Here is a 72089-nt window from a genome sequence, read left to right on the forward strand (position 1 = left end):
TTCAACTATGGGCTATAGTGGAGTGGCCCATTAGTTAACGAATAGGGGTTAATTTGGTATAATGAGTTTAGCTAATTAATCTCGGATCTTGAAGCCCATGATCTATAGGACCGCAAGGTTCCCCTACTAACTAGTAAATTGATTAGCTTTAGAGTAGCATGATAAGATAATTTGAAATGTTCAAATTAGAATTAACGGAATAGGAGAATTTATATTTAAATATGATTTAAATATGTGAATATGGATTTGTATAAAAATTAATTTAATATTTGATATTAAATTAATTAAAATTATTTAAATAATCGTTTTTTTAATTTTATTAGAAGATTAATTTATGAAATTAATTTTATAAAATTAATAATATTTTCAATTTTAAAATCAAATTGGTTTTTGAAATCATTTGATTGAAAAATAGAAAAATTGGAAAATTTGCACAAAATGGAAAAATGGATTTTTCCATTATTATCTTCAACTAGCTCACACAAAACCCATTTCACTTTTACTTCATTAACTTCAAGCATGAGCTGCATCTCATGCAACCATCTTCTTTGCATGATAACCTGCAATAAATAAAGAAGATTGGAGCGAAATTAAGGCATGCATTCAAAGAGTTTTTTCAGCAAAATTTAAGTTGAAGAATTGTTCTTCAAAGTGGGTTGTAGTAGTGAGCTTCACTCCAAGTTTCGTGTTGTTCAAGCTGTTCTTAAGTACCACAACTCATTCTAAATCTCCGAGAGGATAGTAGGAAAGATCTTGAGGTGGTTCACAATAAATTTTGGAGAAAACAACAACTGAGAATCAAGATCTTGGAGAATTCTACAAAGGTATGTCTTCAAACCCTCTTATGTTAGATGAGCATGCTTTAGTTTCTGCCAAAATTAATGAATTAGAGTGCTTATTGATCCTTGTCACATCCTTGTTAATGGTCTAATAAGTATATGGATAAAACTAGGTATCTCATCCTGGTAATACTATTGGATGCGGCCCATTTTGTAGGTAGTACAAATGATGTGATCTACAGATCATTCATGTAGAGACATGTGAGTGGAGGCATCCTATGCAATGAGTTTGCATATAGATTGGACCATGAAAATAGTCACTTTTCTTTATAACGACCGTTTACTGTTAAAACTAGTTATTTCATTATTTAATAACCTAGGTTAACTCAATCTTAATCATGAGCTAGCTATGAACTCCTGTTTATTCGGGATTATCCTTTGATCTACATGGGTGAGAGTAGTCTAACAACACTGCTCAATAAGCCTTCCATTTTAGGGATAAGAACGAATGAATAGCTGGGGATATAGCCCTGCAAGATAGAATTCACTCCTACCCGATTTAGGGTTAGCAGATAGGTTGTTCTCTTAAGTACTGATTCCAAGTCTTGAACAATCGGGGCCCTACCTTCTCTTGATAGAGAAAGGACTTTAATCATAGGTATTATGAATCAAAATTGTTCATTAGAGGGTCAGTAGAAACTTAAGGAACGAGATGTATTCACAAGGGTAAAACGGTGATCTTGACCCAACTGTGATTACGAACAACCTATGAAGGATCGACTTACTGATTATGGTTATATCAAGTGGACATAATATCTATAGTGAGGGGAGTTCAACTATGGGCTATAGTGGATTGACCCATTAGTTAACGAATGAGGGTTAATTTGGTATAATGAGTTTAGTTAATTAATCTCGGATCGTTGAAGCCCATGATCTATAAGTCCGCAAGGTCCCCCTACTAGCTCGTAAATGGATTAGCTTTAGAGTAGCATGATAAGTTAATTTGAAATGTTCAAATTAAAATTAAACAGAATAGGAGAATTTATATTTAAATATGATTTAAATATGTGAAGATGGATTTGTGTAAAAATTAATTTAATATTTGATATTAAATTAATTAAAATTATTTAAATAATCATTTATTAGTTTTATTAGAAAATTAATTTATGAAAAATTTTATAATATTAATAATATTTTAATTTTAAAATCAAATTTGTTTTTGAAATTATTTGATTGAAAAATAGAAAAATTGAAAAATTTGCACAAAATGGGAAAATGGGTTTTTCCATTATCATCTTCAACTAGCTCACACAAAACCCATTTCACTTTTGCTTCATTAACTTCAAGTATGAGCTGCATCTCATGCAGCCATCTTCTTTGCATGATAACCTGCAATAAATAAAGAAGATTGGAGTGAAATTGAGGCATGCATTCAAAGAGTTTTTTCAGAAAAATTCAAACCGAAGAATTGTTCTTCAAAATGGGTTGTAGTAGTGAGCTTCACTCCAAGTTTCCTATTGTTCAAGTTGCTCTTGAGTCCCATAACTCATTCTGAAGCTCCAAGAGAATAGTGGGGAATATCTTGAGGTGGTTCACAATAAGTTTCGGAGAAGACAACAGCTGAGAATCAAGATCTTGAAGAGTTCTACAAAGGTATGACTTCAAACCCTTTTATGTTAGATGAACATTCTTTAGTTTCTGTCAAAATTAATGAATTAGAGTGCTTACTGATCCTTATTACTTCCGTTGCATGCTGATATACTCTTTCAATGAAATGACTTCCTTTCCCTTAGCCAACGTATATGCTTCACTTTGTATGCCTTTTTGTGCGCCCACCTCAACTCTTTCCACATCCACCCTTCAATTTCTAGCTGACAGCTCCTAGTTTCAATCCATCTGACTGAATTTGGAAGTGGAAAATGTGTAAGCTAGTTAGAAAATTAGTGGAAAAATCCAACTTTTTGGATTTTATCAATTTTCCAATTTTCTTTTCTTTTTAATTCAATTTTGATTTTCAAAATCAATTTTCAAAATTAATTTTCTTTTCAAAAAAGAATATTTTATTATTAATTTTATAAAATTAATTCAATAATTAATTTATCTAATAAAATTAATAATAAATAATTAGTTAAATAATTTAATTAATTTAATTAATTTAATATCAAATATTAAATTAATTTAACACTAATTCCACCATCATGAATTGCTATTCAAGAATTTAATATTTAAATCATATTTAAATATGAATAGATTCTCCAATTTCGTTTAATTCCAAAATTAAACACGTAATTATATCACATATAATTACTAATTCCCTTAATTCTAATTCGAACGTTTCAAATTAACTTATCATATTACTCTAAGGCTAATCCATTTGTGAGCTAGTAGGGGGACCTACATATCATGGGCTCCAACGGTCCGAGATTAATTGGCTAAACTCTTTATACCGAATTAACTCCCATTCGTTAACTACTAAGTCACTTCACTAAAACCTAGAGTTGCACTCCTCTCACTGTAGATATATCGTGTCCACTCGATGTAACCATGATTAGTAAGTTAACCCTTCACAGGTTGTTCGTAATAACGGCTGGGTCAAATGACTGTTTTACCCCCGAGATTATCTCTTGTTCCTTAAGTCTCACTGATCCTCTTTTATGTCTCCACATAAAGTTCAAGTACTCATGTAATAGTCATGGATCTTTTATTTTATTGGATTTATTTCTAAAACGAAATAAGCAATTCATATATTCAATAACAACCTTTTATTGAATTTTCAAAATAAGTTTAATGGTTATTAACCACAAGTTTTAGGACACAAAACCAAACACCATGCACGCTGCCTCGCGTATATGTCGCCACTCAAATGCTTAACACGTGCATGGGATGCCTTGCGATTTCCTGACATGTATGTGCGCCTTGTGCTGCCTCGTCGTGTTCTGCATCGTGCCCGTCTGGGCTGTGCACCATGCACGCGTGTATGCCCTGCCGTTGGGCCTCGTATGCCTATGCCCGATGACGCTTATGGGCGAACATGAGCACCTACCTGCCGTGTGTGTTGTTCTAACCTCTAGGCACAGGGCATGGGCCACTTGCCCATGCCATGCATGACATTTGACTAACCTCCTACTAGTTTACCTGTGCTATTAGCCTTGTATCTCACCTGTGCGTCGTCGATGCACGTGTCTTGGCATCAGTCAGCTCAAGGCTATGGCTGACCGTGCCGATGCTCAGGGCTAAGGTATTGACACACCTCCCTCGCCTGAGCTACCCAACACCCTCATTGAGTCTATCCTCCTTCAGTATTAATTGATTTTAGGCTCCTCCCACCTATATAAATAGTGTTAGTCTTGGGATTGTCAAGATAACATTCACTTTAGGCATTTAGTGATTACTCTCCATTTGTAAACTCTCTAAAGAGTTGGCCTTATAATTAGTGCCTTTTGTGTTGTGGTTTTCATAGCCTTTTGAGAATAAAGAGGTATTTGCACAAGTGTACTCTCTCTATCCCTTCTAAACGTGAGTTAGCCACAGAACCCACTTTAGGGTTCATAAGACTTAGCAGGTTCCTGTTTGGGGAAAAATCAGGTCCAAACTCTAGGCTGGTTAAGGTTGCCTTGACGCCCGCATGAGAAATATTTTAGACTATATGCATAGCTGCACTTTCGTGCCGTGACAAGTGGTATCAAAGCCCACTTTTTATTGTTGCCCATAACCTACATCTTTACTCATACCAAGAGAGAGAGACAATCTCTTTATCATGTCAGAGCCAATGAGGGATCGAGTTAACCGATTGGAGGAGCACGTCGGTGTTCTTCCTGAGGGACATCCAACTTAAGTTGGTACATCACCCACCTTTTGTCCCTCAAATCACAATTTAACAGCTCAAAACCTCAGATTTCTCAATATTTATACAAAATAACCAAGTGCTTCCTCGCCCACATCTAGCTATTACTCGATGCGTGATGGCCTCTACTCGATACACGATAGCCTTTTCTCGATGCACGATGACTTCTACTTGGTGCACGATGGCCTTTATCGCATACTCATCGGCTCAACTCCTCCACCTAGGGTGTCTTATACCATACATCTAAATGGAAACCTTTACGCTTAGGCCACTCTTGCTGTATGTGCTCAGGAGGTTTCCCCAACCTTAAAAAAAAACTAGCCATCGCATGGCTTCATTGCTCGATCAACGCCTTGCGCTCATTTCTTTGCGCTTAACCATGTGTTTACTCTCCATGCAATGCCCCAACAACCCAAACTCGTTTCCTTGTGCCCCTGCTTGCGCGACTCCACGCGTGCGGTCGATCGCTCGCTTCCTCTGCACATCGCCTTGCACCAACCAACCTGCTCGTGCACGTCCGTCCACCCCTCGCCTATTTGCATGCCACTAGACCAGCGCCTGCCTAACTCATCGCTTTGTTTTAAGCTGTCACCAATGCCTGATCACATTCCACTGCATGAGCAGCCTATTCACGCCAACACTTAGTTAGTGCCCTCATGTCATCGCATGGCTATTTGGCACTCACACTTTGCTTTGCCAAACATCACATTTCAACGCATGACGCCTAGCTTAGCCATGTCTCTTACCAACGCATGGGGCCTTCATGTGTCCAACATGGGCATTGCCAAGTAGCATATTAAACTTCAATTGACCTTGGTAACATATCAATACTAGGTGTTTGTATGTTTCAATACTTAGTCAAATTTTATTACCTAAAACCTCTACTTTAACATTTAGTCCTTTAGGTCTATTTCTTTTTTCCAATTCTTAAGGCATTCACCTCTTCTTATATTCCCCTACAAGCTTCTTAATTAACAAAGATTTAACCTAAATTACATAGATAAACATTCGGGGTTTCACAACCTCGACGTAATGGGAGGGTTGTTGAACAGCTCAACTAATACATGGGTTTAACAAAAACTCAGGTCGTCATACCTAATAATGGTTTAGAGGATTCATTAACCTTAAACATGCAATGGAAGATGTAGATAGAGACCAATGGATAAAAGTCATGGACCTTGAAATTGAGTCTATGTACTTCGATTATGTTTGGAAACTTGTAGATCAACCAAATGGGGTAAAAACTATGGGTCGTAAGTGGATGTACAAGAGAAAATGAGACCAAGTTGGTAATAAGATACAGACCTACAAAGCTAGACTAGTGGAAAAAGGTTTTACCCAAAGAGAGGGGGTAGACTATGAAGAAACCTTATCTTCTGTTGCCACGATCAAGTCTATCAGAATACTTTTATCCATTGTTGTCTTTTATGATTATGAAATATGCCAAATGGATGTCAAGACAACCTTTTTGAATGGTTATCTTGAAGAAAGTATTTATATGTCTCAACCATAAGGGTTAATTGAACAGGGTCAAGAGCAAAAAGTTTGCAAGCTTAAAAGATCCATTTATGGGTTAAAACAAGCATCTCAGTCCTAGAATATGAGGTTTGACACTGTGATAAAATCTTATGGCTTTGAACAGAATGTTGATGAACGTTGTGTTTCAAGAAAATAGTCAACAAGACTGTAGCATTTCTAGTACTATATGTTGATGATATCCTGCTCATTAGGAATGAAGTAAGATTCCTTGCTGAAGTAAAGAGATGGTTAGCATCACAATTTCAAATGAAAGATTTAGAAGATACACAGTATGTTCTTGGAATCCAAATAGTTCGGAATCGCAGGAATAAAATGCTAGCACTATCTCAAGCATCTTATATTGACAATATGTTGTCAAGATATAAAATGAAATTTCTAAAAGAGATTTATTACCTTTTAGACATAGAATTCATTTGTCTAAGGAAAGTGTCCTAAGACCTCAAGAAGTTGAGGATATGAAAAGAATTCCTTATGCATCAACAGTCGAGAGCTTGATGTATGCTATGTTGTGCACATGTACAGACATATGCTTTACAGTCGAAATCGTCAACAGGTTCCAGTCTAACCCTGAATATAGTCATTGGACTGTTGTTAAGAACATCCTCAAGTATCTTCAGGGAACGAGGGACTATATGCTCGTGTATGCTCCTTATTGGATACACTGATTCTGATTTTCAAACTGATGTAGATTTTAGGAAATCTACTTCGGGGTCAATATTCACTCTTAACGGAGGAGCTATAGTATGGAGAAGCATTAAACAGAGTTGTATTGCTGACTCCACCATAGAAGCTGAATATGTAGCTACATGTGAAGCAACGAAAGAAGCAGTATGGTTTTAAAAGTTCTTGACAGATTTAGAAGTAGTCCAAATATGCATCTGCCAATTAGTGGAGCAGTTGCCAACTCAAAAGAACCAAGAAGCCATAAATGAGGAAAGCACATCAAACGTAAGTACCATATCATCAGGGAGATAGTACACAGAGGAGATGTGGTTGTCATGCAATAGCTTTAGAAGAAAATTTAGCTTATCCATTTACTAAGGCCATCACGGCTAAAGTGTTCGAGAGTCACCTAATGGGACTAGGATTACAAGCTTCATAAATCTAGGGCAAGTGGGAGAATTAGTTATTCATGGGTATATAGATGCCTTAGTTTATTGTATTTATTCTCTCATACTCAACTTTGTATAAATGTATATATTTAAACCTTCTGGAATTTTAGTCCAACTGGGAGTTTGTTGGAAATGTCTTAAAACTCGCAGTTTGTAAACATTAAACACATTCTATTCATAATAAAGATATTATTGAAAATTCTTTCAATAAAGGTGTTATTATGTTATTGAATTACATTCATTACTAAATCCAATAAACTAACTCATGGCTATAAAATTAATACTTAAGTTTTATGTAGAGACATAAAAGAGGATCGAGTTTTAGTATATAGCCAAAAAGGTCTATAAGTATATAGATAAGGTTGGGTACCTTATCCTGAGGACACTATGGATACGACCCGCTTTGTATATTGATACAAACGATGTGATCCAAAGATGTTCATGTGGAGACATGTGAGTGTGGGTATCCTAGGCAAAAGATGTTTGCATAAGATCGAACCACGAAATAGTCACTTTTCTTTACAACGACTGTTTACTGTTAAAACTAACTATTTCAATTCGATGACTTAAGGTAACTCAATCTTAATCCCGCGCTAACTATGAACTTCTATTTATTCGATGATCGTTTATTGTTAAAATTGACTATTTCAATTCGATCACTGCTCAATAAGCCTCCCATTTTAGGGGTAAGACTGGATAGATAGCTAGGGACATAGTTCTGCAAGACAGAATTCACTCCTACCCGTTTTAGGGTTAGTAGATAGGTTGTTCCCTTAAGTATTAACTCTTGGTCTTGAACAAAGGGGCCCCGTCCTCTTATGGCAGAAAGGGATTTGGTTTATTGGTTGGACCATAAACCAATTGCTCAATAGACGTTCAGTGGAGACTTAAGAAGCATGATGTATTACAAGGATAAAACAATAATTTTGGCCTAGCTGTAAATACGAACCACCTGTGAAGAATCGACTTACGGATTATGGTTAAATCAAGTGAATAGAAATATATCTACAATGAGGGTGTAACTACTGAGTTGCAGTGGTGTGTCTTGGTAGTTAGTGAATAATGATTAATTCGGTTTAAAGAGTTTAGCCAATTAATCTCAAATCGTTGGAGTCATGATCTGTAGGTCTATTAGGTCCCTCTACTAGCTCATAAAATGATTAAACCTGAGAATAGCGTGTTGAGAGAATTTGGAATATTCAAACTCAATTTAGGGTTTGGATTATTATATATAATATAATTGATGTTTAATTGACGAATTAAACATTACGGTTTTAGAGAGTTGATAATATTTAAATATGATTTAAATATTTGATGAGGTGTTTTTATTAGTTTAATATTTGATATTAAATTAAATTAATTAAATTGGTTTAATTAATTTTCTAAATTTAATTTATTAAAAGTTTGAATTTATGAAATTATTTTTTTATTTATGAAATTCAAATTGATAAATTTTATTTAACTAAAATTGATTTTGAAAATCATTTTTAATTTTAAAATTAAAATTCATTTTACATTTTAAAAGAGAAAAATTGGAAAATTAATTGGAAGTGGGAAGATCCAACTTTTCCCACTTTCAATTACACCACAAGCCACTAAGTTGAATAGAATGTGAAGTGGCCACTTCACATTTAATCTCAGCTGCATGATCTTATTCTATTTATTGAAGTTTTAGATGAGATTGAGATGTCCATGCAACCTGAAAAATCTTATATAATTAGAGAGGAAAATATGTTTTTCTTCTCTTCTTCAAACTCTCAAATTCCATATCAAATTCCCTTCAATTTGAAGACCACAGTTCAATCTAAGGTCTGAGTTTAATAGAGATGAATTTGGTGGTGGTATACTGATGAGATTGAAGAATGATTCATAAAAGAATCAAGCAAATTCGGTGGAAACATCAAAGGTATAAATCTGTAACCCTAATTTGTTAAAAACAATGAACATGCATGCTAATTGCCTAAAATTGATCTAGTTAGAATGCTTAGATCCTTAATTGCTTCCGTTTATTTAATGTTAACTCCATCGGTTGACCTCCTAAACAATTATTTGAGTTTATATCTCAACTCATCTTCTCACCCCAAACACCCCCTAAAGGTCTCTAAAGGTGTTTGTTAGGGGTGTTCAAATGACCCAACAACCCGGACTACCCAACCCAAAATATAAGGTTGGGTTGAGTTGGTTTTGTTCTTGGGTTGGATTGGGTTAAACCTTTTATATTTTTATTGGATCAGGTTGGGTCAAGGGAAATTTGGGTTGAACCAACCTAACCCAAATTATATACATACATACATACATACATATATATTTTTGTCTAAAGTTTTATTACATTGTATCGATTAGTTTGTGAATTTTTAATATTTTTCTTTCAAAATTTTTATGATATTTGTTATGGTTTAAAATTTGTAATAAATATCATAGATATTTAGTACTTAACATTTGAAGTTTATGAGATTTTAGTTATTAATTATGTGTTGTAAATAAATTTACATATTTTTAATTAAAAAATAAGTTATAACTCGACAACCCAACGCAACCCAATCCGAACTTAAAGGGTTGAGTTGGAGACTTTATTTGAGTCTTTTGATTGCCAACCAACCCAAATTTTGGGGTTGGTCCAAAAACATCATCAACTCAACCTAATCCAACCCATGTAAATCCTAAACCCTACTGTTTGTTTACGGATTTTATCATGAGATTTCAAATTGTTTGTTTCAAATGATTTCACTTTTTAAAACTTAGGATGTTATCCAAGGAACTTTAAAACTCATAAGACATAAGTCTTTTTTAGTACCATTCATACGAATGAGATTTTTATACTTTGAGAAATGAACAGTAAATATATAGTATGATTAACTAAAAAAATAATATTTATAAATTATTACTATTCTAGTTAATTTATATTTATTTAATTACCAAATATTCATTTAGTTATATTTTAAGTGATTAAATAATTCATTAATATAACAATATATTAAATAATGCTAAATTTCATTGATGACTATACCACTCATTTTTTTACATTTAATTAAATAACTATTTAGTTTTAATTTCTATCTACAAAATGGAGAAATAAAAAAATATTTAATTTCCAGATATATTAACTATCTTACAAATCTATATATATATATTAATTATCACTCGGATATTTAATAACCATACCAAACTATATCTACGATCCAGGTAGTTTATGTTTGTTGAATTAAGTTAGTTTCAACATTTAAAAAAAAAACAATATAAATTTAACATACAAAAGAAAAATTAAAGAGAAAATTAATCGGTTATATTGTGGTAATTTGATCCATAAAATAACGGCTTGGAATTGAATTGAATTACGAGTTATCCCTAACTAATCCAATTTTCATAATTCCATTGCTTTTTCTCGATCTCCGACGAACGGCAGCTATCAATAAATAAATGGCAACGGATCTTTCCAATTCAAATTTGTTTCCACATTTGGTCGAAGTTTCTCATTGTACAAGAGATCGAGACTTCGCTTCAAATCGGAGCAATTCTCTTTCTTAACCGCCTAGCACGACGGTGGCCGAGTTTTCTCCGATGAGACTGAAGAGGGAAGACTGTAAACGCACCAAACACGATTCCAATTTCTCCAAATGGGAGGTTCGATCTCTCTCTCTCTATCTTCAATTTTTGGTGGGTTCCCCCCTTCCTGATTACATAAATGAGCTTAAATTTGAAGCTATTGCAATCTTTTAGGATAATTATATGAACCAGCTTCAATTGGTGTTTTCATATAATCATCTGATTCTAAAATGTTCAGCCTCTAGTTTTAACTGTGCATTGTATCTTCACAGCCTTTCTTTTGTCAATCTTGATTTGGATCTAAGACTCTTGCCTTTCATTTGCTGTTTTCATGAGTGATGCTGGGAATGCGATGAAAGTCTCATAATAGATTATATAAGGAGATGACAATGGGTATATAAGTAAGAACAATTATCTGGTATAAGGTCTTTTGGAGTGAGCTAAAAGTAAAGCCAAGAGTTTGTGTTCAAAGTGAACAATATCATATCATTCTAGAGATATGTGTCATTTTCTTGTTATTAGTAGTAACTAAATCACTGCCTCTTTGGGAGCCTCGGATTGATGCTCCTTGGATTGTTGGTTTGTTTGGATTTTTCCTTTCGTTTCACAAGAGATTTGAGGGCTTCTCGCCTTGTCAATCCAACTGACATCTTTCCGATTTTCTCTCCTTTTTTTCGTCCCCTTCCCCCTTGGTTTATGTTGTAACTATTTCTTTTGATAGGACTCCTTTGATTCTTCATGCATCTCTTTATGGTTTTTTATACTCTTTGGATGTTTCATTTATCAACAAAATTGTTTCTTAAAAAAAAAAAACCGAAGCAGTGCCACTTGTAAGCATCATAACCAAACTTAAGGAACATGTTGATGGGGTTGTTGGGGGCTGTTTACTCTTTTCCATTTTCCTCATTGTGTTGCTTGTTGTGATGTCTTAGATTCTTGTTGCCCCTTCTGATTGGGAAGACTATTCATTGGGGAAGGAAGGTGCAGAAAGGTACAGAATTCATAATCTTCCTAAAGTTTCAGGTCCTGGATTGTATGAGCTTGGCATTGCTGTATCTAGCTCCGGTTTGGGTCGTGAGATACCTAAACTAGATGCAGACTGGATAGTTGTTGTCTACCTTGGCGAAGCCGACAATGTGAGAACGCGACTACAGCACTATGGTCGTTCAGGTTCTCATTTGGGCAATGGTTATTTATGTGTTGTTGACTGTAAAGTTGTTCCCCTCGAAAAGGGACCTGGTTTATTTCAAGAAATGTTCTCAAGAGGGTACTCCGTCGTGTATAGATGGGCTCCCGTAAGTATGTTTGTTTTGTTTCTATATATGCTTGAATCAAATAGTTTCATCTAGTTCTTGTAGTGCCTCAGGGAAATAGCTAATCTATTGCATTAGTTTGTTTCATGATGGCAACTTTTCATTGGCATCTAAATGTTGGTTGTTTGCAGTATCTTTTGAGTGCTCTAGAAGAAAACAGTTCCCCACCCTTTTGTGTTTTGTAGATGAAAGCCGTATTTTTTCTTTGCAAGAGATATGAAATTAGTTCTTGCAAATGCACGAATTGTAAATCCCTCAAGGAGCAATCCTATTAGTTAAGGATTGTGGTTTCTTTTAAGTCTGAGAAACACATACCTAGAGGTTGCAGGTTTGAACCTTTGAGTGATCTTAATAAAGAAAGTCTTAGTTTCTGTCTATGAGACACCTAATTAGAGAAATATTAGGATTGTTAGTGTGGTTATTAGAAGGGGCATATTAATAAATAGCTTTTAGTTATAAATAGTTGGTGAGTTGATGAGAGTGAGCCTAGAGGCGTGAATGATTTTGTGAGATTTTCTTTGAAGAAGTTGGGAGAGAGTAGCCTACAAGAAAACTGATATATTGTAGTTTCTTCATTGAAATTGCAATATATATTTCTATCTTTTAGTGTTCTATGTGGTTCTTGAGTGTTCATATTAGGAGATATCCTAACATAGACGGGGGGCAAATTCCTTAAAAAAGAATACATGAATTAGCAATCTCATCATCTCCTCTCGAGATCAATGCATCTCTTTCTGCATTTTATTGTTTTTGCCTTTCCATGTTTCTCATTTCTTTTGCTGCTTAGACAGATGAAAAACAAGAAGGATGCTCAAATGACAGAAGCTCAACTGCTTAAAACATTTGACTATGCATGGAATACAAGTGGTAATGGTGCAAGACGCCATAATGATGTACTTACAAAACTCGACAATATTGCTTCACGAACTACAAAATTTACCTTCATTTCCAGGCAGCTTCTGCCTTTTAGACAGAAGCAAATGGGCATCAAAATTAAAACAAGCAAGCCCATCCCACCAGAGAACAAACCAGCTGAATATGCTGAGAAGAGGAACAGTTTCTTTTCTCGCATTCTCAACTTCAGCAGATCTCGGCCTAGGCTAGTTGTCGACACTGATGATGTTAATGAGACAGATAACAATAGCTGTGGAGTAGTCGAAGGTTATGGCGTGGTTTGTAGGAAGCCCCCTGTTGAAGGAAGAAAGAGGTGTGCTGAACATAAAGGGATGAAAATTAATGGGTTACTGAAGAACTCATCTGGCATAGGTGATAAAGACTTCTCTGGTAGTATTACTGAGATTTCTAATTACAAAGAAGAATGCTCCGTTTCGGATTCATTTCCTAATAAGGGGAGTTTTATTCCAATTTGTGGAGTTGTTCTATATGATGGCTCTCCATGTAGAAGACCCCCAGTCCAAGGAAGGAAACGATGTGAAGAACACAAAGGGCAAAGAATTCGTAGATCGACTTCACTCGATGTGATTACAAGCCAAGATAATCATGCCACTTTGAAGTACAAGCAAACTTCACCCATATCAACACCTGAGTCAATTTTGATAGCACAAGGCAATTCTTCAGGACTTTCTGATCTCAGTTCAGGCCTTGAAAGAATGTGTGGTGTTGACTTAGGCAATGGACTCTACTGCACTAGGCAGCCAGTGAAAGGACGAGTTAGGTGTGGGGAACATAAGGGAATGAGAACTAATAGGTTGATTTTAAGGTTAGCCACAAGCATCAAACCCGATGTGTCCGATACCGGTTCTGTCAGCTAGGTCTAAATCCAGTGTGAAAAGTGTGTAATCATATTTGTAAACCAACTTCATTTAAGGGGTTTTCTCTGCAGAAAACGTGAAAAAGGCTGGTAAGTCTCCTTCCTATTTCTTCAGGACAAACTTTATGGTGTCACAATTCAGAATGAAACCATCTGTATCAGGACTCCTCTGTCTAACATGGTGAAAAACTTCAGCAAACAGTTCAAACTAGTGTAATATAGGGTACATGATTTTGTTGTTTTACTTTTTCTAATTTATCATTGTAGCGTGAACGTATAGTTATTTATTGCCTTGTTGAACACAAAAGAGGTAGAGGCCTCCTTATTGAGTAATAAGAAAGGCCGTTTACAAAATGTCTGAGTGTGCTTTCTTTTTTCCAACAAGAGCTCGTATCTTTAGACCATTAGCAATTTATAAACTAAAATTATTGTGTTACACCCTAGTACTCAATTTGGTGTGTGTTTGCTTGCATAATTTGAATTAGACTACACAATAAGGATAGAAAGTAAAATAGATTCAAATGGTAAATTGCATTATATTCACTCTCATCTCAATTGTTGGCAATGTTTGAACTGTGGAAACTAATTGTGAGTTCAGCATAGCTTAGTCCAATCCTTCCTGCTTAGATGTAAACAATTCAATTTTCTGTTGAATCGGGCATGGACCACAGTGAGAAATATAATGAACAAATCAAATTCTACGCATAGAAGGCAGTGGTTCTCAAGTAAACTCCTCCCTCGACCGTGTGAAGGGAGGGCTTCGTGAGAGTCAACCATTTCCACTTGATATAGGATATATGACGAATCGACTCGTATTTTATTAGTTACCTACAGACCATACATTGTTTACAGAAGACATCCCAGCTCTATGTACACCCTTGTGCTAAATCTACATTTTTGACAGTTACATTGACTTTTTGGAGACCTAAGAATAACAAATGTTTCTGCCTTGCGGTATTCCTTCATAGATTCTTGCAACTATCATGAGCTCTAAACAGACTGAAAGAATGCATATACAAATAATTTCAAGGCTAAGGTAATGAATTCTGATTCTAGAATATGACATGATTTGAATGGGAAAAGAATACTTGTTATGTATTAAGAGAGGACGATTGGATGTTTCTTTTATTTGTTACCACTTCTACCACAGCTTCGTCTCGAGATGGAACCCTTAGGTATGTTTTCATTACATCATAAACGGTAAACCCAATTGCTACTGATGGTACAACCTGAAACATACATAACTTAGCTTAGACACTACACTATAATGGAATGATGTGGAAGGAAACTAGGTAAAGGAATTGATATTCTCACCTTCAAGTAGTTGATGCTTAGACCTGAAAACAACTGTTTAAAACCTTGCTTTCGAGCTATCAAAGCAAGGGTTTCAAATGTTCCCATCATCTCCGTACTGTTGGATGCTAGTAGACGTTGAACCTGTTCAGGCGAATTTTCACACATAGGTTCTATATAGTTCAGAATTCAAACATTTTATATTTTGTTCCATGAATTTTGGTGCAACTTATTACCTGCATTTGCCTCCTAACCACATCAAGAGGATATGTAAAGGTCTGACCTAACAGACCTGCAACTGACCCGCATACCAGCTTGACCATAATATTTTTCTTGTGGTCCTCTGGTACATGTCGCTTCATCTCTTCATAGAAGTAGAACTTCAAACCAGCATATGGGAAAATCCCGTAAAGTGATGGGGCTGGCAATGACATTTGAGTATTAATTGGAAAACTGACAGTGTAAAGTAACCCCAGAAAGGTAGAATGCAAGAAATTATATGAGCAGATTGAAAATACATACCAACGCCACGATAGAGACCTCTTAGTCCAGCCTCTTTAAAAGTTTTCGAGAAACAATCAGAAATTCCTCTATATACATGCTCGGGAACTACTAGCCCATGAATACTTGACTTTGACGGACCAACAACCTGCACTATCGGTATCAGATCTATTAGGTTTGAATGTTTCCACAGGAAGTTAGTGTTAAGGAAAAATTCACTCTTCATATTTAATTCTGGGGTGGGGGGGAGTAAGGTTATGGCATTAAAATATAGCTTTTACGAATCTAGTTAAGATGACATGGTTGTCCCCATTGACCTCTTGATTTACATGGCCAAATGAAGTTTACAGTTTTATATACACTTTATTTCTGGGGAGGGAGCCTTCTGTTTTTAGTCTTCACCTGGAATGCTAACTTAGTCCGAACCAAGTCCAGAGGATAAGTAAAAATCACGGCGGTTCCTCCAGCAAATGATCCTGCCAAAAGATCAAGTATGGGGCCTCTATCAAAATTTGGAAAAGAAAGGATAATCCATCTTCGATATTGTTCATAAGCCATGTAATGCAGCGCTGCATAAGGAACAATCCGAGCGACACTAGCACCATTGCCTCTGTGATCAAATCCACCAATATGTCATTTGCCGAGGGAGGGGTGGGGCCTCAGCACAAAAAATTATAGATCTTTATGTACCCACCTGTAGAAACCCAGAAAACCTTCAGTCTTTGCAATCTTCTTGATAGATCCAAATAGTCCTATGCTTTGATACTCTGCTCTTCTGGTCTAACAAGTTGAAAAATAAGTATAGATGTTAACTTCTAGGAAAATACTTTACCTTGAAAAAAAATTGGATGGACTACAGAATCCACAAGACTATAAGTAGAAATTTTGCAATACGAAAAAAGGATCACATATTCAACATCAACTCTTACATTATTTAAAATATAACAAAAACATCTACATCCAAAAATGAAAATCATAAACAGTGCTTAATGGGTGGTTCATTCCACAGTACATATTTTGGAATAAGGGAACTTTATGCTTGAAATGCCTGGGGGAAAATTTTGCTTCGACGAAATGAAAAGGAAAGAATGGCAATAAATATGAACAATTAACTGGTTAATCCTATGTTTATTATGAAAACGAGATGAGCAAAACCAATATACCGATAATGACTGAAAATGACTGAGAAAATCAGAGAGTTTAGTTCTGGGATAGACATATAGTTAATGTCCATCATTCTCATTGCTAATGCAACCATAATTGCGATGAAGTTACAACAGCAAGGGGACTGGTTTGTTAGTCAACTTTGATAAGGGATATGATGGTGTGGAGAAGGATAATATTGCCTTCATTCTTTAAACGAAGGGTTCTGAGAGTAAATGTAGACTTTTGTTCTATAACTGTTATGATCAGCAGATTTTTTTTTTTATCATTATCAATGAAAAATAAATACAACTTTTAGGCTTCTCAAAACATATGCAAAGGCTACCTACTTACTCATTTTCTTTTTACGTTGTACTGGATTTGTTGGGTTGGACCTTAGATAGAATTAGAGAAAGCTCTTGAAAGACTGTTCAGCGCTGTTCAATTTTACTCGGTTTACTCTAGTAACTTTTGCAAATACTCTTATTTTTAAATTCACTATGAACTAAAGTAATTTTTTTTTTTTTTCTAATCTCGCAGGACATTTCTCCTCTTTTAGTAAATTGCAACTTTCCATATCTTCAATGGAAAGTGGTTTGTTTCTCCAGAAAAAAGAATGGTGCTCTCTTTCACTTTCAGCTTCTTTGGAGAATGCGCTTGCAATCCATGAGTTTAGAATCAAGAATGTGGCATTCAAACCCTGGGGGTCTTTCTCCAGTAAATTGAATCGATGAAGAATACTTTGGTAGGTAGATCAACCATCTGTTTCTCAAGGAAAGGCCAAGCTACTTTAGAAACCAAAGAATCCTAAGAAAGTCAAGTTCTTCACTTGGAAGACAACACTAAAGGTAAATTAGAGAGGATTCTTCTTTTTCTTTTCTTTTTCTAGATTTCTTAACCTCTAGATATGTGAGCTGTGTGAATTATTCAACATTGACATCCAAATAATTTTTTTCCATCCATTATCATTTGACAAAATTTCTTTAGGATAAACGGTGGACTTAGCTATTAGATTCCTAAATATTACCTTAGAACAAGATTTTACCAATCAACTCTGTATTTTCCACTTTATGGGACTGATGGTTCTTTAGGTACAGAAATCTTTTTAGATGTTAAAGAAGAGAAAAATGCTAAGAGTTCCTCCAGATATTCCACCGATAAGATAGAGGTTAAGCCATTATTTTCTACTTCAGCCAGTTTAAGAGCCTCCCTGTAATCTCATTGGTCCTAGACTTGAGCTCACCTCATTTTGATCATCTTTTACTTTATTACATAAGTTTGAAGTGTCTTTGTCATTCAAAAACAAAAGAAACAAAAACGATTCAGAATAGCCAGTGGAGAATTCTTTTCCCATATATTAAGTAAAATGCAAAGAAGTTAATGGATTCTAGAGCATCTTGCTTTTTCCACAATCAGAACTCAAAAATGAATGGGAGTTGCATCTTTTACTGATGTATAAGCAACCCATTATTCCAGGTAAAATTAAAAGCTAAATTCCAAAAGAACATGCAGCACAACACCTCATTCGTGTAGAATCTCATTCTTGTATCCAAGAGAGAACAAAGAAGATTAAAGAATAATTAAATGAAAAGATACATTCACGAACTCGAAAACCAAATTCCTCACAAGAAGCACCCATTGGACAACTAATAATATACATTCTAATTTCAAGAAGAAGTAATATACATTCAAATTGAGCTCGATTTCCAACAAATCATAATTGAATTACTTACAATACGAAAAAAAATAAAAACAAATCAAAGAACAAACACGATCAACCATACAAGTCCAGAGAACAATCACCTGGAATAAAATCTTGACACGCTCAAGTGGAGCGACGACGGTCTTCGCAATTCCGCCGGCGACCCCACCGGCAACCAACTCCTTGGCGTATTGAGGCATAGCTTCTATGACCCCATCCATGATCATACCGACCTCTTTTTCATCTCTCTTCTTCACCATTGATCACCAAATTATGAGAGAAACAGAGAGATCAATGATAGAGAATTGATTTGCAGTTGGGGTAACAGAATGAATGGGAAAAGTAGAAGAAGAAGAAGAAGAAGAAAGCGTTTCAGAATTTGGTTCATGCCATGGCTGTAAATCGGAGACCAGTCAAAGAAGTCCACAACACTCTTTTTCCCCATTTGTTTATTTCTTATGCTAACAGATAAATTAGAAAAGCTCTCCCTATTTTTTTTTTTTACTTTTTCTATTTTAAGAATAGTATTTTTGGACCGTTTAATTAGATTTAGGTTATATTTGGGTATTGAGTTTTCAAATTCAATTGTTTTTTTCTCGTTTTATCCTTTTTTTTTTTTACTTCTCTTTTTCTCTCTATCGATGGTTGTTTTTGTTTTTTAAAATTAAGTTTATACCATCTCTATTTTTATAAAATTCTAAAAACTATTTTTTTTTAATTTTCAAGATTTTGCTTGGTTTTTTAAATTTAGATAACAAAAAAAGAAATTTAACGGTGAAAGTAGTGTATATAAGCTTAATTTTTAAAACAAAAACAAAAAACAAAATGATTAACAAATGATATCTTAGTTTTCTTTCGTTTCCCTTTCTTCTTTTTTTTTTCTCTCCTTCTCTTTCTTCGTCGTTTTTCTTAAATAAAAAGAAAAAGAGATGGAAAATTTTAAAAGGTATTCCAAATTTGAAATCAAGGTGAAATAAGAATTTTGTTTCTATCTAGGTTATTTTTACCATTGAGTAAAATCTTAAAAATCTATGGACTAAATGAAAACTAAAGTTAGAACTTAAGGATAAGAATGTAACATTGAACATAAATCTATGGAATAAATGGAAATTAACTCAGAACTCAAGAGTAAGAATATTACGTTATATGTAGAGACCGAATAGAAATTAAACTCAAAACTCCAAGTAATAGTGAGACCTAGGAACTAAATAGAAACTATGTTCAAAATTTAGAGACTAAAAAGGTATTTTGTTTCTAATTTTTTTGGTTAGATTCTTAAATGCATAAAAGTTCCATTTTCTTTTTATTATAAATGTGAGCGCATGAGCATATATGTGTACATAAATATGTATATATATTTCCTTCTTTTTAATTTTCTATGAAGTGAAAGAACAAAATTCCACTTCATAAAGTGAGCATAATTCAACCAACATATAGATATGTGGTTTCATGAAAGTTTCACTTAACTTTCATTTGCAACTATCTAAATACAATTAATCTCTTACCTTTTCAAAAAGGTTTAAGTTGTATTTGGATTGCTTTTCAAGAAAATTTAAAATAATTATGTAAAAATTTTAACTGTTTTTTTAGTGTTTGTAAGACTCTTTGTGAATGAACTGATAAAACCACTTTTTAAACACATTTCAAACTTTATTTAAATGTGTTCCTTAGTTGCTTTTAATAGTAAAGTTTTCTATAATCAACAATTATATAATTTACATGCTAAGAGTTAAAATGAGCTTAACTCAACGATAATTGATATTGTATTCCTTTCTAAAGGTTAGTGGTTTAATCCTCATCTTCGTAATTGTTGTACTTAAAAAAAACAATTACATCCCAACAAGTTTTAAATTTTCATATAAATTTGGTCATACAGCCAAATTTAATATCCTAAATTTTCAAATTGATTAATTCAAGGTTACCAATTTGTTTTTAAAAAAATAATGTCATATTTTCTATTAAAAGAAAAAGAAATGGCGCCTATTTCTCTTATACTTAAGTTGAAATCATATGATATTACATTTTAAATAATTAATTTAAAATATAAATTATCAACAAAACAACTATGCAATTTTTTTAAGGGACTAGTTATTATTGTCAATCACAACAATTTCCTAGTATTAGGAAAATTTTCACGGATAAAAAAAATATCAAACTATTTACAAAAATAACAAAATAAAAAAAAAAACATTAATAAATATTGATAGACTTCTATCAACATTTATCACATAGTATCAATGATAGACTTCTACTAATTTCTATCAGTCTCTATCAATCTTTATTAAAGAAGATTCAATTTTATTATTTTATGTAAATAGTGTTCTTATTTTTCTATTTTTAAAAATATCCCTTAGTATTAATTATCAAACACTTTAACCTTTTTTTTTTTAAGATTAAATTTGGAATTTATCAACACAAGTTCACCATTTTATAATTGAGTTTCTAAAAGATCAGAAGTCACAATGATTCCAAACTATAATCTTATAACGACCATATTATTTAAACATTAGTAGTCATTTACTTTGTGCTTCCAATGTAGCCAATGAAGTTCACAAGATATATATTTTTTTTTTAAGTATAGGGACTAAATATACATATTTTTAAATATAAATTTATAGTTTATCATAAATTTTGTCATATATGAAAACAATCCTTAATTTTAAATTCTTTTTTTTTTCCCTTTTTGTTGCTCAAATTATAATTTAGTATCTTCCTCAAACAATCTATAATTAAAATAATAAAAAAATAAATGGAATATTTTCAAATTTAGAAAACTGGATAAACTATTTACAAATATAAAAAAAAATAAAATTCACTATTTATCAAAGATAGATCGCAATAGAAATCTAACAATGCTTGATAGATCATGTCTATTGCGATCTATCGTCCAATGGTAGATGTTTATCACGATCTATTGTTGTCTATCACTGATAGACAGTGACATTTTATTATACTTAAAAATATTTTCGGTAATTTACCATTTAAAATAGTTTCTCCAAAATAAATATAAAATAAATAGTAGTAATTCACTAGTATATCCCTCTATTGGAAGTATAGAAGACATAGAAGGTTGTTTAAAAGTACTATAAAAAGAATTGTCTACTTTTTATTAGAAAATGTCAAGAAAAAGAAAGTAAAAACATAGTTTTGGATGTCTTATTTTTGTGAATAACTAATTCTACCTTTTTTTCCCTTAAAAAATAAATGCTATAAGTAGTAATTTCAAATACAAGATGATAACCTTCACTGTCTTTTAAAAACTACTTTTTTAAAACAAGATTATAAAATATATATTATTATATATATAGCTTATATATATATATAGCTATATATATATATATATATATATATATATATATATATGTTGATATACTTTTCAAAATAGCCAATGGAATTTGCATTTTAAAAAAAAAATAATTGTATATCTATCTAGTAATTTAATTAAAAAATAAAAAAAGATGAAAACAATATAATGACTGTTGCTAAAAGAAGTTGGATTTGCAAATTCTCTTTTGCTTTGATAGCCAACCTAACTTTATGCTATAATTTATTTAAAAAAATGAATAAATAAATAAATACTTTATGATATATATATATTTGTATGGAAGAAAGAATGGAATCCAAAACAAGATAGAGAAGGAGAAAGGTACCAAAGAAAACTTCCTCTTGTCAAAGGCATTTATTCTTATTACTTTCACATATGTCCCTAAACTTTAAAACATTAATTTTTGTATTTAATATATCTCCTAATTTTAAAAATTATCTAATAAGTTTTAAATTTTTTATTTTCTCTAATAGGTTATTGACCAATTCGATATTTTTAAAAATACATGAATGTATTGGAAACAAAATTAAAAGAATATCTTGTTAGATATAAAATTTAATTTGAAGTCTAATAAATTTATTATTTTTTATGAGAAACATCGATAGCAATTTCATTGATGGAATGAAATTACAAAAGGGAAAGAACTACATGAATGATTATATAAAACAGTTTCATTGTGATATAAGGGAAGAAAGATTGTAATCACAAAAAGATATGGTAAATTTACACCCACAGAAAGCAATATATGTGAATTGATAAAAAAATGAAGAGAGAGATATAGTTTTGTCGTTGAAGATTCACCCATTTCGTTCAAGCCAAATACGTTAGAAAACGACCTCTTTTTTCTGTCTAAATGGGTGACGATGGTAGAAGGATAAGCGGATCATTGGAATAGACCATGCGTCTCTATATATATATACACACACGCATACTATGAATGACTAATAGATTTGTTAATTTAAACAAAATGTTCAATATGTTAGGGATTCTAAGAGATCTAATACACACCATTGAAGTTTTAAGAACGTATAAATTCAATGATCTAAAAATAATAACTAAAAAAAACAGCAAAATGTTACTAAATTCTCCAAGATTATATCGGTAAATTTATGATTGCATTAAAGAGTCTAGTTTCATAACAATAAGATTGAATAAGTTTCCATCGGCTCTGTTTAGTAACTATTTCGTTGTCAATTTTTTTTTTTTGATAATTATGTTTATCTCTCTCAATTTTTTATAATGATCTGCATCTTATTTAAGTACAAGAATTGTATTCTTAAGCCAATTCCAAAAACAAAAAACTTCTTTTTTTAAGTTTTCAAGATTTGGCTTGATTTTTGAAAATATTGGTAAAAGATAGATTAAAAGAAAAATAGAGGTGGAAAGAATGTTAACTAGCTTAATTTTTGAAAACTAAAAACCAAGACTCCGTTTGGTAACCATATGGTTTTTTATTTTTAGTTTTGAAAATTAAGCCTGTAAACACTTATTTCACCTTTAAATTTCTAACTTAGTTACCTAATTTCTATCAATGTTTACAAAAACTAAGCCAAGTTTTGAAGAAGTAAAAGTTTTTGAAGATTTGTTTTTGAAATTTTGCTAACAATTCAACTCTTTTCCTTAAGAAAGATAAAAATTGCGGTGAGAATCTAAGAGAAAATGAACTTAATTTTTAAAAACAAAAACTCAAATAGTTACCAATATGGCTCAAATATTTTATTACTAAACGGGCGTAAATTACCTTTAGATTGCAGAATTGAATTATTTTACATCCAGAAGGTTGAGTAAAATTTTCTCCAGCTCTTTCCCATCACTCCATTCATGGATCTTAGCCTTCACAAGAGTTTGATTGGAGTTTATGCGATCTGAGAGAGGATAGAGCTTCCTAGGCATCACATGATCTCCTTCTTGAAGCCTCAGGGTTGGGCAATAATCACCCCTTCCATCTCCAATGTATATGAATTCATTTTTTTCGCCTTTCGAAGCTCGGATTTGATCGATTACCAAGCCCTGCCACGGAATACGCAGTTCGATCTCATAAGTTCATTCAAGCAATGAAGAAACAAAGATGAGGGAATCAAACCTAGATAATCCAATGTTGTCTTTTCCATTGGGGCTGGAATTGGAGTTCTCTGTACACTAAATGGTGGAGGAAAGTTGATTTGCCATAAGATGCAAGTAATTTTCCAAGCTACCATTTTTCAGAACTACTAACGAAACTCCCATGGGTTTCCATGCGGAGTTCATTAAATTACAAGTTTAGTTCCTAAACTTTTTAGATTGTGTCTGTTTAGTCCTTAAACTAACAAAAGTTTATAATGAATCCTTCAACTTTGTGTCAAATAGGTCCTTGATCTATTCACTACTTTTTAAAACTCAAGAACCTACTCAAAATTCAATTTTATAGCTAATATATTAGCTAAATGTAGAAATGTAAGATCTGCCAAGAACCTATTACTTATTAGACCCAAAGTTGAAAAGAGCAATATTTGGGATCTCCATGCATCCTCTTCAATCACAATGAGAAAAAATATTAATAAAATACCTTTTTCTAAAAGGGAAAAAAATAAGTTTACCACGTGGCAACTTATGATTGGACATTTGGATGAGCTGCACAAATATGGATGCAGCTTAGGATGCACCCAAGTATTTTTTAATTGAAAATTCAAGGATATATTAGACATTTTCAAATCTAAGGAATCTTTTAGATACATGCTTGAAAGTTTAGGGACTAACCTTATAGTCTAACCTAACCATTATATAGTGAAATGGAACCTAATTTAACATGATAAGTCAAAGCAAAGCAGCAAAAATATGTTCCCAGTTTCTCCATAATATGTCATCAAGATTCGAGAAGAGGAGGTTGTCATCTATATCATATAAGAAACACATTGTCCTTAAAGATTCAAACATGGCAAGTTTATAGCATATATCCTATCCTAAAGCTCATACCTTAAAAAGGTAAAGCTTACTTTACAAAGCAGCAAAAGAACTTTCTTTAATCAGCAGAGCCATTAAACTGGTTTTTCAATTATGCAGCAAGATATAAATGCAGGATTAGAGACTTTGTAACAATACCTTACACATATTTGATGGGCACAAATTGCAGCCATGAGGAGATGACTCATTATGATATGGTAAAATTCTAAGCCTTCCTTTCCGATCAACAAAGGTAGGATTTGTGTTGATAGTTGAAAAGCATCCCAACACACCATGATGTTCTAAGATTGTCTCAATGAAAAACTGATTAGCATCACTAATTATCCTTAAGTCACACCTGAGATAACATCAATTCCATGCCTTCCAGTTAGTCATCAAAACACTTCTAAGCAGTGTCATAAACCGCCTTTTAAGAGAGTGATTTTGAAATTGTTTTTTTTAAACCACTTTAATTGAGAAAAAATGAAAGAATGTATGGACATACAAAAAAACGGAACTCCCTCTACAAAAAAGGGACTCCAACTAGTCATCAAAACACTTCTAAGCAGTGTCATAAACAGCCTTTTAAGAGAGTGATATTGAAATTGTTTTTTTTTAACAACTTTAATTGAGAAAAAAATGAAAGAATGTACGGACATACAAAAAACAAACCTACAAAAAAGGGAGCTCCCTCTACAAAAAGGGACTTCAACTATGTGAAATTGCGCTTATAGAATAGTTACAAAAGGCTTTCAGAATCAAAACTCACAAAGAAACATGAAAGTGAACGAGGAGCCAAATCTCCCTATGGTCTCTTTCCACTCCCCTAAAAACCCTGCTATTCCATTCACCCCACAAAACCCAGATCAGATGCACCCTCAACATGCACCAAAAAAAAAAAGGAAAAAAAGCGACTCTTCTCCGCAAAGGACGGATTGAGGAGGAATTTCTCAATAATAGCACCAGCGACTCTGCGACGAACAAAATCAATCTTGATGACCCTTGCTTTTAATCATACAAAATCAATTTTGATGGTATAAAAATTGTATTTGAGAGTGTAAAACCAAACATTGAAATGATTAAAAATATGTTTAAGATAGATTTTGAAACATGACAAAACAAAATCACTCATTAGTTAGACCATCAATTTAATCAAAAACAAATAAGAAAAGTACCCAGCATCCTGAGCTGATTTAATAGCAGCAATAATTCGTGGATGCAATGCAGCGCCTTCCAGACACTTTGCAATTTCCCTCATAGTTTTTCCTTGAGATTGGAGCTCAACTATCAACGTATCCTATCAAAATCGATCCCAGCATTGCATAGCCAAAGTAAATTCAACATAATCAAGAATTTGTTTCAGCAAGACTCGAAGATTAAACATACACTAATCTCGAAATTCTTTGCTAATAACATGTAGAGATAAGAATAATTCTCCATTTCAATAATTCAATCTATACCATAGCAATCAATGAATCGGGAATTGAAGTACAGAGACGGTAGAAAATGCAAAATGCAAAATTCAAAATTCAAACCATGAGAGAGTTCCAAGGCAAGGAAGAGTAAAGCTCGTTGAAGAGATTAGTGAGACCCATTTGAGTCACCACCAAATAATCGCTATCGCCATCAATGATTGTCCGATCGAAGTCGAAAACTATCGTAATTCCAGCCATCTCGGCCACCGCAAACAGTCCAGCAACTTGAACCGGATTCGCAGCGATCCAAGTGGCCAGGGGGTTGTTTTCACCGTCAACTCCGCCGCCGGCGATGCAACTCGACGGTGGCCAATAAATCGGAAAAATAAATTGTAACGAGTATTTTGGTATTTCGGCGACTAGGAGGGTCGTGAAGTTATTGTCTAAAATTAATTCAAGTCAATTTTTTAGCCATTTGATAATAATCTCGTTTAATAAAATAATTCATATTAAAGTGAAAATCAGAGAATTGTTGTGCATTTGCAGGAAAACGAGGCACAACGGAAATACGAATATTAATAAATATAATATTAAAATAAATATATAAACAAATAAAATAAAAAATAGGAAATATGAAATTTCTTAAAAAAACTCTACTTTCTCCAAAATTGGTGGAGTTTCAACCATGTATATATCTCTACAAAATCTATAGATGACCACTTATTTATAGGGAATTTTGGCAAGTAGGAAGTGGCACACTTGGACACTATGCATAAGTGGTTGAATGACACAGCACATGTGATAATGAAAAAATGACACTTGACATTGGACATTAAGCATGACACTAATGGGCATTTATTATTATTATATAATATTTATAATACTCTCATTAGATACCCATTATATATATGAAGTATGTCTCATTAAAACCTTACTAGGAAAAAATCACATGGAAAAAAAATCCTAGTGAAAGAAAAACAGTTCATATTTCATATAATTTATTCTTTCAAAAGAATATATTTGTTCCCCCTCATGAAAGCATCACTTAAGATCTCTGAGTCACCGCATTTCAATGTTGTGTACCAATTTTTCAAAAGTTATGGTAGATAGTGCTTTTGTAAATAAGTTTGTCAGGTTATCTTTCGAACAAATTTGTTGTACAGTGATGTCGCCATTTTCTTCAAGATCATGAGTGTAGAAAAGCTCGGTGAAATATGTGTTTTGTTCTATCTCCTTTGATTTGTGATATGCATGTGGTGTTGTCTTCGTAGAATATCGTTGGAAGACTTTTACTAGAAGATAAACCCCATGTTTCACCAATGTGCTGAGTCATTGATTTTAGTCATACACATTCTCGACTAACCTCGTCAATTGTAAGAATTTCAATATGATTTGAGGAAGTGGTTGTTATGGTCTGTTTCACTGACGACCTTGATACAACAGTTCCTCCATATGTGAATAGATAACCTGTTTGAAATCTAGCTTTATGTAGATCAGATAAATATCCGGAATCTACAAAATCAACTAGATCAAAATTTGATTTATTTGAATAAAACAAACCCATATCGATCGTTCGTCAGAGATAACAGAGTATACGTTTAACTCCGCTCCAATATCTTTTGTTGGAGAAGAACTATATCTTGTTAATAAATTTACTGAAAATGCAATATCTGGTTTTGTATTATTAGCAAGATACATAAGTGCATCAATTGCACTAAGATATGCTACTTCAGGACTAAGAAGTTCTTCATTATCATCTCGAGGTCAAAATATATATTTCTTCACATCTAGTGAACGAACTTCCATTTGGAATGTTCAATGGATGTGTTTTGTCCATATAAAATATTTTCAAAACTTTTCCCATATAAGATGGCTAATGAATAAATATCTCATCTACTAAATGCTCAATTTGCAAACTAAGGCAAAATTTTGTCTTTCCGAGATCTTTCATCTCAAATTCTTTCTTAAGATATTTTATTACCTTTGGAAAGCTCTTCAGGAGTTCCAGTATATTTAAATCATCAATATATACAGTTATAATAGTAAATCCTAACTGTGATTTCTTTATAAAAACACACAGACATATTAGATTATTTTGATATCCTTCTTTCAATAAATATCCACTCAGGTGATTGTACCACATTCGTCTTGATTATTTCAATCCATATAGTGATCTCTATAACTTTATGGAATACAATTCCCGGGAATTTGATTTATATGTTTCAGGTATCTTAAATCCTTTTGGGACTTTCATATAAATATCATTATCAAGAGATCCATATAAATATGTTATGACTACATCCATAAGATGCATATTCATACTTTTATACACAGTCAAGCCAATTAAATATTTTAATGTAATTGCATCCACCACCGAGAATATGTCTCCTCAAAATCAATACTAGGTCTTTGTGAAAAACCTTGTGCAACTAGTCTTGCTTTCTATCTTATGACCTCATTATTTTCATTTCTTTTCCTCATAAATATCCATTTGTATCCCACAAGTTTAACACCTTTTGGTGTTTGGACTATAGGTCCAAAAACCTGACGTTTTGAAAATGAGTTTAATTCTGCCTCGATTGCTTCTTTCCACATCTTTTCTATGTCAACATTCTTCAACAGATTTTGGTTAAGGATCTTCATTTTCAAATATCAAGAGCAATATTATACGCAAAAATGTTGTCAATAATTATATGAGTTTGATTCCATCTTTTTGTTGTCATGACATAGTTTATTGAAATTTCATTATTATCTTTAGGTATTTCACCTTCCTCACTAATCATGTCGAAGATTTCTTTATGGGTATTTACATCATCAACCAAGTCTTTTTCACTATTAATTATTTTTCGTTTTCGAGGATTTTTATCTTTGGAATTCTAGTCTTCCACGCTTCTGGCGTGTTTCAAACTCATTAGTGACAACTTGTTGTGTTGGAATATCAATTTTTTTATGGAACATTTGCAGCTGGTATATGTGACTTAGTTACTTTCTTTGCATCTACAAATGAATCTGGTAATTGATTTGCTGTATTTTGCAAATTAATTATTTTCTGAACTTCAAGTTTACATTGATCTGTATGGGGGGATCTAAATGAGACAATAATGATGCATTCTATGTAATTTTTTTTCCAACTTCTTAATTTCTCCCCCTAATGTTGAAAAATGTGTCTCATTAAAATGACAATCAGCATATCGTGCAGTAAATACATCACCCGTCAGGGGTTCAAGATATTTGATAATTGATGGGGAATCATATCCTACATATTTTCCTAACCTCCTTTGAGGACACATCTTAGTGCGTTGTGGTGGAGCAATTGGAACATATACTACACATCCAAAAATTCTCAAATGGAAAATATTTGGCACATGACCATATGCTAATTGTAATGGGGAGTACTTATGATAAGCTACTAGCCTAATGCATATAAGTGATGTTGCATGCAAATAGCATGTCCCCATACAGATGAAGGAAGCTTAGCTCTCATAAGTAATGGTTTTGTAATTAATTGCAAACGTTTTATGAATGATTCTACTAAACCATATTTTTTATGAATATGAGCTACAGGATGTTTAACACTTATCCCAATTGACATACAATAATTATCAAAAGTCTGGGATGTTAATTCACTAGCATTATCAAGACGAATGGTCTTAATTATATAATAAGAAAATTGTGCTCTTAACCTAAAAATTTGAGTAAGTAATATTGCAAATGCAAGATTTCGACTTGATAATAAGCACACGTGAGACCATTTGCTGAATGCATCTATTAATACCATAAAATATCTAAATGGTCTACTTGGTGAGTTAATGGGTCCACATATATCACCATGAATTCGTTCTAAAAATACAGGTGATTCAATTCCCACTTTAGCTGATGATGGTCTAATTATCATTTTCCTTGAGAGCACCTTGAAAGAACTCTAAATCTAGAGAACCAATGAGCGAAAGCAGATCGTTCCAAAAACCATTATAAAAGAACATAATCATTTACAATCAAACAAAACAGTTATGCATCAAGTATAAATTACAACATGCTTCTAAATTAAAAATAAGGGATCGAGTAAAATACCTTTGAAGAACAATTTTCTTCTAGTATTTCCCTCGATCAAACACCAATGCTTCAAAAGGCACGAACGCAATGATCAAACCCAGCAAACAGCACAAAGTGGAAAATCCTCGATCACAACCGAGTAAAACTCGATCCTCGACCCTCAAATGGAACTCGACAATACCATGAGGCTACCTTGGTATTCTCAGTGTGAGAATCTAGGAGGTGTGGGCTCTGTATGGATTTGAGTAGAGGGATGGAGGAACTAGACGATCGAGTAGGCGACATAAGGAATAAGCCTATCGTATAGACTTGAGTACTCGATCGTTTAGTAACGAGTAACTATCGTATAGAAAAACTCGATCGATCGTTTACTCTCTTAACAAGCTATCATATAACTTGAGTTATGTAGTGCATCGAAAAAAAATGAAAAACTATTTTTCACTTTTTATCCATCAGTTAGCCATAAACTGTGCATAACCAATCACTAAGTCAATTATTGGAGAAAAACTAAAACCAATTATCTCATGATTAATTTATTATAAATAAATAAATAAATAATTTATCATATTATATTTATAACCTATAGTTTTAATATTATATCATATGCAACATATAAACCATAGTTCTTTTTCTCCTTTATGGCATTTAATAGAAACCATATTTATATTAATTCCTCCAATCAAATACTAACGTATCAAATACATTAAATCAATTATATCATATATAATCAAATTCCCTCTTGTTAATTTAAACACTTCAAACTAACCAAAAAACTGATTCTCAACATGAATTCATTGAGCTACCAAGGGGACCTTATGGACTTGTAGCTTGAAGCTCCAACGGTATGTAAATAACTGACTAAACTCTTTAATCATGATATCCACCATCCGTTAATTGTCGGGGCACTCCACTAGAGACCGACAGCTGCACTCTTCACACTACAGATATATTTCTATGTCCATCAGATATAACCAATCAACAGTATGATGACCCTTCACAAATCGCTCATAAGTACAACTAGGCCAATTTACCGTTTTGTCCCTGTAGTTACATCTAACTTCTTAAGTACCACTGATCTATCTAATGATACATCATATTCCCACTATGAGTAAACCCTTCTCGGGCCAAGAGAAGGTGTTGCGCCACACTGTTCAAGTCCTGTCTCTTATACACATCTAGATGTGTATAAGAGACAGCATTATAGTCCCACTATGAGTAAACCCTTCTCGGGCCAAGAGAAGGTGTTGCGCCACACTGTTCAAGCCCCGAAACCAGCTCTTAAAGAAGCAATTTATCTACTTACCCTTGCTTCGGGGAAGGAGTGAATCCTGTCTTGTGTAACTGAGTTCCCAGCTCCCCAAGCAAACGAATCCCCAAAGTGGTAGATTTGAGTGACGATCTGGCCACTCGCACCTATGCAATCAAATGACCATTCTCATAGGCAGAAGTTCACAACTCACTCAGGATAAGGTCATGTTATCAATGGTCATCCTAGTGAAATGAAAGTCTCTATCATGAACGACGTTATATAACGAGACTAAACATTTTGTGGTCCGGTCTTATACAAACTCCTTGGTATAGAGCATCCCCGCTCACATGTCTAACACACAAATGATCAGGATCAGACTATTTGTAGCACTTTACAACATTTATAACACCTACAAAGCGGGCCACACTTGTAGTGTCACCAGGATAAGGTTTTCCTCCTTTATCCATATACTACAAACCATTTAGGTTATCACTTAAAGCACAATCCACTTGTATGTTTCCACATACATGCTTAAGTTACAACGATAACCAGGGATCTTAGTTTATTGGTTTGTGGTTAATGCAACTAAAATATCTCATATTATAAATCACCAAATGTTTGTTCATACAGATGTTTACAAACTATAGGACCCTACAAGATTTAGAGCATCAACCCCAATACAAGCATCACACGATAATTCATTAGATTGAAGAATCTTCTAGCTCTTCAATGGGTGTCTATTTGAATTCTCAATAATTGTCCTCATCATTATAGATCCTAGATGACCCAATTGGTCATGTCAAATTATAAATACGTCTTGATTCATGAACTTCAGGTTCATTGTTGCATATATTTCATTTACTCCTATATGATTATAATACAATCCAGAAGATAAAGCATGCAACTCTTCCAATATACGTTTTTCATTTGAGACAATAGATATGATATATAGATATTCCACATTATTCTTACTATCAGTCTCAATATGATAATCATTGCAACGTATATCTTTAAAACTAAGTAGATTTATCTTTGATTGACTAGAGAGTAATGCATTGTCAATTGTAAATTTTGTTCCTCTAAGCAAAATAATTTTTGCTTTTCCAAATCCTTCAATTAAGATTGCAGAACCTGATATTGTATTGATTTTTGCTTCCAGTATTGTTAGTTTGGAAAAATATTTTCTACTTGTAAGTATTGCATGTGTAGTTGCACTGTCTTCTAGACATAGATCTTCTTTACTCAGTTTTTAATCACCCAATATATAAAATGATCCAGGTTTCTTCATTAAAAGAAAATAATTACAATAAGACAAACAATATTTGGAATATACAAAGGTTAACATCTATTAAGAGAAGAAAAAAACATGGAGATGAAAAAAAAACAACATTAAATCTAGATATTTTCAAAGTCAAAGGAAACATTTGATGTTCCATTAATCCTGCCGATTTTCTCTTCAGGAGATTCAAAGAAGTTCGCCATATCCAAATTTTTCATATGGGATGAGTCAAATATGTCATTATCGTGGTATACAAAATTTGCTTCCACATTTTTCTTTTTTTTTTTTTCCTTCAAGGAGGCTTGATAAAGATCAATTAAATGTTTTGACATACGATAGGTACGTGACCAATGCCCAGTCATTCCGCATCGGAAGCGTTTATTTTTAACATTTTTTGAATTCTTATCTTGTGGAGCTTTTCCTTTATGATCATCATTTTTGCATGGTTCTTTTGAAATTTGAATGATTAGAACGACCACCACTAAAATAATAATTATTTCTTCTTCTACCACAGCCACGACCTCGACCATGACCACGATCTCGGCCAAAAATATTAAAATTCATAGTATTCACTTCCAGGAATGTTGTTTAGAGTTAGAAAACATGCAACAGAAGAACAACGGATCATTACGTATTCTAATTCATTGATTTTAGCTTTGAATTAAGCATGCTCCATAAACTATGAAGAGGGTTTCAAGACATACCTTTGAAGAAACACTTTAATCTTGAATCTCAACTGCAATCTTCTTGAAATCAGCTTGTGAATCACCTCAATGCCTTCTTTACTATCCTCTAGGTGACTTAGATTGAGCTGTGGGACTCAAAATAAGCTTGGATTAAGGGAAAATGGAGAAGAAGATCACTAGTTTATCAGCTGAAGACTCTTTTCCAACTTAGAGAGATTTTCAGCCAAAATCAATCCTTTTGCATGCTAAATTCCACTAAGATTCTTCAGTATATATTGCATGACAATCATGCTAGAACAATTATTGCATGAATAGCAGCTCATGCTTGGATTAATGACTGAATTAGGTGAGTGGAAAGTGTGTAAGCAAGTTGGAAATGGAAGTGGGAAAATCCCAATTTTCCATTTCCAATTTTCTTCTCTTTTTTTTCTTTTAATTTGAAAATTTTCAAATTAAAACTTAATTTAAGTTTTTAATTCAATAATTAAAACTGGAATTATATTTAATTTTACAAAAATTAATTTAAAATTAATTTTTCTAATAAAATTAATAATTAATAATTAATTAATCAATTTAATTAATTCTAATTAATTTAATATCAAATATTAAATTAATTTAACACCAATTCCACTATCTTGGATCCCTATTCATGAATTTAATATTTAAATCATATTTAAATATTAATTTATTCTCCAATTTCGTTTAATTCCAAAATTAAATGCGTAATTAGATCACGTATAATTACTAATTCCCTTAATTCTAATTTGAACGTTTCAAATTAACTTATCACGCTACTCTAATGCTAATCCATTTGTTTATTAGTAGGGGGACCTCGTGGATCTACAGATCATGGGCTCCAACGATCCGAGATTAATTGTTAAACTCTTTACACTGAATTAACCCACATTCGTTAACTATTAGGTCACTCCACTAAAGCCTAGAGTTGCATTCCCCTCACTGTAGATATATTGTATTCACTCGATATAACCATGATTATTAAGTTAACCTTTTATAGATTGTTCATAATAACGGTTGGGCCAAATGACTGTTTTACCCCCGAGATTACCTCTTGTTCCTTAAGTCCCACTGATTCTCTAATAAACAATTGGTTTGTGATCCGATCATCAAACCGAGTCCCTCTCGAGTCAATGAGAGGGTGGGGCCCCTTATTCGAGACTCGAAGTCAGCACTTAAGAGAACAACCTCTCTACTATCCCTAAAAGCGAGTAGGAATGAATTCCATCTTGCACCCTATGTCCCCATCTATCTACCCAATTTTACCCCTGAAATAGGAGGTTTATTGAGCCGGCACTGTTGATCCAACCCTCACCTATGCAAATCTAAGGATAATCTCGAATAAACAGAAGTTCATAGTTAGCTCAGGATTCAGGATAAGTTACCTAGGTCATCACTTTGAAATAATCAGTCTTATACAATAAATAACGTTATAAAGTAAAAGTGACTTATTTCATGGTCCGATCTTGTGCAAACTCATTGCACAGGACGCCCCCACTTCTCATATCATTACATATAAGAATCAGGATCACTTCGTCTGTAGCACTTTACAACTTTTTGTAACAACTACAGAGTGGGCCGCATCCAATAGTGTTACCAGAATAAGGCACCCAACCTTATTCATATACTATAGACCATTTAGACTATTTACTCGAACCTGATCCATTTTTATGTCTCCACATAAAGTTCAAGTACTCATGTAATAGTCATGGTTCTTTTAGTGTATTGGATTTATTTCTAAAACAAAATAAGCAATTCATATATTCAATAACAACTTTATTGAATTTTCAAAATAAGTTTAATTGTTTACAAACCACGAGTTTTAAGACATAAAACCTAACAAACTCCCACTTGGACTAAAACTTCAATGGTAGCATATAATAATGAGTTTTTGAGTTTTACGGAGAAATACAATAAACTAAGGCATAACATACCTATGGGTTTTTCTTCCACTTGCCCTAGGTTATAAACTTCATAGTCCTAGTCTTACTAGGAGATTCTCAAACACTTTAGCTGAGAGAATCGTTGTAAACATGTTAGTGTACAATAGACTTCTTATTAAACTATATAGGGAATGCATCTTATTTTCACAACTCTTGTTTCTCAACAATGGCTAGGAAGTCATACATTCCTCCCACTACATCGAGGTACTCTCAACTCTTTGAGTAAGATGCATCTGACCTGTCTAAACAACCTTTTATTTACAATGTCAGTTTTTAATCAATAACTCTTTATTGATATATGCAAAATTTTATGGAAATAAATAATACATGGTGATCTCGTATATTTTTCCAAAAAGTTTGGTATTTGTCAACATAAACGCTTAATTTTTGTTTACATGAAAAAAAATTCTTCTTTTGGCTTGTCTACAAATAAGCATGCCTTTCGACAATATTCCAACACTTAAGGGTTCGACATTAACACTTATATCGATCTTTTCAGATTTCTGAACTATGTAAACAACTTTTACATATCATAAACAACTTTTATGAGTTCTCTATATCTCATATGGATCTTCAGAAGTACCTTAAAATTGAAATGATGTTAAAAAAACAATTAAGGCAACTAAGTACAAAGTTCTTACTTGATTTCATGTTCTATCAAATAGTCCTAGAAATCTCAAACTTTCTATACTTATTATTTGATCCAATCAAAGTATTTTAGTTTTATTTTACCTAACAAGTTTTGTACACTTTGAACATTTCAAGTGTTCTAAACTTATCGCTTAAGTTAAATAACTACCTGCCTTTATTGATTTCTAGCCTTTTAAATATCTAAATATTTGCAAATGGCTTTTAACGAGGTTGGTTCTCACAGAAGTTGCTTTGTAATAGAACAAACATAACTTTTGCTAATGAACATTTCATTTACAACAAAAAGTTTTTACAATTTGTTCTTTTATAACAAGATAAAATAACTTTTATTACTATAACAAAAGTAGATAAGATCATCTTCTGATAGCAACTGCAACATCTCCCACTGGTTAACTGAAGTACAACAAGCAATCTTCAGGAACTAGTTTCCCTGTTTTGCTTTCTCTGCTCTTTTCTCTACAAGGTATTGAGGGCAATTTCTATTCCAGTGCTCTTCTTTTTTGCAATGGAAATATTTTCCTTTATTTGCAGCATTTGTCTTGCCTTTTCTGCCAGTGGGTTCCTTCTTCCTTTTCCCCTTGTTCTTCTTAACTAGAATACTCTTACTCTGTGAAAAATAAGCAATATCAAGCTTTTTGGAGGACGTTTCTATCTTCTCTCCGGTGGTAATATTTACCTTTGGTTCCAGACCTCTTGCTCTCATCTTAGTCTGGTAAGCCTGTAGCTCATTTAGAAGAGTAGTCAAGTTATATTCTATTTTATTCATGACCGCGCTCGTACAGAACTGCAAAAAACTCTTCGGAAGAGATTCAAGAATAAAACCAACTTGACTCTTCTCGTCAACGACAGCTCCATTTACTTCTGCTACGTTGAAATGGACCATCATGTCCAGGATATTTCTTTAATAGAGGCCACTTCTTTCATACGGTAGTTGTAAACGTATTTGATAGCATCATGCCTCAGGGAGAAGGACGGTTGTCCAAACATCCCACAGAAAGATTCCATAATCTCTCATGTTTTTCACCAATACATCAGATATGTTGGCAAGAATATAGGCAGGACTTTCCTGTTAGCCTTGATCCATCTGTCGTATGTATCCCGAATATTTTGGTTTGCATTTGAGCCAATAATGGGAGGACACTCCTCTGTTAAAACGAACCGTAAGTCATCTATCACCAATATAGTATTAAGGAGTATTTTCAAAATCAAAATCCAAGTCAAGTTTTGAAATAAAAAAACTGTGTTTAAAAAATTGTTTTTAGTTTATGAAATTCGACTTGAATTTTAATGTGTCTTTGTGAAAAAATTTGTGAAATTATATGAAGAATTTTGAAAAACAAGCTTTAGATTTTTTGTTAAGATATTTTAAAATTGGGTAATTATTTTAAATAGTAAAAGTATTGAAAATATTTTTAAATATAGTAAAATGTCACTATCTATCACTTACTATATTTGTAAATAAGTTGACTCATTTTCCTATAATTAAAAACAACTCTTAAAAATTAAGCTTACAAACCATGTTTCTATTTATTAGTTTCTTTGTTATATTATCTGCTTTTAGCAAATGTTTAGAAAAGGAAAAAGAAGTTTTTACAAACTTGCTCTTGTTTTCCAAATTCAACTTAGAATTTAAATGCTTGTTTTTACAAGTAAAAATTTCATAAACAGAAAACCAAAACCAAAATCATAATCAAATGATACTTAAATTGTTGTTTTAATGAAAATATTTAGAGATCTAAAATGTTTTATTTTAATCGCTTAATTGGAAAAACATATAATATTGATTTTTTTAAAAAAAACATTATTTTTAAGCACAACAATTGTTTATTATTATTATTATTATTATTATTATTTTAGTTTAACCTATTAAATTGAGTGGATTCAAATCTTGATATTTGTATTTTTAAATACATCAGTTGTTGGTAGATAAGATTTTGAATTTATGGATAATGGACAATTACTTCGATCCTTTTAACAACAATAATGATATGAACTATCGACTTTAACATATTTATATGTCGGTTTCGTTTTTTACGTTAAAATTAGGATTAGGAGGGAGAAGATGTACAATAGATAATAAATATACATACCTTTGCAAGTTAATAATTTCTTGAATATGTAAGTTTAGTATGAATTTTAATATATCATAAATGGTTTTGCAAATTATAGAGCCAACCATATTAAATTATCAAATAGAATTGACCAAGGCACATTATACTAGTCAAACTTTCAAATTTAATTCACCTCTAAAATAGCCAATTAATGGACATGCAATGCAACCAAACTTTCCTCTTTGAAGCAAACACATTCAATCCTTAACCAACATTTTATTTAGTTAACATATACTAAACTCCAAATACCAATTCAAATAAATTAATTTATTAAATTGTTTAGGTTGCGTTAGATAACCATTTCGATTTTAGTTTCTGGTTTTTGTAAATTAAGCTTATGAACTTTACTTTTACCCCTAAATCAACATTGATAATCTATAACACCAACTTCAATCGATAACAAGCCATGTTACAATTGGAGGTACACAATAAACCCTAAATCAAAGAGCTGGAATTTAGAGGAGGGAGAGAGAGGAGAGAAAAACAGGAAGAGAGAAGGGCGAAAAAGAAAAGAAAAACACACCTCATTCAAAAAATAATATAAAACTAGTAAATATTGTTACTTCATTTAGAATTTTCCAACTCACCATGTCATGTCATCTTTCCGTTAGTCAAATTAATCCATAGACTATTTAGAAGCATTTTCCAAACTAGGGATGAACATCGATCGATTTTTTAATTTGAAATTTTTCCAAACCGATACCAACTGACTTCGATGCGGTCGATTTAAGGACGAAAATAGACACTAATATCAAATCTCAAAAAACAAGAAGTGTATTTTGCTTCTAAAAGACCTCCGAATATTAAAATATTTCCAAACTTTTAAAAATCAATTAAACTATTATATATAAATTTGACTTTTAACTCCAGTTAATTGGATCAATTGGACACCATACAGCTCAAGTAATATTGAAGTACTTTTTCTAATTATTCTTTTTTTTTTCAAATGTATTATAATTAAGTATGAGTGGGGGAAATCGAACCTCTGACCTCAAGATCGATAGTATGAACGTTAATCTATGTTTAGGTTGACTACTTTTTCTATCTAGATAGACACAAACCTCAAATTTGGTCATAATATAACTTAACTCTAAACTCTTAACAACCTGGATGATGCTAATGACTTTATGAATAGAAAAAGAAATAAAGAGAATTAATGAATAGGCAACAAGCGGCGCACATGAACGTTCTTCTTTTTCTTACACAACTGTTTTGAATAGAAAGCGGGAATCACGCTAAGGCTGGCAAAATTTATGCAAAAATTCCTCATTCGGTGAATCCCAGCTAGCCATTTCAATCATTTTCTGGGTCCCATCTCATTCAATTTAATATTACATTACAAATAAAGAATAAATTTTATATATCTTTTTGTTCATACCTAAAATTTTGGATCTTTAAATTTCAAAGTATTACATAATACTTCCATAACATTTTACTATAAAATGTAATATTTTTAAATATTTTTTATATTTAAAAAATCCCTAATGATGATTTAAAATTAATTAATAAATATTAAGACCAATAATTGAAAATTTGTATTTAATGAAAAGTCAAAGTTAAAAAATCTTGAAACTTAAAGATCAAATTAAAACAAAACTTAAATCTCGATTACAAAATTGTAATGTTTTGAAAGAACTAAATTAAAACCAAACTTAAAATTTAAGGACTAAAAAAATAACATTTTAAACTTTGAAATCAAATGAAAACTAGAATCTAACCCCTAGAGATCATAAAGGTATTTTTCTCAACAAACAACAATATAAAGCATACCCATTTACATAGAGAGAGTTTTGAATAATATAAAGTGAAAGGTGTGTGGGGCCAAAAAGAATATGATGCTACTGCTATTATTCATAACAAGCAGTAGTAGCTCAATTCAACATCATTGATAAATAAATAAAGTTGTCCAATTGAAAGTGGGTGTTTAGTGACAAATTGGGGTTAGTAGTGTAAATCTTGAAACTTGAGAACATTAGACTGAAACAAAACTCAAATCTCAATGTAATATTATTGTAACATTTTGAAGGAATTAAATTGAAACCAAACTCAAAACTAAGTATTGAAAAGAAGTATTTTTCTCTACAAACAATATAAAACATAGAGTTTTGAATGTGGACTGCGGGGCAAAAAGAATATGATGATACTACTCTACTCTTATTCATAACAAGCAGCAGAAGCGCAGCAGCAGAAGCGCAGCAGCACAATTCAAGATCCTTGATTAATAAATATATTGGTCAGATTGAAGAATATATGAATCCCACAGAGTTCAAGAATATGATCTCTTTTATGTCCGATGACTACAAAAGAATGAATGTGTATCTCCCTATAGTTATTTACCCATCATGTAAATACCCTTTTTTTCCCCTCACATCTCTCCCTATCTACAAACGCCCCTTCAACAAATCAAAAATCTGGAAAAGAAAAACTCACAGACTAGATAGACCAGACAGACAGAGTTGTGAATGCAAAGCTTAAGCCTTCTCTTCTTTTCCAATTCTAAATGTCCTTTGACGTTTAAGAAATGCGCGTTTTAATAGGTTTTAGCTTTAATCCCATACTTTCTGGAGAAAGAAGCTCTGGGGAGATGCAAGATGGACTGAGCGGACTCCGTGGACTGTCGCTGAACTGGCACGGCCTATACAACCCGTACCCCATGAAGAAGTACTCCATAGGTATCAACATTGCGTGTGGCTGCTCTTCGGTTACCATCGATCCACAAGCTTGGACCTGCGTTAACCAATCGTTGAGTTTAACTATTTAACAAAACCTAGGCAGTTGCTGCTGCATAGTGAAGTATGCCGAATGCATCCACCACTTGTTCAGCCATCGCATGCATTTCGTGCTGAAAGGAAGGTTTTCATTCTTTTGAATAATGTCATACCTCAACCAAGGCACTATATCTTCTATCCAATTTTGATATCATATGGAGTGCTTCAGAATGGAAAGGCGAGCTGTCCCCGACGAAAATGAGAGTACGACACCGGAGCCTCTTCAACCCTTCGGTAATGTCTGGTCTTCTGCAAAAAGGCAAACACAAGGTTGCAGATTTGACATATGTGGACAGGGGAAAGAATGGCTGAGATGGGAAAAGCATTTACCTATTAATTGCTTGGAGGAACCTCAAAACATTGTTGCTCTGTCTCTCATCCAGCAACTGACAAAATAGATATACCCTCTTATTCAAACCACGCAAAAAATTTGAAGAACTAACAAGAGATGTTTGCCCAACAGAAAGAAACAAGACAAACTAGTTTCAGACAATCCAAAACTCTCAGAATTGAATGATTGACATAAAGCACATACTTTTCTACATGCTTGAACTATATCAGACTCGGCAACTTCGACACTACCACGGACCTCCTGTTGCATGTAATAACAATCTCATGAATCCAGTCAACAAGAATATAAAAGACGAACACAGAAAGACAAATTAACTCTTAAGAATGGACACTATATTTACCTTGCTGAAGTACCGCTGAAGCAAGCACTCTTTCAACAAACCGCACATGCCATAGAAGTATAACAAGTTTGACATTACCTGCAATTACAAGGGATATGCGATTATTTAACATGTATAAAAACTTGAGTTTATTTCAGTGTGAGAATGATGAAGACTTGAAAAGGCTACCTTATTATAGAACCACTCGGACCAAGAGGGAGACTTGCACAAGGGGGATATAAGAATTAAACCAAGAACTCGCTCTCTATATTTCAACTGTAAAACAATAAAATTGGTCAGACCAAGAAAAACTTTTGATTCAACTTCACAATGAATTTCACCATACGATGAACCTACAGCAAAAAGACTAAGAATGTAAGCGCCAGCTGTTACCCCCATGCACATCACTGCACCAAGTCTGTAATAGAAATATCCCAATGATAAATCAACAATATAATCTTTTATCTCTTTTTCAATAGTGGAGAGAAGGGCATTGTAATTACCCAAAATAGTTGAGAACCTCAAGGATTTGATCTGCTAAATCATCAGCAGATGGTGAAGGATCATCCTCACAAATCTCAGCAGCTCCCAACTGCAAGAACTCTTGGTAAAGTTCCAAAAAGGAAACTATGTGAATATAGTATTCATGAGCAAACACAAAGTTATCCATACACAAATTTACTCAACAATAATACAGACCTCATGTCCAGGAGGGCTGATATGGTAGATACAAAAGTTGTGAAGTAGCAACGAAGCTGCTTCCGGGAAAAAGAATAATCCTTGAAAACATGACATATCTGCAAGAACTCGGGGAAAAGACACCAGTTAAAAGTTATCTCACATAATATAACAAGAAACCAAATATCTAAAATATCACCACCAAAATCACAACATAAAGATAATTCCAAGCACTTACGATTTAAAGCCAAATCAGGATAAGTAATGAGTGGCGGCTTGTCTTGGTCTCCACAGACTATTACAGACACAGAACCCTGGCCAGTTCGTACATGATGCTCCTGAAAATAACATGAGTGGCATATCTTAAGTCAGCAAGATGATATGAGAAGTAAAGGGGGAAATGAAAACATTGGAATCAAGAAGAATGTCAATACACGAAACATTCTCATAGTAGTCCCAATTACATATTATTTCCACATGAACTATGGGTGAGAGTAAAAGGGGAGCCTTTGAGGAAAGAAAAAAGTTCAAATAGTCCAACATTTCCAGCCAAGTATATCCGTAAAGAACAGTCCAAGTGCATTTCCTTTCAAGATGCCCAAGCTAACTTGTCCCTTCAACTTAGTATAACTTTATAAAAGTAGTGCGCATAACAAATTTATGGTTCAGCATTTAAATTATCAATAGCTTAAAACTTATAACAGCCAAGATAAATAAGCAACTATCCCTGTTAACACACATAAAGTTTCATCACAAAAAGAAGAAAAGAACCAGAAAAGTGGGTAAGGATAAGGTTTATTCAGTAGACCGCAATTTGCTTTCAGCAACGGGCAGTATCACATTCACGAGGGATGAATACAACCATAGAACGAGAAAAAAAAAAAAAAAAAAAAGGTCAAAAAAGTAAAAACAATCTTAATCTGCAAACGAAATTTAAACATAAAATACCACCACTGCAAGAAGAAGGGGAAAAAAAATGGAAAAATATCTAACAGACAATACCGTCTATGCAACCAATTGATAATTGGAAAGTTCAAACGAACAATAACTATATACCCCAAACAGAACAATTAAAGATCTTTAAAAAGCACAAACTAAAGATGTCTTCAATCCGTTGTTACCTTCATAAAAGCTCAACCAGTCGAAAACCCTTTATCAAAAGAGGTAAAGAAAAATTGAATGTAATAAGGACCAAAAAGAGAACGTAACAATTAGAAAAGAAAAATAAAAGGACCCCAGAAGCCAGAAATAGGAAATGCACAAAGCCCATCGTTATCACATCTTGCATTTAAACAAGCAGGGATAAAACACCGATCCCTGAATCAAGAAAGTAACCTCAAAACCAAACCCATTAAGTAGCTAATTAATTAATTTTTGGAAAAGGGGTTTGAACTTAATTATTAATAACTTGCAAAAATTGGAAAATCCTCGGTCAATCAAGACTCAGAAATGAACCAGATCGGAACGGAAAAAAGAAATACAAGAGTGGAAAAGTTACAATCCCCAAATAATTTCCTACTTTTTTCTTCACATCCAAACAAAACTATAGAATGCCATAAGACATTTCACCAATAATGAGAACCCCCAGCCCCACAGTCAAAAGAAAACGGGATATTAAGCCAATCAAATCAGCAAAAAAACCCCCGATCGACAAAAAAGAAAAGTAAAAAACGATTCAAATACACCATAAACAAATGCATTAAAGAAAACCCCCAAATAGAAAAAAAAATGGAAGAAATGAGTTGAAATTTAGATGAACCTTGCCGCCGAGATAGATCTTCTCCATGTCGACGGAAACAGAGTCATTAGAATCTGCCATGGCCGTAGCTCTATGTCCGTCCAATAGCGCCACCACCAGAACAGCCGCTCGCCGTCGCTCACGGAGGACCTCTCTCTCTCTCTCTTTTACTCTCTTCTCTCGTCTTCCAGAATTATAGGCTTTGGCTTCGTTGGCTTATATACAAAGCGATTCTTTCTTTTCTCTCTGTCTGTTTTAATAAACTCTTTTCTTTCTGTTTTTTTCTCTCTCTATTTTATCTTTTTTTTATTATTATTTTTTTTTCCCTCTATATCTATCTAACGGGCAAAATTTAACCTACGGTTAATGTCCACCGACGCTCGGAGACCCTCTACACCAACTGAAATTAACCCGTTAACCGTGGTCAAAATCCCGCCAGCTCAGCTTGTAAAAAACCAAAACGGATAAAATTCGTCAACTTCTCTTAAACGACGTCATTCCGATGCCGTCGAAACGGCATGTATTAGCCATTAAAACGACAGCAAACATCTTTTTACTTTTTTACTTTTTACTGCGTTTAGGATGACGATAACTTAAATAAGTAAATTTATCGTTGTTACAGACATCTGGATGATACGATATTTTAATTTATTTTTTAAAAAAACCGTGGATATCACGAAAATTTATTGAAATTTTGAAAATTTTCACACATCATCCTATGAAACTTAATTAGGTCATATCATTTTAAACACACTGACGTAAAGGAATGGTAAAATTAAATAGGAAAAAGAAAAGGCACAAAAAAGTTAAGTACAAAACACAAGGATATAATTTCAAGGGTAAAATAGATACCATGAAAAGATTTATGATGTATTCTCCATCTAGCTACAGTCAATATTATTTTAAAACCTCCATTGCTACAATACTTACTATTTGTTACGATTTTTACTATTTTACATTCATCATTTTTTTTATTTCTTGTTACAGTATTTACTATTTTCTTTTTAGACCAAAATAGTTTACATCTCAAATACGTACTACTATAATCCAAACTAAAATAATCTACGTCCCAAATACAAAACTATTATAACCCAATTATAATAACATAGGGACTATAACAACCAACTCAAACGCCTCGTTAAGTATTCAAAGGAAAGTAAAAAAAAAAAAAAAAAAAATCTTATAGCCATTTTTTAATATAGTAAATAAATAATGAATATCTAACATGAAATTTAAAAGTAATAAATAAGATCATGGGTAAAATTATATATATGTTGCCAAAGTGCACTTTACGGCAACGGGTAAGATCTTTCTCCTTAGAGATTGGATGTTGAATCCCTCATCGACAGTTGTTATATATATATATATATGAAAAATGTGAGGACAAAATAAAAATTGTTGGATGATATAGTAACATGGAGAGAATGTAGAATAAAATAGAGAGAAAAAAAATGCATAAAAGGTAAGTACAGAATACTAGGAATGTGATTTTGAAGCCAGAATAGTCATTATGGAAATATTTAAGGGTAAAGAGGAAATTCTCATGTATATCTATATACCGTTAACATATATGTTGATATAAAAATAAATAGTAAAATAATGTGTATGCCAACAAATAAACAAGACATGTTAGTACAAACAAATATTTGGTTTAATAATAAGATGATATATTTTTCAAATTTATACCATCTTTAATATGTTGTCGTTAAGAAAAATAATGTTGGGAGTGGTGGAGTACAACTTTCTAATATGATTTGTGTGGATATATGATCATATATTCCTTTGCAATATATATATATATATGATCATATATTTTTCAAGTGAAATAAATCAAGCAATGTGTTGGCACTAGGGAGAGAGAAAAATAAATCTTGGTTTCGATAAAATATTGTATATATTTTGATAAAGATTGTTTTTAAATATAGGAAAATTAATCAAAATATTTATAAATATAATAAAAATTTATTATTCTATCTATGATAGACTAATACTTGTATCTATCTGTATCATGATAGACACAAATAGTAATCTATTGCAGTTTATCGCAGATAAACTGTGATATTTTACTATTATTTGTAAATATTTTCAATAATTTTATCATTTAAAATAATTTCACTCTTGATAATCAATCGTTGACCAAAAAAATATAATCGATATAAAAATGACTCCTTCCTTAGGTCATAATCAAACAGTCGATTATGTTGATGCACCATAAAGATACAATATCATCTAGTTTCAAGATTATAATACAAACAGTATACCAGTTAAGTTATGTTCATTTTGATAGTACATGATTAAACATAAATTTTAAAGTTTTTATTTTTTCAATATATCGTTAATGTAGTAAAAATGTTATTGATTTGATGTTGTTCATTACAAATCATCTCAAATAAAAAAGTAAAAACATATCCTACGGTCAACTAAAATAGTTCGAAATCAAACTTAGAATTTAACTCTTTTAAGATTAAAGAAACTGTTACAATTTGGTAGAGAATTAAAAAACAAGAGATTTAATAATAATAATATATATATATATATATATCATATTTCAGATACGTGTTAGATATGTGTTTAGGGGTAGATTCATAAATTTAATTAAAACATATCCTACGGTCAACTAAAATAGTTCGAAATCAAACTTAGAATTTAACTCTTTTAAGATTAAAGAAACTGTTACAATTTGGTAGAGAATTAAAAAACAAGAGATTTAATAATAATAATATATATATATATATATCATATTTTTCAGATACGTGTTAGATATGTGTTTAGGGGTAGATTCATAAATTTAATTATAACTTAATCAATTATCTTGCATGTACTTGATACCATGTTTGTAAACCATGAAACTAGTTCGTAGTTACTTGCTAAATATTAAGTTGATTATAAAATATTATCAATTAGTTTATATTTGTGTTTAAAATTTTTTGTATAATTATTTTTCTATAGTAGTATATAATTTACAAAACATTAAATAATATATATTTTATTTAAAAATAAAATAATTTGAGTTTATAACATCAAATATTGCATTTGTAAATATTTATATCTTATTCAATATAACTATGCATTTTATAGTTTAAAGTTCGAGATTGGGATATATTGAAAACTTAAAAGTGTTAGTTTCGTCTCACAAATTCCAAAAACATTTTTGAAAAACAAAATTTAGATAATTTGTCAAACGTATAATTGTTGAATTCAATGAATCTAAAAACACAAAGCATAATATAGATTGTCAACCAAACATATTTTAATTATCAGAATAATTGCTACGTGTAGTACTTTTAGAGCTAATAATTAAGTGTGAGGGTGAGCATTGGTTGGTCGAAGTTGATTTTTCGACCAAACCGTCCTCGAATCGACTATGGTCGGTTTAATAGATGTTCAAACCGACCTCGACCATCGATGAGAAAAAGTTGGTCGATCAGTTGGTCTTTTATTCTTTAAATTTTGTTTTAAACAAAAATTCGATTTGGAATTTTTCTAAACCAACCCGACTGACTTCAATTCGATCAATTAATTCGATTTTTTGGTCTATCATACTCATTCCCAATTAAGTGTATAGTAATATATTTCTAAAATTATAAATATAGCAAAATCAATAAATGATTGACTCGTATCAGCTCCGAGAAGATGAACCTAAATTTTATCCACTTCCTTCACTATTATTAATAAATCTATAAATTAATTTTTTTCATCTTAAATTTGTAGAAGACGAAATGAAATGATGAGGCAGGTGGGGCCCAACATATTGGGTTTGACTAAAAGCTGATTGGTGTCATAGTGATGCTTACACCTGCCATTGGATGCTCTTTTCGTGGGATCCACGTGGGCCATACCCTTATGATGTAGGTACGGATTACGTGTACAAAATGAGTCCTTTGAAGTTTATTTTCTTTTATTTCTTTATTTATTTAAATAAAATAAAATAAAGAAAGAAAAGAAAAGAAAAGAAAAATAAAAAATGAGAGATTGCTTGCCTTTGATCAGACTCAATTATTAATCATGCCCATTTTAATCATATTTTGATATTAACTTCACTTACATTTGGCAATTTCTGGATGGTTCCCTCACATTCCTTCACCTAACCTCAAAAGATAATATATATATAGAGGTGTGAGTGAATAAAATGGATGTAAATGGTGGTTTAGAGAGTTGGGATGTAATTAAGATTATTGAGAATTTGGGAAGATATTTGGATGTGTGAGGAATCGAGAGCGGAATGAAAATAGAATCGTGAAATGTAAAAACAGTAGAAAAGAGGGTTGAGCTGAAAACCGTGTGAATGGAATGAGTTCGGTATTACAAATGAGACTCAAAATATTCAATCAAAACATGAGTTTTGGAGTACATTACATTACAAACTTATCTCATTCCGATCCCCCAAACAACCCCTAAATGAGTATAACTTAAGCCTTGTTTGGTAACCACTTCGTTTTTTTATTTTTAATTTTTGAAAATCAAGCCTATAAGCACCATTTTCACCTCTAAATTTCTTGATCTGTTATATACTTTTTACCCATGTTTTAAAAAACGAAGCCAAAATTTGAAAACCTAAAAAAAAAAAAAAAATTGTTTTTGTTTTTTTGAAATTGGCAAAGAATTCAACTCTTTATTTAAAAAGATGCAAACCATGGTAAGAAAATGTGAGAAAATAAGCTTAATTTTCGAAAATAAAAACAAAAAATAAAATGGTTACCAAACGGAGATTTAACAACCATAAAATCTGTACTCTCAATTTTAAAATAAAAGATTCAATTTACCTTTATCATATATAGTTGAGAAAAAAGATGATGTTCAATTGAACTAATAAAAAAATTGATTGTGAAATTGAGGAGCACAACCAAGCATAACGGATATGGAGAAAATATAATATAATAATAATGAACAAATAAATATAATATAATAATAAACTAAAATAACTACAATTATAAAAATTTAATAATATGAAAATTTAGTGGAAATTTTAAGTGGATTTCTTACCAATATGTGTGATCTTAATATCCACAAAATATCACTATTTATATGCAAAGTGGCAAGTAGGATGTGGCCTTACATGGATACCAAGCATAAATAACTATAAGGCACATGGACAACATGAAGATTGACCCATGACTTTTAAGACACTAAGCAATGGAAATCTATTTATTTTTATAATATTTATAATACTTCACCTTAGATGCCCATATATATATGAAATATATCTCGTTAAAACCTTATTAGGAAAAACCTAATGGGAAAAAACCCTAGTGAAAGGAAAAAAAATTACATGTTTCATATAATATATACTCCTAAAAGAATACAATATATTTACCCCCTCTCATGAAAACATCACTTAAGATCTATGAGTCGCCGCATTCCAATGTTGTGTATCAATTTTTCTAAAGTTACAGTTGGTAATGCCTTTATAAACAAGTCTGTCAGGCTATCCTTCGAACAAATTTGTTGTATAATGATATCGTCATTTTCTTCAAGATCACGAGTGTAGAAAAGCTTCGGTGAAATATGTTTTGTTCTATCTCTTTTAATATATCCTCATTTTGATCTGGGTTATGCAAGCTGTGTTGTCTTTGTATAATATTGTTGAAAGATTTTTATTAGAAGACAAGCCACATGTTTCACAAATGTGATGAGTCATTGATCTTAGCCATACACATTCTCGACTAGCCTTGGTATTGTAAAATTTTAGTATGATTTAAGGAAGTGGTCGTTATGGTCTGTTTCACCGATCGCCATGATATAGCAGTCTCTCCATATGTGAACAGTTAACATGTTTGAGATCTAACTTTGTGTGGATCAGATAAATATCCAAAACCTGCATAACCAACTAGATCAAAATTTGATTGATTTGAATAGAACAAACTTATATCGATTGTTCCTCATAGATAACAGAATATATGCTTAATTATGTTTTAATGTCTTTTTGTAGGAGAATAACCATATCTAGCTAATAAATTTGCTGAAAATGTAATACTGGTCTTGTATTATTAGCAAGATACATAAGTGCACCAATTGCACTAAGATATGGTACTTTAGGACCAAAAAATTATTCATTATCATCTCGAGATCGAAATATATCTTTCTTTATATCCAATGGGCGGAATTCCATTTGAATATTTAATGGATGTGATTTGTCCATATAAAGTATTTTCAAAATTTTTCCTGTATAAGTTGACTGGTGAATAAATATTTCATCTGCTAAATGCTCAATTTGCAAACCAAGGCAAAATTTTGTTTTTTCAAGATCTTTCATCTCAAATTCTTTCTTAAGATATTCTATTGCTTTTAAAAGCTATTCAAGAGTTCCAATTATATTCAAGTCATCAACATATACAGTTATAATAGCAAATCCTGATTGTGATTTCTTTATAAAAACACACAGACATATTGGATTATTTTGATATCCTTATTTCAATAAATATCTACTCAGGTAATTGTGTCGCATCCGTTCTAATTGTTTCAATCCATATAGTGATTGATCTCTGTAACTTTATTGAGTACAGTTCCTAGAAACTTGATGTATATGTTTCAGATACCTTAAATTCTTCTGGAATTCTCATGTAAATAACATTATCAAGAGATTGATATAAATATGTTGCGACTACATTCATAAGATGCATATCTAGACTTTCATACACAGTTCGACCAATTAAATATCTTAGTGTAATTACATCAACCACTAGAAAATATATCTCCTCATAATCAATACCATGTCTTTGAGAAAAACATCGTGCAACTAGTCTTGCTTTGTATCTTGTGACCAAGAAAGAATCCAGCTGCTTACAGGGACAATTACGCAACACGTCTTTTCATACTTGCCTTTTCTTTAACCCAGCTATCTGTTAGAGTAAGAAAACATGCAGCGGAAGTATCAAGGATCTATAAGCATTCAAATTCACTAATTTTGGCAAAGATTAAAGCATGCTCATCTAAATAAGAGAGTTTTAAATCATACATTTGTAGGACTCTTCAAGAACTTGGATAATCAGCAACGGTCTTCACCAAAGATCATCATGAACACCTCAAGATCTTCCCCACTATCCTCTTGGAGCTTTAGACCGAGTTGTGGGACTCAAGAATAGCTTGAAGCAATGAAGAATAGAGAAAAACTCATAGCAGCACACTTCCGAAGAACCTTTCTTCTAGCTGAAATTTTCTCTCAAAATTTATGTGTAATGCATGTCTTCAATTCACTCAAATCTTCTTAATTTATTGCAGATGAACATGCAAAGAAGAGATGCATGGCTTGCAGCTTATGCTTGGAGTATTAATGAAGAAGAGGAAGTGGGCTTTGTGTGAGCATGAAGAAGATGATATTAGAAAATCAAGTTTTTCCATTTTGTGCATGCAAACTAATTTTCCATTTTTTCTTTAAAACCAAAATTTGATTTCAAAAACCATTTTGATTTTTAAAACTGAAAAATAATTTTCTAAAATTAATTTCATAAATTAATTTAATATCAACTACACAATAATCATCTTCATATATTTAAATCATATTTAAATATATATTCTCCTAATTCGTTTAATTTGAACGTTTCAAATTAATTTCTCAAGCTACTCTAAAGCTTAACTATTTACGAGCTAATCAGGGGACCTTGTGGACCTACAGATCATGGGCTCCAATGATTCGAGATTAATCGACTAAACTCATTATCCGATCTAACCTTCATTCGTTAACTAATGGGACACTCCACTATAGCCCATAATCGAACTCCCCTCCTTGTAGATATATTATATCCACTTTATAACCATAATCAGTAAGTCAATCTTTCGCAGGTTGTTCGTAATCACAGCTAGGTCAAAATTATCGTTTTAACCCTGTGAATACATCTTGTTCCTTAAGTTCTTACTGACCCTCTAATGAACAATTCTGATTCATAATTTTTACGAATCAAATCCTTTCTCTGTCATGAGAAGGCGGGGCTCTGATTGTTCAAGACCTGGAATTAGTACTTAAGAGAATAACCTATCTCCTAACCCTAAATCGGGTAGGAGTGAATTTCATCTTGCAAGGTTTTGTCCCCAACTATCATCTGGTCTTATCCCCAAAATGGGAAGCTTATTGAGTAGTGTTGTTGGACCACTCTCACCATTTGCAGATCAAAGGATAATCCCGAACAAACAGGAGTTCATAACTAGCTCAAAATTAAGAGTGAGTTAACCTAGGTTATTTGATAAATGAAATAGTCAGTTTTAACAGTAAATAGTTGTTATAAAGAAAAGTGACTATTTTCGTGGTCCAGTCTATATGCAAACTCATTGCATAAGATGCCCTCACTCATATGTCTCAACATGAACGATTTGTGAAATATATCGTTTGTAGAACTTTACAACTTCTTGTAACAACTATAGAGTGGGCCACATCCAATAGTGTTATCAGGATGAGATACCCAATTTCATCCATATACTTATCAGACCATTTAGGCTATATACTGTCAACTTGATCTTGTTTATGTCACTACATAAAGTTACAGTATGCAAACTATATCCATGGATATGTTTATTAGATTTTCATAATAAGATGCAAAATCAACAAGTCATTATTATTGATAAATAGAATGTTTACACGAACTGTGAGTTCTAGGACATTCCCAACACTATCAACCTAGCCATTCTCGCTTGTTGCTTTAAGGGGTCTCCCCACTTTATGTGGGTATATATATAGACTTCGTCGAGAATACCAACGACAACTACAGGTTTTATTATGGGACAACTCATTTCATATCAATCTATTATGCGCCTCCGCATCTAGCATTGGGTAGACCTCATACAATAACTGTCCTAGCTCTACCGTATCTTTTGTTTCATTTCTTCTGGAACAATCACAAACACATTTTTTTTTATTATGGATCTACTACCAGAAACTGAATGCGTAATCTTAGGGTCTTCATTCAACTATTTCGTGGGACTTTTAGGTAAGATGAAAAGCAGCAAGCCCATAACATAAGAAGTTGTAGCTCAGTTTATCTTTCTGCCCAGAATGAATGCCCAACGGAACCTACTCCACTGAATCGAGGTACTTTCTCGTTTTTCCTCATGGATGACGTAAGTCCTCTTGAATTCATTCATATATTGGAGGATTTGGTCTTATATAGGGGGAATCTGTTTTCTATCATTTCGTTTCCTACTATCTGTTTAACAAATTTGATGTTGTTTATGTTGGGGTTGATGCCTTAAAGTCTCGTGTCCTGTAGTTTGTAAACTGTTTGTACGAACGCTTGTGTTGTATAATATATGATATTTACTTTACATCTTGCTTTTGCTCAGTTATATGTTTTATTTGCTTTACCATAAACCAATAACATAAAATCTCTGATTATCTGTATGTAACTGAAGCATGTATGTGGTGACATACAAGTGGATCATGTCTTGAGTGATAATCAAAATGATATGTATTATATGGATAAAGGAGGGAAACCCTATCTAAGTAACACTATGGATACGACCCGCTTTGTGGAATGGTCACAAGTGTTGTGATTTGTCACAGATGGTTTGATCTTGATCATTCGTGTAGGGAACATGCGAGTGTGGGCGTCCTATACAAAGAGTTTGTATAAGACCTAACCATGAAGTGTGAACATCTCGTTATATAACGTCGTTCATGAGGGAGACTTCACTTCACTAAGATGACCATAGGTAACATGACCTCAATCCTGAGTGAGTTGAGAACTCCTGCCATTGAGGGTAGTCCTTTGATTTGTATGGGTGGGAGTGGCCAGGTCGTCGATTCAAATCTACCATTTTGGGGATTCCTCTGATTTGGGAGCTGGGAACTCAACTACACAAGATGAAATTCACTCCTTCCCCAAGGCAGGGGTAAGTAGATACATAGCTCCCTTAAGGGCTAATAACAGGGTTTGAACGATGTAGCGTCACACACCTTCTCTTGGCCCGAGAGGTGTTCACACATAATTGAATTTTGTTGTATTGTTCATTAGAGGAATCAGTAGTACTTAAGACGTGAGATGTAATTACAGAGGCAAAACGGTAAATTGGCCCAGTTGTACTTACGGGCATCTGTGAAGGGTCATCGTACTCATGATTGGTTATATCCGATGGACACATAAATATATATGTGGTAAGAAGAGTTCAGTTGTTGGTCTTTCGTGGAATGCCTGACAGTTAACGAATGGTGGATCTCGTGGCTAAAGAGTTTAGTCAGCCATTCACGTACCGCTGGAGCTTCGAACCACAGGTCCATTAGGTCCCTTGGGTAGCTTGGATAAAGTCAAGAATCAGTATTTGGGTTAGTTTGAAATGTTCAAATTGACAAAATGGAGTTCAATTATATATGATATAATTGAGCTGGTTAATTATATATGATATAATTGGCTAAATGTATGTATGAGATACATTATTTTGGAGGAAATTAGATATAAATATGATTTATAACAAGTGGAAGAGAAATTACTATAGTAGATATGTGATATCAAACTATAGGGTAAGAATATAATATGATTATGTTCATTAATTTTTAAATTGGTTAATTATGAGATAATTGGCCGTATCATTCTCCTCAATCGTTCGCTAATGGGAGTAGCCGCATTTGGTAATGGTAACCGATGAATAAAATGAAATTTGGTTTCATTTTCCAAAAAGAAAAGTTCGAAAATTTGCAATCGGTGTGAAAACGTAACGATCGCCTAGCTTGAGAGCCTATCTAATAATATCTCATTGTCTAAACGATCGCACACCAATGACTAAACGATCGCACGCCTTTCTCTAAACGATTGCTTAGCTCTCCTAAACGATCGCATAGCGTGCTGCGTTTTCTAAATGATCATCTACCTTTTATTAAACGATTGTTTAATCAATTAGCATCATCTAAACGATAAGCATCTTTGCTATATGATAACTCTTTCTCTCCCACTTGCTTATCGTCTATACGATCTGTCTTTTCTCCTACCTTTACCAAATTTACCAAAGACCACACTTTGGATTCTCACTTTGAGAATATAAAGGGCTCCAACTGGTGGTGTCGTCCCCATTATTTACTTGTTCGTGACTGTTCGTGTTGCTGTCGTTCATGTAGATGATCGTGTTGCCGCAGCCGACTGATTTGTTGGGCGATAAAGCTTATAGAGGTTCTTTCGCTGCTTTGAGTTCGACGTTTGAAGAGAGTCTTCAACTGGTATGAGAACTCTTTCCTTTTTGTTTTATTGTTCGAAGCATGCCGTTAATTAATGTTAATTTGCATAATTCTCTGGTAGAATGTATGTGTTGTATTTTGGTCACAATAAAATCGGAAAGATCCGAACGTGCTCATGGATGCTCTTCGTTAAGACTTCCTTCAATTGGTATTAGAGTCAGGTTTTGATATTCCAATTTCATTGTTGCAACGAATTACATGTACATTCTTGATGGGTGCATGTCTGCACTATTTAATCGTTAAATTGTTGTGGACGTGTGGATTAATAGATGTTTTCTGGGATGTATGCCTCAGTTTGATTTAATTCTTTTACATTTTCGGTTGATTGTAAAGGCCTCTACGTTTTTGGGCATTATTAATCGCTATCGAGTTTGTAATTCAAAGTCAGTTTGAGTCTTGAGTCGTTCGTGAAGAAGTTCGGAGCAGGGTTTCAGTTCTTCGAGGAAGGAGACGATCAAGGGTTGATCGGATTGTGTAGACGATGGGGTTAGCGATCGCTGAGTATCGGGTCGTGTAGACGATGGGATGCCCATGTATCGTTTAACATGTGGGCGCACTAGATGATTGTTTAACTCAGCAAGCTTCATCGCTTAGTAACTGACTAAGCGATCGCTTAGCAACGCACGGTAAATCGTTTACCTTTCACCGCGTTAAGAAATCGCCTAGACGACCAGGCTTCATAACCTCGTTGTCGTCTAATCGATCGTTTAGCTTTTGCACCTATCGTCTAGTGCGCGCTAGGCAATTGTTTACCTTTGGTGTTTACTAAACAATGGAGTCCTCCTGGAGGTTTAAGACCCGATTCGTCTGTGAATTGGTTCGCTTAGTGGAAAATGTAATAGATAGGGTTATTTCATTGCCTTTTTTTTAAAAGGCTCATCCCGGTCCATTAATCCTTGGTTTAATATATACGATGTATGTTTTTTATATGTCATATGGTATGCACATATAGTAAATCCCACCTTAGGTTATGCATTGGTCGTGCATCATCTCTTTATTGTAAATGTTATAATTTAGAAAAGCATAATTTAATTATGTAAGTGCATGCTCATGCATCATATAATATAAGAGTTATATTTATGCGTGCATAAGAAGCATTGACATGCATCATCTTTATAGTATAATTGTTATAGTATAAGGATGAATGAAAAACATATTTTGCTTGGTTATTACATGTATATATAAAAGTTATGTATAGTAACGACCGGACATTGCATGAAGCATGACACATAGGTTATTTTATAAATGTTATAAACGCCTTGTTGTGCGCAATTTTTTGTTGTTGTTTCTTTTTTAAAAGTTAAAGAGAAATTGGAACTAAAAGAAATTAGAAAGACATGCATGCTCACTTAGGTTTAATTCATGGTTTTAAAATGTTTAAAACTTGGATCACATAGACCTAAGATCATGGTTTTAATATGATTAGCAACCCTAAGGCTTTAATCTTTTTCATCACTTTAATAGGATTAAATTGACTAATAAAAGGTTAAAGTGTAGCAAATCTATCTATAAGGGACCTTTTGTATAAGGCGGGTTCTATCTAGGCTGGGGTATTTAAGTTGACGGAAACATAATACCCCTACCTGGGAACTTACTTGGAAAGGTGAATTAGATAGATTTGATGCATGCATGCAAGTTAAGGACAGTTCATTAACTTGTTTAAATGTGAGTACTTGAATTTGTTCATATTTCATAGACAAACGTTGTTTATGAGCGGGAATTAAAAAGACGACTTAGACTAAAATCAGTAGCCGGATTGTCTTGGTTAATGAACCCCTAGGTAGAACATTCAATGGGAGGTACTTAGGGCATAAGTTGCTTCACTTAAACCTTTCACATTTATCCGAAATAGTCCACAACGTGAGATCTACCCTCGGCCTCGAGGCACCTTTGGCGTGTTCCCCTAATGAATGGTGTTTGGGTAGGTCAATATCAAGGTGGATAGAGATCTACCCTTGGCCTCGATCTTCCTCGTTGGATTGAATAAAGTTACTGTGCATCGCCTCGAGGCACTATGGGAATGTCCCCCTAAAGGATGGTAATTTTGTGCATTTCTTTATTTGATCTTCTGTAAGAGGATAAAGTAACTAAGTCTTTTGTCCCAATCTCTTCTTCCCTACGGTGGGCTCATTAGGGCGGGACTTTGGCATCAAAAGCGGAGGGTCACACTTACGCGAAATTGTTAAGGTTAACACTTCTGGACCGAAAAATGGTGGTTGTTAGGTTCAGTTCCAAGAGTTGGTTTTGCTTAATGGTTGAGAATGTTTATCCTAGCGAAGGGGCATCTGATCATCCCACTAGTGGCATTTGTTCTGCCTCACTCGGCATCATTGCAAGATATAAGTCTTTCACTTAGGTTACTTAAAACTGTTTTGCAAAACTAGTTGGTTAAATGTGGTTTAACAAAATCTAATAAAGTTTTTTTCGTGTTTTCAACAACAACTTTTCAAAATGGCAACAGCCACATTAGCTTTGCTTAGCGCCGAAAAATTAATTGGCGACAATTTTTCGACATGGAAACACATGATCACGACGATCCTAATCATCGAGGATCTCACGTTCGCCCTTACGGAGGTCTGTCCTCCTATTCTAGCTTTTAATGCCGCTCAAAATGTTTGGGAGGCATACGAGCAATGGACACGGACGAATGAGAAGGTCCGGGCCCACATCTTGGCAAGTCTTTCTGAAGTCTTGGCCAAAAATATGAGCCTATGGTCTTAGCGTGAGATCATGGAGTCCTTACGGGGGATGTTTGGACAACCGTTTAAACAGCTTATGCATGAGGCTTTTAAATATATATTCAACTCTAAAATGGAAGAAGGCACCTCTGTTCGTGAACATGTGCTTAACATAATGGTCCATTTCAATGTGGCGGAGTTGAGTGGGTCAACCATCGATGAGGGCAGCAAGGTTAGCATAATCCTGCATTCATTGCCAGAGAGCTTCTTGCCCTTTATTAGTAATGTGATTCTTAACAAAGTGAAATATAACCTTATAACTCTCATCAACGAGTTGCAGACCTACCAATCTTTAATGAAAAGTAAGGAGAGGAAGAAGGGCGAGGCAAATCTTGCTTCATCTTTCAAGACGTTCCATAGAGATTCGACCTCAAGAATAAAATTTGCACCTTCTACTTCTAACTCTGCAAAGGGGAAGAAAAAGAAGGGTGGTAAGGAAAAAGGGAAGGCGCCTGCTAACCCATCGCCTGTCACCCCATGGAGACGTCCACCAGTTGGAGCTTCGAGCCACAGATCCATTAAGTCCCCTGGGTAGCTTGGATAAAGTCGAGAATCAGTGTTTGGGTCAGTTTGAAATGTTCAAATTGACAAGAGGGAGTTCGATTATATATGATATAATTGAACTGGTTAATTATATATGATATAATTGGCTAAATGTATAAGATACATTATTTTGGAGGAAATTGGTTATAAATATGATTTATAACAAATGGAAGAGAAATTACTATAGTAGATATGTGATATCAAACTATAGGGTAAGAATATAATATGATTATATTCATTAATTATTAAATTGGTTAATTATGAGATAATTGGCCATATCATTCTCCTCAATCGTACGTTAGTGGGAGCAACCACATTCGGTTATGGTAACCGATGAATAAAATGAAAATTGGTTTCATTTTGCAAAAAGAAAAGTTCGAAACTTTGCAATCGGTGTGAAAACATAACAATTGCCTAGCTTGAGAGCCTATGTGATAATATCTCATCATTTAAACGATCGCACACCAGCGACTAAACGATCGCACACCTTTCCTTAAACGATCACACGCCTTTCCCTAAACGATCGCTTAGCTTTCCTAAACGATCGCATAACATGCTGCGTTTTCTAAACAATTGTCTATGAAGCTACACGATCGTATAGATTTTACTAAGCGATCGTCTACCTTTTATTAAATAATCATTTAGTAAAACCTATACGATCGTGTAGCTTCATCTAAACGATAAGCATATTTGCTATACGATAGCTCTTTCTCTCCCACTTGCTTATCATCTACACGATCTGTCTTTTCTCCTACCTCTACCAAATTCACCAAAGACCACACCTTGGATTCTCACTCTGAGAATACCAAGGGCTCCAACTGGTGGTGTCGTCCTTGCTGTTTATTTATTCGTGACTGTTCGTGTTGCTGTCGTTCGTGTAGATGATCGTGCTGCTGTAGCCATCTAATTTGCTGGGTGATAGAGCGTGTAGAGGTTCTTCCGCTGCTTTGAGTTTGACGTTTGAAGAGAGTCTTCAACTAGTATGAGAACTTTTTCCCTTGTGTTTTATTGCTAAAAGCATGCGATTAATTAATGTTAATTTGCATAATTCTCTGTTAGAATGTATGTGTTGTATTTCGGTCACAATGAAATCGGAAAGATCCGAACGCGCTTATGGATGCTCTTCGTTAAGACTTCCTTCAGTTTACGATCTAAAGAAGAAGCCTACTCTTGTTTATGATAAAGAAATCTCTCTTTTTTTATTTTTGCTTTTCGCATTCTCTTTAGATTCAAAGGACTTGATTTTGATTCTTAGGATACCCATTTATATCTCACAGATTTGACTCCTTATGATGTTCAGACTAGTGGTCCAAAAACCTACCATGTTGAAAGTTAGTTTAATTCTACCTCGATTGTTTTTTTCCATTGAAGCCAATCTTTTCTATGTCGACATTCTTCAACAGATTTTAGTATAGGATCCTCATTTTCATATATAATATCAAGAACAATATTATACAAAAAAAATTTGTCAGTAACTACATTAGTTTGATTCCATCTTTTTCCTACCATGACATAGTTTATTGAAATCTCATTATTATCTGTAGGTATTTCACCTTCCTCACTAGTCATGTCGAAGATTTCTTCATAGGTATTTACATTCTCAGCCAAGTATTTTTTACTATCAATTATTTTTCGATTTTGAGGATTTTTATCTTTGGGGGTATTTACATCCTCAACCAAGTATTTTTTTACTATCAATTATTTTTCGCTTTCGATGATTTTTATCTTTGGAATCCATTGGTCTACCACGCTTACCGCGTCTTCCAGACTCATTAATGACAATTTGTTGTGTTGGGATATCACATTGATCTGTATGGGGATCTAAATGAGATAATAATGATGCATTCCATGTAACTTCTTTTCCCAATTTCTTAATTCCTCCCCCTAATATTGGAAAATTTGTCTCATTAAAATAACAATCAGCAAATCGTGCAGTAAATACATCACTCGTTAGGGGTTCAAGGTATTTAATAATTGATGGAGAATCATATCCAACATATGTTCCTAACCTCCTTCGATGACCCATCTTAGTGTATTGTGGTGGAGCAATTGGAACATGTACTTGAAGGAATCCGAAGGTCCACAACGAAAGCGAGGATCATTCCAGTTTTAATTTTATCACAAAATACAAGCTTTACAGAACAAAAATTATGCAATCCAATCAGAATATTTTACAGCATACAAGAAGAAAAGAATTAGAATTAGAAAGTATTATTTATCCTTGAAGCCAAGAAACTTCATGATAATCATTCTCTTCGATAGGTCACAAACAATTACGATCACCTCGAACAAATTTACAGCAATCCTAAAGAAGTGAACACCACGACAAGAGTTTCCTCTGTATTCTCCTTAGAATAGGGTGAGAATATCAAGAGTTATAGGCTCTGAATATTTCTGGGAGAGGGAGAATAATTTTTTAGAGGATTTTTAGGGAAGTATTCAGTAGGAAGCACACCACACCCTCTAAGAAATTTGTTCTCCTCTTGGGAAGAAGATGAAAACATGAAAATAAAAAACCAACCCCTACACGTCTTCCACTAGAGAGAAAAGAGGAGGACGGAGTTACAACTCCCTCTTCAATTAATTTTCAAATAAAATTAATTAAATTTAAAATATTTTAATAAATAACAATTATTTAATAAAATATTTAATATATATATATATATATATATATATATAATAACTACCTTATCATATAGTATATATCAAACTATATGTTATATTAAATATAACACATAACCTATAGTTTTTATTTTATGGTATTCAATATAAATCACATTTATATTAAATTTAATTATATGAATCTCATCCCTACAATTAATATTTGAATCATATTCAAATACTTAATTCCTCTCAAAATAAACTTTAGACTATAATGTATCAAATACATTATGGTAATTATATCACATATAATTAATTTAAATTAATTATATCGTATATAATTAATACCCTCCATTAACTTGAAGAATCTAAATTAATCCAAAATTAATTCTCAATAATCTCAGTTGAGATACATATGGGACCTTACGGACCTATAGATTGAAGATCTGATGGTACTTGAATAATTAATTAAAACTCATTTAATTAAATTATTCAACATCCACTAATTGTCGGTCACTCCACTGAAAACCGACAGTTGCACTCTTCGCACTACAGATATATTTCTATATCCATTGGATATAACTAGTCAACAGAGCGATGACCCTTCACAAATTGCTCGTAAGTACACCTGAGCCAAAATTACTGTTTTGCCCCTATAGTTACATATAATTCCTTAAGTACCACTGATTCTTCTAATGAACAAGAAATCATAGTTCAACTATGACCAAACCCCTCTCGGGCAAAGAGAGGGTGTGATACCACATTGTTTAAGCCCCGGAATAAGTTCTTAAGTGAGCAATTTATCTATTTACTTCGACATTAGGGAATGAGTGAATTCCGTATTGTGTAGCTATGTTCCCAATTACCAAATCAGATGAATCCCCAAAATGGTAGGCTCATTGAGTTGGCGATTTGGCCACTTACACCCATATAAATCAAAGAACCGTCTTATCATTGACAGGAGTTTATAATTCACTCAGGATTCAAGTCATGTCATTTATGGTCATTTTGGTGAAATGTAAGTCTCTATTATTAATGGTGTTACATAATGAGACTACTCATTTCGTGGTTCGGTCTTGTACAAATTTCTTTGTATAGAATACCTCCGCTCACATATTTCTACATGAATGATCATATCATTTTTAGCACTTTACAATAATTGTAATATCTACAAAGTGGGTCGTATTCGTAATGTCACCATGGATAAGGTACCAACCTTATCCATCTACTACAGACTATTTAGGTTATCACTTAAACATGATCCACCTGTATGACTTGACATACATGTTTAAGCTACAGAAGATAACCTTAGATATTAGTTTGTTGGTCTGTGGGTTAATGCTACTAAATGTCGAATAAAATATCTCATATTTTATTAAATAAATAAAATTTTCTGTATATTACAACTACAAATTACATGACCCACGAGATTTAGGGCATCAATCCCAATAATACTACGCATCCAAAAATTCTCATATAGAAAATATTTGGCTCATGACCATAAGCTAATTGTAATAGTGAGTACTTATGATAAGCTGCTGGCCTAATGCGTACAAGTGATGATGCATGCAATATATCATGCTCCCATACAGATGAAGGAAGCTTAGCTCTCATAAGGTCTTACAATTAATTGCAAACGTTTTAAAAACGATTATGCTAAACCATTTTGTGTATGAACATGAGCTACAGGATGTTTAACACTTATCCCAATTGACATACAATAATTATCAAAAGTTTATGATGTAAATTCACCAGCATCATCAAGACGAATGATTTTGATTGTATAATCAGGAAATTGTGCTCTTAACTTAATTATTGAAGTAAGTAGTCTTGTAAATGCAAGATTTCGACTTGATAATAAACACACGTGTGACCATCTACTGGATGCATTTATTAATACCATAAAATATTTAAATGGTCCACTTGGTGGGTTAATAGGTCCACATATATCACCATGATTTTGTTCTAAAAATGTAGGTGATTCAGTTCCAACTTTAGCTGATGATAGTCTAATTATTAATTTGTCTTGAAAGCAAGTATCACATGATAATTCATTAGATTGAAGAATATTCTGGCTCTTCAATGGGTGTCCACTTGAATTCTCAATAATTCTTCTCATCATTATAGAGCTTGGATGAACCAATCTATCGTGCCAAATAGCAAATATATCTGGATTCATGAACTTCAGGTTCATTGTTGCATATATTTCAATCATTCGTATATGAGTATAATACAATCTAAAAAATAAAGCAGACAATTTTTTCAATATACGTTTTTCATTTAAGACAATAAAGATAATGTATTGATATTCCATATTATTCTTACTATCAGTCTCAATATGATAACCATTGCAATGTACATCTTTAAAACTTAGAAGATTTCTCTTTGTTTGACTAGAGAACAATGCATTGTCGATTGTAAATTTTGTTCCTCTAGGCAAAATAGTATTTGCTTTTCCAAAACCTTCGATCAAGTTTGCAGAACCTGATAGTATTTACTTTTTCTTTCAACACTGTCAATTTGGAAAAGTATTTTTTATTTGTAAATATTGTGTTTGTAGTTGCATTATCTGCTAGACACATATCTTCTTTGCTCCCAACATATGAAATGATCCACATTTCTTCATTAAAAGAAAAACAACACTTAAAATATACAAAAGTTACTAAAAAAACACGAATATAGATAAAAGAAGACAACAACATTAAGTCTAGATATTCTTAAAGTCAAAAGAAACACTTGAAGTTCCATCAATTGTGCCAATTTTCCCTTTGGGAGATTCAAAAGAGTTCACCATATCCAAATTTATTATATGGGATGGGTCAAATATGTCATTATCCTGGTATGCAAAATTTACTTCCACATTTTTCTCTTTAGGGAGGCTTGATAGAGGTCAACTAAGTGTTTTGACGTACGACAAGTACGTAACCAATGTCCAGTCATTCCGCATAGGAAACATTTATTTTCAACACTCTTTGAACTCTTATCTTGTGGAGCTTTTCTTTTGTGATCATCATTTTGTATAGTTCTTTTGAAATTTGCATGATTAGAACAACCACCATGAAAATAATAATTATTTTTTCCTTTGCCACGGTTACGACCTCAACCACAATTATTAACATTCACAACATTCACTTTAAGGAATGGTGTTGTTTTAGTTGGTTGAGATTCGTGGTTCTTCATCAATAATTCATTATTTTATTCGGCCACGAGAAGACATGAAATTAGTTCAGAATATTGTTTAAAACCTTTCTCTGGATATTGCTGTTGTAGGAGCATATTCGAGACATGATATGTAGAAAATATCTTATCTAACATATCAACATCAGTAATTTTCTCTCCGCATAACAACAATTTTGAACTGATTTTAAATAATACAAAATTATAATCACTTACTGATTTAAAATCTTGTAACCCTAAATGCACCCACTCATAACGAGCTTTGGGAAGAATAATTTTTTTTATGATCATACCTTTCTTTCATTTTTTCCCACAAGATACGGGGATCTTTTGTTGTAAGATACTTCATTTTTAATTCTTCGTGGAGATGATGACGAAGGAAAATCATAGCTTTTCCTTTATCTTGACTAGATGTCTTATTTTCTTTTTTTAATTGTTTCTCCCAAGTTCATTGCATCCATGTGAATTTCAACATCGAGCACCCATGACAAATAATTATTGCCATTAATGTCAAAGGCTGCGAATTCTAATTTTGTAAGGTTTTTCATGGCAATACTATCACAAAATATTGTATTTATATTAGAAATTTAATATGTACTAAATATGCAAAATAACATTTAATTTATTGATTATAATAAAGAGGAAAAAACCAACCTACCTTCAGCAATGGAAGCAACAGAAGCTCGTGTTGAGAATGTGTTGTGAAATTGAGGAACACAACAGAGCACAACGGAGCACAACAGATATGAAGAAAATATAATATGATAATAAAATAAAATAACTAAAATTATGAAAATTTAGTGGAAATTTGAAGTGAATTTCTCATCAATGTATGTGATTTTAAGATCCACCAAATGCCACTATTTATAGGCAAAGTGTCAAGTAGGATGTGGTCTTACATAAACACCAAACATGAATAACTACAAGGCACATGGACAATATGAAGATTGACACATGACTTTTAGGACACTAAGCAATGAGCATCTATTTATTTTTATAATATTTATAATAAGTTTAATATATTAACAATAGATTTATATCTACTAAATTGATTGATTTGTGTAAAAAAAGAAAATATCAGATTGATCGAGGTTGTATACGATGTAAAATTGAGAGTTTAGAAGTCAAGTATACAATTTTAAAAGTTGAAAGACCAAATAGACAGAATCCTCTAAGTTCAAGTACTGAACTTGGTAATTCAACCTTTTTATTTTTTTAGCCAAATGGGGGAGTGAGGTGAGGATTTGAAAAGTTACAAATAAAATAATCAATAAGCATGGTTTTTTTTTTTTAGTACAAGCAGTGGTGGATCCATAAATTTTGTTAATGGGGATTTTATAATCTGAAAAAATAAATATAAACTGTGAGGCTTGAACTTAAGTCTTGAAGGGGTTGGGGACTAACAAATTAGTATTGATACTTTGTCAGTTTTATATATACTAGTAAAAACACGTGAAATCGTATTGTTTTAATTAAAAATTTAAAAATGTATTAGGTTTTTTAACATCTAATAAATAAATTTATATCATATATATATATATATATATATATATATATATATATATATGTTTGTTTGTGAATATTTAATATATCAACATGTGAAAGTTAGATAATGTAGCAATTTTAATTGCTTCTAAATAAATTATTACATTTCGGTAATAAGATTAGTATTTCGTGACTCTGCATGATTACATCATAGAGGGGCAATCTAAGGTTTTTCTTTTATTAATCACAATTGCAATTCCACTAAGCACGAACTCGCTATAACATGTCTACAAGACATCGATTGATATCAATTTGTCTGAACGATCATGTTAGAGGAAATTAGGGATGGGGTTGCACAAAACGCAACATGCGTTAGACATGACTTAAGTTATGTGTTTATGCCCATTTCGGCGTCAGGGAGTCATGTGTTGGAATGAAAATGCGTTAATCTAGTATGCAATGACATGCGTTCCTATCAACAAGTTTCTTATGCTCGCGCCAAGTATAACGCGAACGCAAGTTTCTCGGATAATCCGAGGTCGAACACAGGGACTTGTCAACTCATAATGCTTGTGAAGCAATGCGTTTGAGGCGATGAATAAAAATAAAAAGAAGAAGTTTAATGGATTTACACACTACTCCTACTCCTATCTAAACAGATTGAGCAATAGAAGACTTACAATAAGAATAGGTAGATACACAACAACCATTAACGCATAGTAATGTTTATTATCTTAAATCGCCCGAGTAATCCCAGCTTGTTCATACTAAGCATCGCACATCGCTCAGTGGTCAACCGCATGACTATATTCTATAGTGCATGGTTGCGTCAAGCATAAGATTGCGCCTATCTCTAGGAATAATGCATACTTTGTTTTAGTGCGTTCCATCTCTTACTTTCTCAGGCAGTTAGACGAGACTAATTAACTTATAAAAAAGCAATGCAACGACCCATAGACAAGCATTCCTACAGTCTTTTCACCAAGCAAGAGGATTAAACTCAATATACTCGCACAACGCACACCTTCGTTGGGTTGCTACATTGCGTCGCTATCTCTAGGCTACACGATTAAGTATTGCGATCGCTTTTGATAAATAAATGATGAAGGTAAATGATGATAAAGATAAAGATGATGAAGAAGATGGCATTGAAGGAATCAAAAGATGCATTGATTATAAAATGTCTTAAATATATTAAGCTACAAATGTAATACAATACAGAGGTTAGAAAAGAAATGAAGGACTCTACGTCAAGGCTGCCGTGGTGCCATGGATGAAATGTGGAGATGTCTCTCTCGAGCTCTATCTCCGGTGAAGCTCCGATCCACTCGGTCTGGTTTTGTTAGAGATGAAAAATTCTCATTGAAAATCTTGCTCAAGCTCTCATCTGTGATCGCAAACCTCTGCCTTGAGGCAGAAGTTCGAATGTCTTGAAATGAAGGTCCAAGGGGCTATTTATAGGGTTTAAAACGCCGACAACTATCATGATTGCGTTATGTCTCACTGCTACCTTTGTCGCGGTATGAACAATGTTACATCATCTTATCTTGTTGATACTCCCAAGGTATACGTCCGAGCTTGATTCAGCTGAAGTATCAATGCGTTTTACCCATCTCGCGACCGTCCTTCTATTATGATTGTCACTCCGTGGCCGCAATCTCCAATTGATCACCGTATTCGTTTGATTACCGCAAATTTCATGCGATGGGCGCATTCGATCACCGCAACTTCCATGTGATGGACGCATTTGATCACCGCAACTTCCATGCGATGGGCGCTTGCGATCACCACATGCATTCGTCTATGCGATAGCTCGGTTTTCAGCGCATGCGTTTGTCTTTGCGGTCGCCTGGCTTCAGCGCATGCGTTTGTCTGCGATTGCTTATTTCCAATGCATGCGTTTGATTTCTGCGATAGCTACAAAAATAAACACTTTGGCACGGAGTAATGCATAATATTGGGGTCAGTGAGGATTTAAGTGCTAATCGACGAAAAACTCAATTTTTCGCAAATTCTAAGTATTATCACCGCATTTTCTACTTATTAGCCCTCATAATTCTAAATAAAAGGCTTATAATTACTTGCATTTCTGCCAGTTATCAGATCACCCACCACGCTTGGATTCTCTTTTAAAAGTTGATAGTTGTTTTTCCTAAGTTATTTCTTGTTTGTTCTTGTCAACGACAATAATAACAATAATGTAAGAATTTTTATTTTAATGTTTTCATATCATCATTACTTCCATAAAAATTCTTCTACGTCGCATTAAAATAAAAATTGTACTCATAATTAAGTTATCAAATAAATATGTCAACATTTTGATATTTTAATATAATGCAACAATTTTATCTCAATGCCATCATATATATGTTGTTATAGTCACTCTCATATACAAAAGGAATATGTATCGTTATATATATATATATAATCATATAGCTTTAATTCAAAGTAATTAATGAGTGTTAATTTTTGTTTTAAGATTATTTATGTCATAGATACATATAATTTAAACATTGTTTTCATAAAAGATATTAGGAGTTATATTTAAATTGTTAGAATAATTTAAGTAGTTAATTTTTTTTATCTTAAAAGATTTTGTTGGTTTTATAAATAATGAAAAAAGCATCTTTCAAAAGGAACACAAAGTTTATCTGCCTAACAAAAGATTAACAAAAGATTCAAACTTTATATATATAATTTCCAATCAAGTAATTCACAATAATTTCCTAGACCATTTTTTTTTAATATGAAAAGGAAACTTCCAATTAGAATATTGTAACACATGATATTATTTTACTCAACCAACGTGATTTATGGTTACAAAATATATATTTTTTTTTAAAAAAACAGAAACTTGCAAAGAAAAAAAAAAAAAGAAAAACAAAAAAATGTCATGTGAAAGAGATATTGCCACCACCATGGTCCGTGACCACATAACTGATTAATTTTTAGAGGAGATGGGTCAATCTTCCTGCGAATATTCTAGAAATTAATTCTTCATTCTCGAAATTTCTCTAAGAAAATAAAGTATTCTTCTAGCCTACTTTTTATATATATATATAAAAGAGATTGAAATACCGTTTTGGTCTACACATTTTAAGTTTCATTCTTCTATGTACTTTCAATTATTCAATTTTGTCCATAAAATTTCAATAAATAGTAAATATAATTATTCAGGAGTGTTTGAGGAAGTGAGTTGGTTATTAGTTTGTGAATTATAATAATCTGTGTTTATAGTGTAAATTATTTTAGTCTAAGTAGGAAATAGTAAACATTGAAACAAATAGGAAAAAAGATGATAAATAAAAAATAGTAAGCATGTAGAAAAATTTGAATTAGTAATACTATAGTTAACTGTAAGTTATAATAGTTGAAAACGCCACCCACTTAAAGTTAGGGGTCCAAATATCCTTCAAAGCATTTTTCTTTTTATCAAAATTGGTTAAATAATCATAATAGCAAAATTTTTCTTAAGAAAAAAATTATATGAATATATTTTTACCATTTATAAAGAAAAAATGTTAATAGAGACTATTTTTTATTTAAAAGAACAAGATTTATTATAAATAAAGGGATAAACATAAAAAATATCTAAGATATAGAATCAAAATGGTATTTTAACTTATAAATTTATAATAATTGAAGTTGCTTGAAAACTAATCTCAGACCGTTGGATTAAGGTGTTTGAACAAAAGCTTATGTGGCTAGTGCCGGTTTTGTTGGTTGTTTTATTGGAAGGTAAATTTAACCAAAGTAACCCATCCAAATTTTGGTTTGATTTACTTGTTTGTAAGGCCGGCTAAGATCAAGATAATACTTTAAAGTATCTTTAAATTGTGAGGTTTGAGTTTCAACTAAACGTAATAAATTAATGATAATTTAAAAAATAACCATTTAATTATATTTAGTGTTCTATATCCTTATTAATATCTAAAGCCCACATTAAAATTTGCAATAAAAAAATACAGTCCGATTTAGGAGCGGAGGGTGATCAATCTGATTGCATTTAAAAATTATGTTATCGCTATTATTACAATTATTGTACTGCTACAACATGAAAATCGCAAAATCTATTATATTTATTGTTATCGTTACCATTATAATTTGACCATATTTCTAAATAAATACTCTTAGTTTGGAAAATAGTTCTATAATTTGTCCGTAAACATATTTTCTACTGTTTCACAAAAAGATGATGTGACATTTAAGTAAGTGATTGTGTCCTATCCTTTCTTCCTGTCCAATTCTAGCCACAATGCCTCTCATCTCCGAACAGTGGTAGAAATCATGGAGGAAGATGGTTGCAAAAACTACTTCTGCAATATGGTGGTAGTTGCAATTATATCCCAAACTTTCAATTGTAAAAATTGAATCCTCAAACTTATGCAAGTGTTAACATTGAACCTTCAAACTTAATTGTGGAAATGCTAACAATTGTATAAGTTCGGGGGTTCAATTTTTATCAAGCAACTAATTTTAATAAATTTGAATGCTAAATTTTAACAACTGAAACTCTGAGATTATAACTGTAACTATTATCATACTTCACGCCTTTTTTGTATTTGTACTCTAATTAAAGTTACACTGCAAATATTCATACCAAAAACTAGAAGATTTGTTCATAACACTCGAGCAAAATGAACAGGGGAAGCACTCAAAATAAATAAATAAATAAATAAAAGAATGAACAGGGAAGCAAACATGGGCTAGTGGGTTTTGCTTATATCTTGAGTTTAAGAAAATTAAAATTTTAAAACTAAAAGAAAAACATGGGACAAAAACAATGAATGTTGAACAGCAAAAGAGGAAAGTGATGAGTGAGGCAGCAGTGGTGGTTGGGAAATGAAGGAAATAAAAAGGGTCGGTTTTCACCCAACAAGTTTTTTTTTTTTTCGTTAAAGAAGTAACTTCATTTTTACAATCTACTTTTTTTTTTAAACCTCTTTTTCAACTTTTTAAACTTTATTATCACGTAACTTTACCCTTCAATTAAATTCAAAAGAACAAATTTTATCTGTAACGACTCGACTTTTGAGATATCTAATTGGTGTCATTACTATCATGTATGGAATTTTGTAAACCAAAAACTGGATGAAAAGTTAAACTCAATGCAAAGTTTTCTAAATAATTAAGATTTTCAATGAAATAATCTAAAGGTTTTGAACAAAGTTTAATTCGAAATCCCTAAAACGTTAATAAAAAAAAACAAATCAAATGATAAAAACATTTAAAATTTAAATTATGAAACTCAAAACTTCTCATTAAACATTCAATTTAGGGTTGGCGAAATTTTCCACGGGTCGGATCCTTGCAGGGACCTTCCTGATCGGGGTGGTGAATCCCAGTTTGACCGGGATGGGGTCAAATCGGGAAAATTTTCCGAGGCCCCATCCGGGGACGGGGACGGCCCGCCTCAACTTCGACCATGATTTGATATATTTATATATTTATAAATATATGTTTATAATATATAAAATAATTTGTTTATATATATGTTTATAATGTATAGTGTTGGATTGAAGTCTAATATTAAATATCCAAATTCTACTCTAAGCCCAAGAAGCCAAGCTCATTTTAATTTTTAAAAAAATGGGGAATCCCCGCGGGGAACTAGTAGGGGAATCCCTGCAAGGAATTAGTAGGGGAATCCCCATGGGAAACGGGGAATGGGGCCCGCGGGGACCGGTGGACGGGGGCGGGGATGGGGGAGAATTTCCCCCACGGGACCGGAGATGAGGGACGACCCCGCCTCGCCCCCGCCCCGGGGCCCGGTTGCTAACCCTAATTCAATCATCTAAGAAAACATGACACTGAGCAGAAGTGTATTCACTAGTCTCAAGGCCTTGTCACAGATCCTCTCATCATGCGTTCGGTATATTCTTTTCTTTACCTGGAAAAAAATATTAAATGAAATGATGGATATATAAAATACTCAATAAATAATCCCATTACTGGGCCAGGCTATGCAATCACATGCAAACATAAACTAGAATGCTCTTAAACTGGTGGGACCTAAAACTTTACTTTTTTTGTCATTCATTTTGTTCCCTTTCCACTAGATGTGCATTAATTTCATACACATCAGTTCAATGTATATCAATTTCATATACATTGAACCCTAAACCTGGGCGTGCACCATTTCATGCATGAGTGTGCATCAATTTCATACACACTAAAATCTATCTAAGTACATCAATTCCATGTAATTTAGAACTGCTGGACTTGCATCAATTTCATGCATTCAATAACTATGGGAATGACCTGCATCAATTCCATGCCGTCAATAACTATGGAAAGGAAAGGATTAAAATTCGGATTTTAAATATTTCATGTAACATACATATATGCATGA

At 32.9% G+C, this 72089-nt stretch overlaps 4 protein-coding genes across 6 annotated transcripts; 1 reads left to right on the forward strand and 3 right to left on the reverse strand.

The window, feature by feature from the left end:
• Nucleotides 1-10594: 10594 nt before the first annotated feature.
• Nucleotides 10595-14559, forward strand: LOC120071922 (protein EFFECTOR OF TRANSCRIPTION 2-like). Its single transcript, XM_039024353.1, has 3 exons — nt 10595-10895; nt 11750-12112; nt 12922-14559. Exons 1-3 carry the CDS (start codon nt 10833-10835, stop codon nt 13900-13902), a joined length of 1407 nt encoding a protein of 468 aa, XP_038880281.1. The 5' UTR covers nt 10595-10832; the 3' UTR covers nt 13903-14559.
• Nucleotides 14560-14697: 138 nt separating this feature from the next.
• On the reverse strand, nt 14698-18800 carry LOC120071923 (mitochondrial carrier protein CoAc2). Its single transcript, XM_039024354.1, has 7 exons — nt 18642-18800; nt 16390-16475; nt 16098-16305; nt 15717-15843; nt 15431-15615; nt 15216-15338; nt 14698-15130 (listed from the first exon to the last, which is right to left on the reverse strand). Exons 1-7 carry the CDS (start codon nt 18798-18800, stop codon nt 14993-14995), a joined length of 1026 nt encoding a protein of 341 aa, XP_038880282.1. The 3' UTR covers nt 14698-14992.
• A 4715-nt stretch (nt 18801-23515) lies between these two features.
• On the reverse strand, nt 23516-26681 carry LOC120070535 (thiamine phosphate phosphatase-like protein). The gene is made up of 4 exons (XM_039022321.1): nt 26320-26681; nt 25960-26081; nt 24944-25142; nt 23516-23875 (listed from the first exon to the last, which is right to left on the reverse strand). The coding sequence occupies exons 1-4, from the start codon at nt 26455-26457 to the stop codon at nt 23627-23629; spliced, it is 708 nt and encodes a 235-aa protein (XP_038878249.1). The 5' UTR covers nt 26458-26681; the 3' UTR covers nt 23516-23626.
• A 13705-nt stretch (nt 26682-40386) lies between these two features.
• On the reverse strand, nt 40387-44287 carry LOC120072265 (protein NDL1-like). 3 transcript variants are annotated; one of them, XM_039024695.1, is made up of 11 exons: nt 44063-44286; nt 42542-42641; nt 42325-42422; nt 42129-42226; nt 41983-42043; nt 41815-41901; nt 41647-41724; nt 41490-41546; nt 41285-41340; nt 41068-41203; nt 40387-40913 (listed from the first exon to the last, which is right to left on the reverse strand). In XM_039024695.1, exons 1-11 carry the CDS (start codon nt 44120-44122, stop codon nt 40701-40703), a joined length of 1044 nt encoding a protein of 347 aa, XP_038880623.1. In that variant the 5' UTR covers nt 44123-44286; the 3' UTR covers nt 40387-40700. The 3 variants fall into 3 exon arrangements, with proteins under 3 accessions (XP_038880623.1, XP_038880624.1, XP_038880625.1); XM_039024696.1 differs by having other exon boundaries at nt 40701-40913; nt 42129-42217; nt 44063-44287; XM_039024697.1 differs by lacking the exon at nt 44063-44286 and adding an exon at nt 43425-44021 and having other exon boundaries at nt 40701-40913.
• Between the last annotated feature and the right edge of the window lie 27802 nt (nt 44288-72089).

Source organism: Benincasa hispida, chromosome 2 (assembly GCF_009727055.1).
Source record: "Benincasa hispida cultivar B227 chromosome 2, ASM972705v1, whole genome shotgun sequence".
NCBI classification, from domain to species: domain Eukaryota; kingdom Viridiplantae; phylum Streptophyta; class Magnoliopsida; order Cucurbitales; family Cucurbitaceae; genus Benincasa; species Benincasa hispida.

Excerpts from the sequence above, each read along its gene's own strand:
- LOC120071922 (XM_039024353.1), top strand. The coding sequence starts at position 10,833 with ATGAGACTGAAGAGGGAAGACTGTAAACGCACCAAACACGATTCCAAT. Across the intron at positions 10,896-11,749 it reads CCAATTTCTCCAAATGGGAG|ATTCTTGTTGCCCCTTCTGA; the intron begins GTTCGATCTCTC and ends GTGATGTCTTAG. Across the intron at positions 12,113-12,921 it reads TCGTGTATAGATGGGCTCCC|ATGAAAAACAAGAAGGATGC; the intron begins GTAAGTATGTTT and ends CTGCTTAGACAG.
- LOC120071923 (XM_039024354.1), bottom strand. The coding sequence starts at position 18,800 with ATGGTGAAGAAGAGAGATGAAAAAGAGGTCGGTATGATCATGGATGGG. Across the intron at positions 15,616-15,716 it reads AGGTCTCTATCGTGGCGTTG|CCCCATCACTTTACGGGATT; the intron begins GTATGTATTTTC and ends TGTCATTGCCAG. Across the intron at positions 15,339-15,430 it reads TGGTTAGGAGGCAAATGCAG|GTTCAACGTCTACTAGCATC; the intron begins GTAATAAGTTGC and ends TCGCCTGAACAG.
- LOC120070535 (XM_039022321.1), bottom strand. The coding sequence starts at position 26,457 with ATGGCTGGAATTACGATAGTTTTCGACTTCGATCGGACAATCATTGAT. Across the intron at positions 26,082-26,319 it reads TGCCTTGGAACTCTCTCATG|GATACGTTGATAGTTGAGCT; the intron begins GTTTGAATTTTG and ends CGATTTTGATAG. Across the intron at positions 23,876-24,943 it reads GCCCATCAAATATGTGTAAG|GGCTTGGTAATCGATCAAAT; the intron begins GTATTGTTACAA and ends ATTCCGTGGCAG.
- LOC120072265 (XM_039024695.1), bottom strand. The coding sequence starts at position 44,122 with ATGGCAGATTCTAATGACTCTGTTTCCGTCGACATGGAGAAGATCTAT. Across the intron at positions 42,423-42,541 it reads TCCTGATTTGGCTTTAAATC|ATATGTCATGTTTTCAAGGA; the intron begins GTAAGTGCTTGG and ends GAGTTCTTGCAG. Across the intron at positions 42,227-42,324 it reads TCAGCCCTCCTGGACATGAG|TTCTTGCAGTTGGGAGCTGC; the intron begins GTCTGTATTATT and ends CTTTACCAAGAG.